The sequence below is a fragment of the Capra hircus genome, chromosome 16, assembly GCF_001704415.2.
Source record: "Capra hircus breed San Clemente chromosome 16, ASM170441v1, whole genome shotgun sequence".
Lineage (NCBI taxonomy): Eukaryota > Metazoa > Chordata > Mammalia > Artiodactyla > Bovidae > Capra > Capra hircus.
This window is the reverse complement of record NC_030823.1, coordinates 3,271,888-3,323,034: the sequence shown is the minus strand read 5'-3', so window position 1 is coordinate 3,323,034 and position 51,147 is coordinate 3,271,888. Positions and strand designations below refer to the sequence as shown.

At 42.0% G+C, this 51,147-nt stretch overlaps 1 pseudogene; it reads left to right on the top strand.

The window, feature by feature from the left end:
- On the top strand, positions 17,527–19,913 carry LOC102183531 (annotated as a pseudogene).

The window sequence follows — 51,147 nt, the reverse complement described above, 5'->3', positions numbered from 1 at the left end:
ACACATGGACATTACCAGATGGTCAACACTGAAATCAGACTGATTATATTATTTGCAGGCAAAGATGGAGAAGCTCTATATGGTCAACAAAAACAAGACTGGGAGCTGACTGTGGCTCAGATCATGAACTCCTTATTACCAAATTCAGACTTAAATTGAAGAAAGTAGGGAAAACCACTAGACCATTCAGGTATGACCTACATCAAATACCTTATGATTATACAGTGGAAGTGAGAAATAGATTTAAGGGCCTAGATCTGATAGATAGAGTGCCTGATGAACTATGGACAGAGGTTCGTGACATTGTACAGGAGACAGGGATCAAGACCATCCCCATGGAAAAGAAATGCAAAAAAGCAAAATGGCTGTCTGAGGAGGCCTTACAAATAGCTGTGAAAAGAAGAGAAGTGAAAAGTAAAGGAGAAAAGGAAAGATATAAGCATCTGAATGCAGAGTTCCAAAGAATAGCAAGAAGAGATAAGAAAGCCTTCCTCAGCAATCAATGCAAAGAAATAGAGGGAAACAACAGAATGGGAAAGACTAGAGATCTCTTCAAGAAAATTAGAGATACCAAAGGAATATTTCATGCAAAGATGGGCTCAATAAAGGACAGAAATGGTATGGACCTAATAGAAGCAGAAGATATTAAGAAGAGGTGGCAAGAATACACAGAAGAACTGTACAAAAAAGATCTTCATGACCAAGATACTCACAATGGTATGATCACTCACCTAGAGCCAGACATCCTGGAATGTGAAGTCAAGTGGGCCTTAGAAAGCCCACTACGAACAAAGCTAGTGGAGGTGATGGAATTCCAGGGGAGTTGTTTCAAATCTTGAAAGATGATGCTGTGAAAGTGCTGCTCAATATGTCAGCACATTTGGAAAATTGAGCCGTGGCCACAGGACTGGAAAAGGTCCGTTTTCATTCCAATCCCAAAGAAAGGCAATGCCAAAGCATGCTCAAACTACCACACGATTGCACTCATCTCACATGCTAGTAAAGTAATGCTCAACATTCTCCAAGCCAGGCCTCAGCAATACGTGAACTGTGAGCTTCCTGATGTTCAAGCTGGTTTAGAAAAGGCAGAGGAACCAGAGATCATATTGCCAACATCCACTGGATCATCGAAAAAGCAAGAGAGTTCCAGAAAAGCATCTATTTCTGCTTTACTGACTATGTCAAAGCCTTTGACTGTGTGGATCACAATAAACTGCGGAAAATTCTGAAAGAGATGGGAATACCAGACCACCTGACCTACCTCTTGAGAAACCTGTATGCAGGTCAGGAAGCAACAGTTAGAGCTGAACACTGAACAACAGACTGGTTCCAAATAGGAAAAGGAGTCCATCAAGGCTGTATATTGTCACCCTGCTTATTTAATTTCTATGCAGAGTACATCATGAGAAACGCTGGGCTGGAAGAAGCACAAGCTGGAATCAAGATTGCCGGGAGAAATATCAATAACCTCAGATATGCAGATGACACCACCTTTATGGCAGAAAGTGAAGAAGAACTAAAAAGCCTCTTGATGAAAGTGAAAGAGGAGAGTGAAAAAGTTGGCTTAAAGCTCAACATTCAGAAAATGAAGATCATGGCATCTGGTCCCATCACTTCATGGGAAATAGGTGGGGAAACAGTGGAAACAGTGTCAGACTTTATTTTTGGGGGCTCCAAAATCACTGCAGATGGTGACTGCAGCCATGAAATTAAAAGACACTTACTCCTTGGAAAGAAAGTTATGACCAACCTAGATAGCATATTGAAAAGCGAGACATTACTTTGCCAATAAAGGCCCATCTAGTCAAGGCTATGGTTTTTCCAATGGTCATGTATGGATGTGAGAGTTGGACCGTAAAGAAAGCTGAACGCTGAAGAATTGATGCTTTTGAACTGTGGTGTTGGAGAAGACTCTTGAGAGTCCCGTGGACTGCAAGGAGATCCAACCAGTCCATTCTGAAGGAGATCAGCCCTGGGATTTCTTTGGAAGGAATGATGCTAAAGCTGAAACTCCAGTACTTTGGCCACCTCATGCTAAGAGTTGACTCATTGGAAAAGACTCTGACGCTGGAAGGGATTGGGGGGCAGGAGGAGAAGGGGACGACAGAGGATGAGATGGCTGGATGGCATCACTGACTCAATGGATGTGAGTCTGAGTGAACTCCGAGAGTTGGTGATGGACAGGGAGGCCTGGCGTGCTGCGATTCATGGGGTTGCAGAGTTGGACACGACTGAGCTACTGAACTGAACTGAAACATAGTTTATTTTTAAAGTAATTTAAAATAAAGTGTAAACATACATTAAAGAAATTGTGGCAATTCAGATTAGAGTTTAGATTTTTAGATTGAAGGTTTTTGCTAAAAGCTACTTCTCTCCTTTGAAAACCATCTGAAGCTCCAGAAGCTTCTTGCTATGAAAAAGCTTGATTCTGCTGCCACCTGCTGTCCTTAAAGCCAGAAACAACTATGAAAATGATGAGGTCTTTTTTCATCTAAATTTGCTGAGCTTGTTATATGTTTAGGTTTTTTTTTGTTTGCAGAATTTTTATTTTTAAAAAAATTTACTTATTTTTAAATTGAGGGAGAATTGCTTTACCGAATTTTATTGTTTTATGTCAAACTTCAACATAAATCACCCATAGGTATACACACATCCCCTCCCTCTTAAACCTCCCTCCCATCTCCCTCCCATCCCACCCCTCTAGGTTGATACAGAGCCCCTGTTTGAGTTTCCTGAACCATATGGCAAATTCCCGTTGGCTCTCTGTTTTACATATGGCCATGTAAGTTTCCCTGTTACTCTCTCCATACAGTTCACCCTCTCCCACCTCCCCTCCCCACCTGCAGTGTCCATAAGTCTATCTCTGTGTCTGTTTCTCCATTGCTGCCCTGCAAATAAATTCATTGGTACCATCTTTCTAGATTCCATCTATATGTATTAGTATATGATAATTATCTTTATTTTTCTGACTTACTTCACTCTATATAATAGGCTCTAGGGTCATCCATCTCACCTGAACTGACTCAAATGCATTCTTATTATGGCGAGTAATATTGCATTGCGTATATGTACCACAACTTCTTTATCCATCATCTGTCAACGGACATGTAGGTTGCTTCCGTATTCTAGCTATTGTAAATAGTGCTACAATGAACAATGGGATACATGTGTCTTTTTTCAGTTTTGGTTTCCTCAGGGTAAGGAGTGAGATTGCTGGGTCATATGGTGGTTTTATTCCTAGTCTTATACGAAATCTCCATACTGTCTTCCAGAGTGGCTATATCAATTTACATTCCCACCAACAGTGCAAGAGAGTTCCCTTTTCTCCACACCCTCTCTAGCATTTAATGTTTGTAGACTTTTTGATGTTGGCCATTCTGACTGTTGTGAGGTGATATCTCATTGTAGTTTTGATTTGCATTTCTCTAGTAATGAGTGATGTTGAGCATCTTTCCATGTGTTTGTTAGCCATCTGTATGTCTTCTTTGGAGAGATGTCTGTTTAGGTCTTTTTCCCACTTTTTGATTGGGTTGTTTGCTTTTCTGGTATTGAGTTGTATGAGCTGCTTATATATTTTGAAATTAATCCTCTGTCAGTTGTTTCCTTTGCTATTATTTTCTCCCATTCTGAGGGTTGTCTTTTCACCTTGTTTCCTTTGCTGTGAAAAAGCTTTTAAGTTTAATCAGGTCCCACTTGTTTATTTTTGTTTTTGTTTCTATTACTCTAGTAAGTGGGTCATAGAGGATCTTGCTTTGACTTATGTCATCGAGTGTTCTATGTTTTCTTCTAAGAGATTTATAGTTTCTGGTCTTACATGTAGGTCTTTAATCCATTTTGAGTTTATCTTTGTGTATGGTATTAGAAAGTGTTCTAATTTCATTCTTTTACATGTAGCTGTTGAATTTTCACAGCACCATTTATTGAAGAGGTTCTTTGTCCCATTGTATATTCTTGCCTCTTTGTCAAAAATAAGATGCCCATAGGTGCATGGGTTTATTTCTGGGCTTTCTATCTTGTTCCATTGGTCTACATTTCTGTTTTTGTGCCAGTACCATACTGTCTTGATGGCTGTAGCTTTGTAGTATAAGCTGAAGCCAAGAAGGTTGATTCCTCCAGCTCCATTTTTCTTTCTCAAGACTGCTTTGGCTATTAGGGATCTTTTGTGTTTTCATATGAAATATGAAATTTTTGGTTCTAGTTCTGTAAAAAATGCCTTTGGTAGTTTGATAGGGATTGCATTGAATCTGTAGATTGCATTTGGTAGTATAGTCATTTTCATAATAATGATTCTTCCCATCCAAGAACATGGAATATCTCTCCATCTATTTATGTTGTCTTTGATTTCTTTCATCAGTGTCTTATAATTTTCTGTATGCAATTCTCTGGTCTCCTTAGGTAGGTTTATTCCTAGGTATTTAATTCTTTTTGTTGCAATGGTGAATGGAATTGATTCCTTAATTTCTCTTTCTGATTTTTCATTGTTAGTATATAGGAATACAAGCGATTTCTGTGTATTGATTTTATATCCTGCAACTTTGCTAAATTCACTGATTAGTTCTAGTAATTTTCTGATAGTATCTTTAGGGTTTTCTATGTATAGTATCATGTCATCTGCAAAGAGTGAGAGCTTTACTTCTTCTTTTCCAATCTGGATTCTTTTTATTTCTTTTTCTTTTCTGATTGCCATAGCTAGGACTTCCAAAAATATGTTGAATAATAGTGGTGAGAGTGGACGCCCTTGTCTTGTTCCTGATCATAGAGGGAATGCTTTCAGTTTTTCACCATTGAGAATAGTGTTTGCTGTGGGCTTATCATATACAGTCTTTAGTATGTTGAGGTAGACTCCTTCTATGCCTATTTTTTGAAGAGTTTTAATCATAAATGGGTGCCAAATTTTGTCAAAGGCTTTTTCAGCATCTATTGAGATTATCATATGGTTTTTATCTTTCAGTTTGTTAATATGGTATCACATTGGTTGATCACAATTTGTTAATATGGTATTACAATTTGTTAATATGGTATTACATTGATTGATCAATCAAGTATCACATTGATTGATTTGCATATATTGAAGAATCCTTGCATCCCTGGAATAAACTCAACTTGATCATGGTGTGTGAGCTTTTTGATGTGCTGCTGAATTCTGTTTGCTAGAATTTTGTTGAGGATTTTTGCATCTATGTTCATCAGTGATATTGGCCTGTAATTTTCTTTTCTGTGTGTTGTCTTGGTCTGGTTTTGACATCAGAGTGATGGTGGCCTCGTAGAATGAGTTTGGAAGTGCTCCTTCCTCTGTAATTTTTAGGTTTTAGGAGTTTTAGGAGGATAGGCATTAGCTCTTCTCTAAATATTTGATAGAATTCTCCTGTGATGCTGTCTGGTCCTGGGCTTTTGTTTTTTGGGAGATTTTTGAGTTTCAATTTCAGTGGTTGTCATTGGGTTGTTCTTAATTTCTGTTTATTCCTGGTTCAGTCTTGGAAGACTGAACTTTTCTAAGAATCTGACCATTTCTTCCAGGTTATCCATTTTATTGCCATATAGTTGCTCATAATAGTGTCTTGCAATCCTTTGTATTTCTGCATTATCTGTTGTAACCTCTCCTTTTTCGTTTCTAATTTTGTTGATTAGATACATCTCTCTTTTTTTCTTGATGAGTCAGGCTAAATGTTTGCCTATTTTGTTTACCTCTCATAGAACCAGCTTTTAGTTTTATTAATCTTTACTACTGTTTCTTTCATTTCTTTTGTGTTTATTTCTGCTCTGACATTTATGATTTCTTTCCTTCTGCTAATTTTGGGGGTTTTGTTCTTTTTCCAGTTGTTTTAGATGTGAAGTTAGGTTGTCTATTCTATGTTTTTCTTGTTTCTTGAGGAAGGATTGTATTGCTATAAACTTCCCTCTTAGAACTGCTTTTGCTGCATCCCTTATGTTTTGAATTGTATTCTCATTGTCATTTGTTTCTAGGAATTTTGTGATTTCCCTTTTGATTTCTTCAGTTACCTGTTCATTATTTAGAAAAGTAATGTTTAATCTCCATGCTTTTGTGTTTTCTACAGTTTTTTTTTCTTGTAATTGATATCTAGTCTCATAGTGTTAAACAGTCAGAAAAGATGCTTGACATGATTTCAATTTTGTTAAATTTACTGAGATTTGATTTGTGACACAAGATGTGGTCTATCCTGGAGAATGTTCTGTGTGCACTTGAGAAGGTGTATTCATCTGCAATTTGGATGGAATGTCCTGAAGATATCAATGAGATCCATCTGATCTAATGTGCCATTTAAGACTTGTGTTTCCTTATTAATTTCCTGTTTTGTGATCTGTCCATGGGTATAAATGGGGTTTAAAGTCTCCTACTATTATTGTGCCACTCTCAATTTGTCCTTCTCTTATGTTGTATCTGTTAGTGTTTGTTTTATGTACTGAGGTGCTCCTGTGTTGTATGCATGGATATTTACAATTGCTATGTCTTCCTCTTGGATTGATTCCTTGATCATTACATAGTGTCCTTCCTTATCTCTTGTAATATTCTTTAAGGTCTATTTTGTCTGATATGAGGGTTGCTACTCCAGCTTTCTTTTCATTTCCATTTGCATGAAATATATTTTTCCATCCTCTCACTTTCAGTCTATATGTGTTTTTAGGGTATGAAACGGGTTCCTTGTAGACAGCATCTACAAGGGTCCTGTTTTTGTATTTATTCAGCTAGCCTGTGTCTTTTAGTTGGAGCATTTAATCCATATACATTTAAAGTAATTATTGGCATATATATATATATATATATATTCTTATTGCCATTTATCTTAAATTGTTTGGGGTTTATTTTTGTAGATCTTTTTCTTATCTTGTATTTCTTGACTACGTCAGTCCCTTTAACGTTTGTTGTAAAACTGGTTTGGTGGTACTAAATTCTCTTAACTTTTGCTTGTCTGTAAAGCTCTTGATTTCTCCATCAGTTTTAAATGAGATTTTTGCTGGGTAGAGTAATCTTGGTTGAAGATTATTCCCTTTCAAATATATCCTGCATCTCCCTTCTGGCCTGCAGAATTTCTGCTGAAAGATCAGCTATTAAACATATGGGGTTTCCCTTGTATGTTACTTGTTGCTTTTCCCTTGCTGCTTTTATTATTCTTTCTTTGTGTTTAATCCTTGTTAATTTGATTAGTATCTGTCTTGGCGTGTTTTTCCTTGGGTTTATACTATATGGGACTCTTGGCACTTCTTGGACTTGATTGACTATTTCCTTTCCCTGTTGGGGATATTTTCAACTATAATCTCTTCAAAATTTTCTCATAGCCTTTATTTTTCTCTTCTTTTATGGGACCCCTATAATTTGAGTGCATTTGATATTTCCCAGAGGTCTCTGAGACTATCTTTAGTTCTTTTCATTCTTTTCACTTTATTCTTCTCTTCAGCAGTTATTTCCACCATTGTATCTTCCAGCTAGCTCACTGATCCATTCTTCTGCTTCAGATATCCTGCTATTTAGCCTCTTCTTTATGTCTCAGTTTTTATGTTCTCTACCTGATAGAGATGCATCATAAGGGTGATACACTGAAGCTTTGGCAATAGAAAAGTAACACATAAACTTTTTGCCAAATAAATCAGACCTCAGGTATGTCAGCAGTGGCAGGGGCCATGGATCCTCCCCAAATAACTTGTCAATAGAAGATGAGCACATGGAAGAGACTTTCAGCCAGCCTGGGAAATGACAGGGGAGATGAGACAGTCTAAGACTCTGCAGCTGTGTGGCTTGAGGCCAGGTGCTCAACATAATCTAGCACTGAGGTTAATGTGGCCTCACTGGTGCCCCTGGGCATGGGAGGCCCTGCAACATTTGGCTTACATGCACGTGGGGACACTGAAGCCCAGAGCATTCAGGGAACTTGCCCCAAGGCATCAGCAAATAAGTGGTAAATAAGCCAAATGTCCTACCTCTCTGCAAACTTTCAAATGTGGCTTCTGAAAGGGATCCTGTTAAGCAAAACCTGAAGAAGTGACTTCTTGAATTGTTTTACGAAACATGGTCTGGAAAAGAGACAGCATTGACAGATTCTGTCTTTGAGATCAGCTTCCCACAGCAGGGCAGGCAAAGTCCCAGGAGGCCCATTAGGGGAAAGTACCCAGACCAGGATTTTACCAGCTGTTCTGTAAAAGGGGCCTGTCCTGCGTGCTAACCACACAGACTAGGTCCTATCTCTGCAGGCCCCAGAGGCACGCCATCTACCTGGACTTTCCTCTTGGCTTCATTTGGGCCCAGATGTGATAAAGACCCAAATATTGCCTGCTCCAGGCTCATCTCAGAAATCTCATACATCGTTTTTTCAGTCTGTCAATAAATAATTGCTGCTGCTGCTGCTGCTAAGTCGCTTCAGTCATGTCCGACTCTGTGCGACCCCAGAGACGGCAGCCCACCAGGCTCCCCCATCCTTGGGATTCTCCAGGTAAGAACACTGGAGTCGGTTGCCATTTCCTTCTCCAATGCATGAAAGTGAAAAGTGAAAGAGAAGTTGCTAAGCTGTGTCCGACTCTTAGTGACCCCATGGACTGCAGCCTACCAGGCTCCTCCATCCATGGGATTTTCCAGGCAAGAGTACTGGCGTGGGGTGCCATTAATCAGTTCAAGTGACTTCTTGAATTGTTTTACGAAACATGGTCTGGAAAAGAGACAGCACTGACAGAACAAATAATTAACCAGTTCTAGTTTTTAGTTCCAGACAGTCCTAGGCTTGAGATGGATAAACAGAGAAAACCCACTGGCTCTGCCTCCAGAAGCTCTCAGTCCAATAAGGGAAGCAGATGGGCAGATGGGTAATCACAACATGATCTGATAAGTGCCATGAATAGGGAATCTTGGGATTAGGGGACCCAGGGGAAGGGCAGGTAACACAAATTGGGGAGAAGTTTTTATGGACATTTTCCTGAAAAAGGTGACAAGCTCTAACTTAAAGGACAGAGAAGACGTCATCCCAAGGAGAAGCGTCAGCTTGTTTCAGCTGAGTCTCAGCTCAACAGGATGGGGCAGTCCACTGTCCCTGTGTGCTGGTTGGAGCTGCAGAGGATGAGATTTGAAAGGCATGCAGGACCTTTTATGCCATCTTCAGGCCTGGTTCCTCCCAAGAGCAGAGCCTAGAGAAGGACTGGTGTTCAAAAAGTCCACCTTGTGATGAAATTCCCAAGGAACTGGAGTGAGAAAACTAGAAGGTGAAACAAGGAAGGCGGGAAAACTAATCCAAGGGCATGTGTGGAGCTGATCGCCCCTGAAAGCCTTGATCCCACAGAAGATCAGAGTTGTCTGCCTGAGAGATGAAAGAGAGGATGTTTATGCACCAGTTCCTGGCCCTCATTGGACAAGAGTTGCTGTCTCAAGGGGTAATAATTCTTTCACGCTTCCCCCCTCACATGCGCAGTGTAGTTGGGCAGGTTCCCACAGAGGTCCACACAACATTTGTGGAGAAGGCCTGGGACAGAAGAAAGGAAGGGATAGCTGAGGAGGGCTGGGATTGGGTCATGTTTGCACACAGCTAGTCGCTGCAGCAATGGCTGGAGTAAAACAGTGGGTCAAGAGGATGTGAGAAGTGTGTAAAGGGGGTTAGCACCATGCTAGGGAACTTGGAGTTTTCCTGAATGTACTTAGAATCCCACATTTTTTCTTTTTTTTTCAAGTTTACCCTGGCAGCAGTATGGAGAACCGTTTAGAAAGGATTTAGATGAGAACTGAGGTCTGTAGATGAGCTTCACAGGCTTGTAATAGCACATGAAAATGGTATGTGTATTGCATCCATGTGATTGTTTTAGCCGAGGGTGTTCAGAGTTTTCATTGAATCCTCAAAGGAGTCCAAGGCCTGAGCGGAGGAGGGCGACCATTAAAACATGACTGGCATCTCTTCTGGCCTGAGAGTCCAGTCGAGTGCAAAATTTCAGAGGAACAATTATTTGATGCCTTCCAATCTCCTCAGCTACGCCACTAGAAGGGGAAGGACAGATACCCCTTGCATGTCTTGGAGTTGTTGATGGGCTCTGAACGTAGCAAACTTAGGGTGTAATGGGGACACAAGGGACCATGTCCCACCATATGGCAGATGGCCACACTGGGTGCATGACCTAGTAAGTGAAGCTAGTGATTCTCTCTCAGCCTCCCTAGGCATGATTCACATCGCGGGCACTGGCTGCCCTGGGTTGGGGACTTTTCGAGGAGAGGTGATAGGTAAGGTAGGCTCCTTCATCACTCCAAACAGGTATCTGTTTAAAAGCAGGAGCCTTCACTTCTGACTTGTACAGGCTGCTAAGGGATTAGGTCCTGAGTTTAGCATTTAATCTGTTCCCTCATCTCCATTTTATAGGTTGGTTAAAAGCAAAAGCTGCTGTCATTTTTTAAATTAAAATGTCACTGGTTACAACCGGAACACCATATGCATTAAGTAAAGATAAGGTTCTAACTGTTTTGTTTCTAAATGAGATAAAAGGTTTCAGGCTGCTATTTGTAAGTGCTTTTCAGCACACTGTGGGTATAGAGAGTCTTCATTCCCAGTAAATGAAAAGCCAAACAGAATAAGCTATTATAGGGTCCACCTGAACCCATTTACCCTTGGCCCTGCATCACAGACACCTAGGGTCCCAGTTCCACACTGCGGGTGTTCTAGAGGCAATATGGATTTCTTGCTCTGAAGAGTCCTCTGATTTCTTGGTTTGGGTCAGTTCTATGTTTTGTTTTGGAAGACTGGAAGGCAGTCACTTAAAATCGCCCTGACCTATAGTCGTTGATCAGCTCAAGCATGATTTCAACAGCAAGCAGGCTCGGACGAGGTAGCGGGTGGCTGACCACCTGAGCCGGCAGCAGGGCAAGTCTGTGCAGCCATTTTCAGTCCAGTTGTGATTGTGTCGGAAGCTGACTCAGGAAGCCACAGGAAGTTGAGATTCAAGTCCTTCCCAGAGAAGAGTAAAGCAATGTTTCCTAAACTAGTGTCTCGTGATGCCCGACATCATGTTTTCACAAGTGGGATTGGCATCTACTTTACTTTTTAAAATTTTGTGAAAGTGGCTCAACATCAGAAAACAAGCAACTCAAGACTTCCCTGGTGGTTCAGTGGTTAAGAATCTGCCTACCAAATGCGGGGGACATGGGTTCAACCCTTGGTCCAGGAAGATTTCACATGCCACGGGACAACTAAGTCCATGCACCACAGCTGCTGAAGTCCACGCTCCAGAGCCCGTGTCCTGTAACAGGAGAGGCCGCCGCAATGAGAGGCCCGGGCACCGCAACAAGAAGTGGCCCCTGCTCTCCGCAAGTAGAGAAAACCCACGCACAGCAACAAAGGCCAAATGTAGCCAAAAATAAACAAGTAAATAAAAAAAATTTTAAACAAACAATTAAAAAATAGGGACCTAAATAAGCATTTCTCCAAAGAAGACATATAGATGGCAAACAAGCACACGAAAATATGCTTAACATCACTAACTGTTGCTGCTGCTGCTGCTGCTAAGTCACTTCAGTCATGTCTGACTCTGTGCGACCCCAGAGACAGCAGCCCACCAGGCTCCTCTGTTCGTAGGATTTTCCAGGCAAGAGTACTGGAGTGGGGTGCCATTGCCTTCTACTAATTGTTCAGCTCAGTTCAGTTCAGTCGCTCAGTGGTGTCCGACTCTTTGCGACCCCATGAACCGCAGCACGCCAGGCCTCCCTGTCCATCACCACCTCCCAGAGTTCACTCAGACTCATGTCCATTGAGTTAGTGATGCCATCCACCCATCTCATCCCCTGTCGTTCCCTTCTCCTCCTGCCCCCAGTCCTTCCCAACATCAGAGTCTTTTCCAATGAGTCAACTCTTCGCATGAGGTGGCCAGAGTACTGGAGTTTCAGCTTTAGCATCAGTCCTTCCAAAGAAATCCTAGGGCTGATCTCCTTCAGAATGGACTGGTTGGATCTCCTTGCAGTCCACGGGACTCTCAAGAGTCTTCTCCAACACCACAGTTCAAAAGCATCAATTCTTCGGCACTCAGCCTTCTTCACAGTCCAACTCTCACATCCATACATGACCACAGGAGAAACCATAGTCTTGACTAGACAGACCTTAGTCGGCAAAATAACGTCTTTGCTTTTGAATATGCTATCTAGGTTGGTCATAACTTTTCTTCCAAGGAGTAAGCGTCTTTTAATTTCATGGCTGCAATCACCATCTGCAGTGATTTTGGAGCCCCAAAAAACAAAGTCTGACACTGTTTCCACTGTTTCCCCATCTATTTCCCATGAAGTGATGGGACCAGATGCCATGATCTTCGTTTTCTAAATGTTGAGCTTGAAGCCAACTTTTTCACTCTCCTCTTTGACTTTCATCAAGAGGCTTTTTAGTTCCTCTTCACTTTCTGCCATAAAGGTGGTGTCATCTGCATATCTGAGGTTATTGATATTTCTCCCAGCAATCTTGTTAGAGAAATGCAAATCAAAACTACAATGAGGTATCACTTTATACTGGTTGAGATGGCCATCATCAAAAAGTCTACTAATGATAAATGTATAGAGAAAAGGGAACCCTCATACACTGTTGGTGGGAATTTAAATTACTGTATGTACTATTCTCTGCTATGGAAGATAGTATGAAAGTTCCTTAACAAAATAAAAACAGAGTTACCGTATAATCCAGCAATCCAACTCCTCAGCATATATCCAGAAAAGATGAAAATTCTAATATGAAAAGATACATGAATCCCAATGGTCATAGTACTCTTTACAATAGCCAAGACATGGAAGCAACCTAAATGTACATCAACATATGAAAAGATAAAGAACACGCGACATATATGTCCGATAGAATATTACTCAGCCATAAAAAAGAAGGCACTAACGCCATTTGCAGCCATATGGATGGACCTAGAGATTATCAGTCGGAGAAGGCAATGGCACCCCACGCAGTACTCTTGCCTGGAAAATCCCATGGATTTTCCCTCCTCCCCTGGGAGGCTGCAGTCCATGCTAAGGGTCGGGCACGACTGAGCGACTTCCCTTTCACTTTTCACTTTCATGCATTGGAGAAGGAAATGGCAACCCACTCCAGTGTTCTTGCCTGGAGAATCCCAGGGACGGGGGAGCCTGGTGGGCTGCCGTCTACCGGGTCGCACAGAGTCGGACATGACTGAAGTCACTTAGCAGTAGCAGAGATTATCAGTAAGCCAAAGAAAGACAAGATATGATAAAACTTATATGTGGAATCTAAAAAATGATGCATATGAGCTTATTTAAAAATATAGCACAGGGAACTATATTAAATATATTATAATACCTATAATGGAAAAGAATCTGTAAAACAATATATATATGTATATATATAATTGAATCACTTTTTTGCACACCTGAAATTAATACAACATGGTAAATCAACTGTACTTCAATAAAAATTTTTTTTGAAAAGGAATTCTATTAAAGTAAATCCATTTCTCAGAAGCAAAATGAAAGAATAACACATCAAGCCTTGAAGTTCAATGTCCACTTTAGAATGCAAACCCCACACCAACACACAGACATGTCTTTTAAAGATGTACTTGTTAACTAATCTTTCCTTTTCATTCAATTAATGTAAAGTAAATCAAGAAGCCTGCATTGTTTGTTAATGGGGAAAAGCAGGAAATTGTCTGTGTTATAAAGAAGATTATAGTGAAATGAACATTATAATGCAATCCTTGATCACATGGTGATTTAAACAAAATATTTGTATTTAAAAATCATGTCATTACTGCCTAACTTTGTGTAGTAGCACTTCTCATTCCTTTTAGCCATCTAGATGCTCTGAACACTCACTACATTGGGCAGCTCTTCCATCTAGTGAGACTGCCTTTTGAAAATGGCCACATTTTCCCAGCTTCCCTTGAAGCCAGAGGGCAAGGCTATGGCCCAGGCTCCTCCCGTCAGTGTCCTTACACATGATTTCAGTGTGGATGACACTGTCAGAAAGATGAGGCTGCGTAGAATTCATTCAGATGGTGACAGAGAGACATACAGCTTCTAGACCAAGTAGAGACAGGGGCTTGGCGCAGTGTTCCCACCCAGCTTTCAGCCTGTCCAGTGACAGGGGCATTTGGATTGGTTCTGGCTACCCCGATTCTAAACTTGGTTTGCTGCTTGTCTCTTCTTGAGGTTGTGCAAATGTCCTAGTAATATCCTTTAAATAATGATCTTTATGGATTTTAACTTATGTGCTTCCAAAATGAAATTTAAAAGCAGAGACGTTACTTTGCTGACCAAAGTCCATCTAGTCAGAACTATGGTTTTTCCAGTAGTTATGTATGGATGTGAGTGTTGGACTATAAAGAAGGCTGAGCACCGAAGAATTAATGCTTTTGAACCGCGGTGTTGGAGAAGACTCTTGAGAGTCCTTTGGACAGCAAGGAGATCCAACCAGTCCATCCTAAAGGACATCAATCCTGAATATTCATCGGAAAAACTGATGCTGATGCTGAAGCTCCAATACTTTGGCCACATGATGAGAACTGACTCATTTGAAAAGACCCTGATGCTGGGAAAGATTGAAGGCAGGAGGAAAGGGGATGACAGAGGATGAGATGGTTGGATGGCATCACTGACTCAATGGACATGAGTTTGAGCAAGCTCTGGGGGATGGTGAAGGCCAGGGAAGCCTGGCAAGCTGCAGTCCATGGGGTCGCAAAGTGTTGGACACAACTGTACAAGAGCAACAAAATTAATTTAATAAAGTTGGTTTTCTGAAGTGTTCAGGTCATTACATACTAATTACATTTTAGGAACATTTTGTTCTATGTAAGCAAATGTTCCATGCAGGTTAATCTGCCTTGTGGGAATAAACAGCAAAAGGAAAAGAAGGGACTGAGCTACGAGTTAGTGTGATGCTTACAAAAGACACAGTAATCATGATTTTAAGTGCATTATTTACAGGTGGGTTCACAATATATCTCCATTAAGTTAATATAAATCTAGTAAGTACATAATACAAATGACTACCTGAAATACTCTGATGTACTCTCCATATAAGTTAAATAAGCAGGTTGACAGTATACAGCCTTGACATACTCTTTTTCCAATTTGGAACCAGTCCGTTGTTCCATGTCCAGTTCTAACTCTTGCTTCTTGACTTGCATGCAGATTTCTCAGGAAGCAGGTAAGCGGGTAAAGCTGCTTTCTATAAAGCAGCTTTATAGAAAGCTGAAATAGTGGTTAATGAGGAACAGCAGGAGATTACACCCCAGTAAAAACTAAATATAAGTTTATGATATCAATAATCTTTTGGGCAAAATGAATGAAGTGTTTCTTCTACAAGTTTGAATGAATATTTAAGGAAATAGGGAAGTGCCTCTACTTGCTTTCAATATATTTTCCTAACGAAGGTCTAATGTTGATCTGTTGGAAATAAACATGGGATTTCTCATCTCTTTGAAATAATGCAAAATTCTCAACTGATATATGGATAAATGCAAGTGAAATTTGGTAGTACACTGCTATTCTCCAACATAAATTTTACAAATCTTGATGTCTTAATGCTAAACTGCATAAGAATATAGAAGAAGGAAAGGAAGGAAGAGAAGAAGAGGGGTGGAGGAAAGAAGGGAGAGGGGGAAGGAGGGTGGGTGAATAAGGCACAGTCTTGCTTCTCCATGAGTGTGTTGCTTAGATAAAATGGCTCTGCTAAGCTCAATATTTTGATCCTTTCTGCTTCGATCTCACAGAACTCTTTTATAATAATAAGACTTTCTTCGACAGTAGCTAGGAGATGCAAGATATAAGATCATTGAACAAAATTTGTTGTCACTCCTGGCACTTCGCTCCACAATATACGTGAATTTAGGACATCCCAACACACTTTATTTCTATACTATTAGTTCAGTTCAGTTCAGTCACTCAGTTGTGTCCAACTCTTTGCATGGACTGCAGCACGCCAGGCTTCCCTTTCCATCACCAACACCCAGAGCCTACTCAAACTCATGTCTATTGCGTCAGTGATGCCATCCAACCATCTCATCCTCTATCATCCCCTTCCTCCTCCTACTTTCAATCATTCCCAGCATCAGGGCTTCTTCCAGTGATCAGCTCTTTGTATCAGGTGGCCAAAGTATTAGAGTTTCAGCTTCAGCATCAGTCCTTCCAATGAATATTCAGAACTGATTTCCTTTAGGATGGACTGGTTGGATCTCCATGCAGTCCAAGGGACTCTTGAGTCTTCTCAAATACCACAGTTCAAAAGCATCAATTCTTTGGTGCTCAGCTTTCTTTATAGTCCAACTCTCACGTCCATACATGACTACTGAAAAAACCATAGCTTTGACTAGACAGACCTTTGTTGGCAAAGTAATGTCTCTGCTTTTTAATATGCTGCCTAGATTGGTCATAGCTTTTCTTCCAAGGAGCAAGTGTCTTTTAATTTCATGGCTTCAGTCACCATCTGCAGTGATTTTGGAGCCCAAGAAAATAAAGTCTGTCACTGTTTCCATTGTTTCTCCACCTATTCGTCATGAAGTAATGGGAACAGTTGCCATGATCTTAGTTTTCTGAATGTTGAGTTTTAAGCCAGGTTTTTCACTTTCCTCTTTCACTTTCATCAAGAGGCTCTTGAGTTCTTCTTCACTTTCTGCCATATGGGTGTTGTCATCTGTGTATCTGAGGTTATTGATATTTCTCCCAGCAGTCTTGATTCGAGCCTGTGCTTCAGGCCTGGCATTTTGCATGATGTGCTCTCCATATAAGTTAAATAAGCAGGGTGACAGTATACACCTTTGACATACTCTTTCTCCAATTTGGAATCACTCTGTTGTTTCATGTCCAGTTCTAACTGTTGCTTCTTGACTTGCATACAGATTTCTTAGGAAGCAGGAAAGGTGGTCTGGTATTCCCATCTCTAAGAATTTTCCACAGAATGTTGTGATCCACACAGTCTATAATTCACCCTTATCAGAAATATGGATAAGATAGAAAAAGAAACACAAGCCCAATGTACATTTACATTATCTTGTCTAAAGAAGGCTTCCCTAACTACAAAACGTTGAATTGCCCATCACTACCCTGGAGGTTATTTCACCCCAGGACAAGGCACTACAATTAAGTTCAGTAAGAGTGTTCACCATTCATTTTTTCATTCATTCATTTTTAATAAAATGGAGGATAGCAATTCTGAAATAGGAAGTAGAAAAGTGAGCCACTGTAACACCTTGACTTCAGACATGCTACAAGGAAGATTAATTTTAAGAAAGAGTACTTTTAGAATTTAGGAAATGAGAAGTTGATTCTCTTAAAAATGTAAGACATGGAACCTGTTCTCCAAGGTTGGACACAGAAAATCCACATATGGAATCTCAATCTCCAAGCATAGAACTTGACACTCCTATATGAAATATGGACTTTCAAGCATTGATTTAGGTTTTTTCAGGTCTAGTATTACCTCTCAAAGCATATAATCTGATTTAGGTCCAATTTTACCTTCCCAAGCATATAATCTGATCCTCTACATGATAATACACTGAACAGGGAAGGGACTTAGATCTCCCAGCATAGAACTTTGTTCTCTAAGCATGAAAACCTATAAAGCCGGTATAAAATATGTCCCGTCAAAGTCCTGCCCATCTGCCGCCACCACTTCAGACACAGAATATCCTGTCGTGGATAAAAATGATCTGGTACAGAAGGCCAAACTGGCTGAGCAGGCTGAGCGATGTGATGATATGGCAGCCTGCATGAAGTCTGCAACTGAGCCAGGAGCCGAATTAGCCATTGAGGAGAGGATTCTTCTCTCAGTTGCTTGTAAAAATGTTGTAGGAGCCCATAGGTCATCTTGGAGGGTCCTCTCAAGTACTGAGCAAAAGATGGAAGGTGCTGAGAAAAAAACAGAAGATGACTTGAGAATACAGAGAGAAAATAGAGACCAAGCTAGGACATATCTGCAATGATGTACTGTTACTTTTGGAAGAGTTCTTTTCAAAAATTATTTTAATTGGAGGATAATTACTTTATAATATTGTGATGGTTTTGCCATATATCAACGTGAATGTGCCACAGGCATACATCTGTCCCCACCATTCTGAACTCCCCTCCCGTCTCCCTCCCCACCCTATCCCTCTGGTTTGTCCCAGAGCACTAACTTTGTGTGCCCTGCCTCATGCACTGAACTTGCATGGGTGATCTATTTTACATGTGTTTCAATGCTTTTCTCTCAAATTATCCCACCCTCGCCTTTCCCCACGGAGTCCGAGTCTGTTCTTTACATCTGTGTTTCCTTTGCTGCCCTGCCTGTAGGATTATCGGTACCATCTTTCTAAATTCCATATACACATACATGAGTAGCTGCTGCTGCTGCTAAGTCGCTTCAGTCATGTCCGACTCTGTGTGACCCCAAAGACAGCAGCACATTAGGCTCCTCTGTTCCTGGGATTCTCCAGGCAAGAACACTGGAGTGGGTTGCCATTTCCTTCTCCAATGCATGAAAGTGAAAGTGAAAGTGAAGTTGCTCAGTCGTGCCCAACTCTTAGTGACCCCACGGACTGCAGCCCACCAGTCTCCTCTGTCCATGGGATTTTCCAGGCAAGAGTACTGGAGTGGGGTGCCATTGCCTTCTTCGATACATATGCGTTAATATACAGTATTTGTCTTTCTCTTTCTGACTTACTTCACTTTGTAATAGGCTCCAGGTTCATTCACCTCATTAGAACTGACTCAAATGTGTTTCTTTTTATAGCTGAGTAATCTTCCATTGTGTATATGTGCTACAGCTTTCTTATGCATTCATCTGCGGATGGACATCTAGGTTGCTTCCATGTCCTAGCTATTGTATACAGTGCTGCAGTGAACACTGGGGTTCATGTGTCTCTTTCGATTCTGGTTTCCTTGGGGTGTACGCCCAGCAGTGTGATTGTTGGGTTGTATGGCAGTTCTATTCCCGGTTTTTAAAGAAATCTCTACACTGTTCTCCATAGCAGCTGGACCAGTTTGCATTCCCACCAACAGTGTAGGAGGGTTCCTTTTCTCCACACCTTCTCTAGCATTTCTTATTTATAGATTTTTTTTGATGATGGCCATTCTGCACACTGTGGGGTGATAACCACATTGTGGTTTTGATTTGCATTTCTCTAATGAGTGATGTTGAGCATCTTTTCATGTGTTCATTAGCATCTGTATGTTCTCTTTGGATAAATGTCTGTTTAGGTCTTTTGCCCACTTTTTGATTGGGTTGTTTTTCTGGTATTGAGCTGCGTGAGCTGCTTGTATATTTTGGAGATTAATTCTTTGTCAGTTGTTTTGTTTGCTATTATTTTCTCCCATTCTCAGGACTGTTTTTTCACCTTGCTTATAGTTTCCTTCATTGTGCAAAAGCTCTTAAATTTAGTGAAGTTCCACAGTCATGTCCGACTCTTTGCGACCCCATGGACTGTAGCCTACCAGGCTCCTCTGTCCTTGGGATTTTCCAGGCAAGAGTACTGGATTGGGTTGCCATTTAATTAGGTCCCATTTGTTTATTTTTGTTTTTATTGGAAGAGTTCTTGATCCACAGTGCTTCACAAGCAGAGAGCAAAGTCTTCTGTTTGAAAATAAAACAAGACTACTACCGTTCCTTGGTTGAGGTTGCTGCTGGTGATGACAAGAAAGGGATTGTGAATCAGTCACAGCAAGCATACCGAGAAGCTTTTGAAATCAGCTAAAAGAAAATTCAACCAACACATCCTATCAGATTGGGTCTGGCCCTTAACTTTTCTGTTTTGTATGATGAGATTTTCAACTTCCTGAGAAAGTCTGCTTTCTGGCAAAGAAAGCATTTGGTGAAGCCATTGCTGAACTTGGTGCATTCAGTGAAGAGTCATACAAAGATGGCACGCTAATAGTGCAGCTACTGGGAGACAACTTGACATGGTGGACATTGGATACCCAAGGAGACAAAGCTGAAGCAGGAGAAGGAGGGGGAAAATAACCGGACTTCTAACACTGTCTGCCTCATTCTGAAATTTACACAGTGGACCATTTGTCATCTGTGCTGTCCCACAAATAGTTTTTTGCTTATGATTTATGACAGGTTTATGCTACTTCTATATGAATTTCCCATGTGATTTTTTATGTTTAATATTAAGGGAATAGAGCCAGTTAACATTTAGGGAGAGTTACCTGTTTTCATCTTGAAGTGGTCAATATGGGGATGTAGAATTTTTATACGTCATAAATATTTGGCACAGTACTTTTGGTACATTGTGGCTTCACAAGGGCCAATGTTAAAACTGCCTCCATGTCTAAGCAAAGAAAACTGCCTATATATTGGTTTGTCCTGGTGGAGAATAGAAGGGCTAATTGGTTCTAGTCACAGATACAGTTGTGGGTACTTTCAGGTTTGGAGCACTCACAAGGCTATAGTAGAAGTGGATATCCCATGGATATTGCACGTTAAACTATGTGTTATGTGTGGAATAGTCAGTTTCAGTGTGCACACCGTTGACTACAGCTACAGAAGTGTTCCTTTGGTTGTGACCCAGTTTACTCTGCATAAGGGCAGAAACGGTTCATGTTCCATTATTTGTAGAATTACCTGCTATTTGCTTTCATTATTTTTGCTACCCTCTTTGTTTTCATTTAAATATATCAGCAACCTAAGAAGAAATGTACAACCAAAGATGGAGTAAAAGTAAATTGCTTAATATCTTTTACTTCATGGATATCACGTGCAGCAGTGAAACAAAACAAAACAAAACCCATGTATTTAACTATCTTTTTAAGATTTTTTTTTTGCTTTTATGGGTTTTTTTTAATACTTGCCTAACATGCATGTGCTATAAAAATAGTTAACAGGGAAATAACTTGAGATGATGGCCAGCTTTTTTAATGTCTTGTGAGATTTTCATGAACAATCTAAGCATAATTACTAAGAACATGTTTATTAAGTTCATGTAAGTTGAATAAAAGTTTTATGAATGGAGAAAATATGTCCCTTCAAACATGGAACATGGCTTTCCAACTATGGGATTAAGCTCTCCAAACATGGAATATCTCTCCAGGTGTGAATCCTGCTTCTCCAGGCATAAAATCCAATGTATGTGGGTCCCAATATCCAAGCATGGAAGCTGGTGCTCCATGTATGGAATATCACTTTCCAGGATGGATCCTGGCCCTGCAAACATGGATCCTGGTATCCCACATAGAACTCTATTCCTAAAACGTATAGAAGTGTAATAGCACACAATAGGTAGAATCTCAGTCTTCCAGTACAGAACGTGGCTTTATAAGTGTGGAATCTGGCACTCCAGACATTAAGTCCAGTGTTTCAGTCGAAGTTAGCTGCCTAAGACATGGAACCTGGTCACCCAGGCATGGCATGGAAGTTGGCATTCTAAGTACAGAATCACAATATCCCAAAATGGAGCCTGATATTCCATGAAAGGAATCTCAATCTCTAAACATGGAATAGTCCCCAAAGCATAGAACATAACAGCGTATGAAATCTCGAATTGCAAGTATTAATTTATGTGTGGTGGTGGTGGTGGTGGTTTAGTCACTAAGTCATTGTCTGACTCTTGTGATCCCATGGACTGTAGCCTGCCAGGGTCCTCTGTCTGTGGGATTCTCCAGGCAAGAATCCTGGAGTAGGTTACCATTTCCTTCTCCAGGGTATCTTCCTGACCCAGGAATCGAACCCAGGTCTCGTGCATTGCAGGCAGATTCTTTACCAACTGAGAGGTTAAGTCTGCCTGTCCAGTCATACACTGCGTTGGTCCACAAGACCCAAGCCTGCTGACATGGAACTTGGGCCTCTAGGCATGAAACCTAAACATCTAAGCATGAACAATTGCCCTCCTGGTATAGAATGTGCCCTTCAAACATGGAACCTGGCCCTCCAACGTGGATTCTGAATTCCATCCCTGAAGACTCTCTCCAGGTGTGAGCCTGCCACTCTAGTTGTAAAATCAGGCACTCCAGGGGTTGGAACCTCTACTTTTATATGTGGACCCTGACCCTTTAGGCATAGAATTAGGCCTTACAGTCATTTCATGGAGGCCTATGTGAAAGTACTCTCTCCAAGCTTGGAGCCTGGCCTTCTAGGTTAGAACCTGAACCTCGAGGCAAGTCATCTGGCCCCCTGAGCATGGAACTTAGTCACCCTGGCTTGGAACCTTCCATGACAAGTATGGAACCCCGAATTTTAGGTAGGTTACAAGGATACAAGGTCTTACATTCATAAGAACTGATCTATAGAAGTAGAATTTGGTTCTCTAAATAAGTAAGTAGGCCTAAAATGTGAAAAAAAAAAAAAAACCCACACAAACCCTGAATTTTGGACTGTGGAAACATAAATCTCAAAGTAGTTATTTGACTCTCCATTCACAAAACTAGAACCTGGCATTCCATATGTGGAATCTCAACCTCCAAGCATGATATGGAACCTTGCACTCCATGTATGAATTTCAATGTCCAAACACGGAACATGGCCATACAAGTCTGGAGGCTGGAATTCCGGACATGGAATGTGGTATTTCAGTCATAAAGTTTGTTTCTGCACACATAAAAACTGCCCTACTAGGCCTGTAACCTGGCACACTAGACATAGAACCAAAGCTCCTATGTTCTGCGTCAGGCCATGTGGTCATGGAAGGAGGCCTTTCAAGGATGCCAAAAATTACTAAGGTGAAAAGTGAAAGTCTCTCAGCCATATCCAACTCTTTGTGACCCCATGGACTGACTATACAGTCTGTGGAATTCTCCAGGCCAGAATACTGGAGTGGGTAGCCTATCCCTTCTCTAGAGGATCTTCCCGACCCAGGAATCAAACTGGGGTCTCCTGCATTGTAGGTGGATTCTTTACCAACTGAGCTATCAGGGAAACCCCCCATAAATTACTAAACTGTGTAATATCATTCCCTCTATAACCTGGCTTTCTGCAGCATTCAGGTAGAACTTGAATGTCATCCAGCCTACCACGTATTGAACCTAGTCATCTAGGCCTTGAATCTTAACTTTTCAAGTCTGGAATCTCAACCTCTGAGCATGGAGCCTGCACTACTAGAACTGAATTTGGCACTTTATGTATACAGAACACATGATGGTTAACTTTTTGTGTTAACCTGTCTGGCTGCAGAGTGCCCAGATCAAACATTATTTCTGGATATGTCTCCGAAGTTATCTCCAGATGAATCCATGAATTTAGTTAAGCAGACTGCCCTCCCTAATGTGAGTGGCATCATCCAATCTGTTGAGGGCCTAAATATAATAAAAAGTGAAGAAAGAGGAAGTCATCCCTTTCCCCTCAACTCACTGCTTGAAATGGGAATTCTTATCTCTTCTCCTGTCCTCAGATTGGGATTTACATCTTTGGCTCCTTGGTTCTTGGACCTTCAGACTCAGGCTGAATTATACCACTTACTTTTCTGGATCTCTAAATTGCAGATGGCCAATCATGGGACTACTTAACCTCCATAAGTGCATCAGCCAATTCCCCATAATAAATCTCATATACATCTATGTTATGTATGCATATCTGATAAAATTCCATTTTCTGGTTCTGTTTCTCTGGACAACCCTAATACAGATTTTAAAATCAAGTGTTTTCTAGAAAAACAGAATTTTAAGGATGAGTTTTCTGACCTGGTTCTGCGATTTCTAGAATTGACTCTCTGAGAAGAATAATGATGCTGAAGACACTAATAACTCTATTTCCTGTAGTAAACAGAGTATTGAGAGTCCACAGTGTGAACAGTTTATAGAGATATGCAAAATATCTGCATATCTAATTAACCATCTATAAGAAGCAAGGGACTGGTGACTCCATATAGATACTTACTCATTTTTGCTTTTCATTGAAGTATAATTTATGTACAATATTGCGTTAATTTCAGCTGTACAGCCAAGTGATTCAGTTATACATATGTAGATACTTTTTCAGATTCTTTTCCATTACAGGTTATTACAAGATATTGAATATAGTTCCCTCTACTTTATAGTAGGTCCTTGTTGGTTATCTATTTTAATATAATAGTGTATATTTGTTAATCCCAAATTCCCAATGTAGCCCTCTCCCTCCCCTTTCCCCTTCAGAAACCAGAGGTTTGTTTTCTGTGTGTGTGGAGTCAGTTTCTGTTTTGTAAATAAGTTCATTTGTACCATATTTTTAGATTCCAGGTATAAGTGATATTATATATTTTTGTCTTTGTCTGATTTACTTCACTGAGTATGATAATCTCTAGGTCTGTCCATGTTGCTGCAAATGGCATTATTTTATTCTTTTCTATAAGTGAGTAATATTCTGTTGTATATATGTATCACATGTTCTTTATTCATCTGTTGATGGACATTTAAATTGCTTCAATGTCTTGGCTATTGTAAAGAGCACTACTATGAACATTGGGCTGCATGCATCTTTTCAAATAAGAGTTTTCTTCTTTTCTGGATATATGCTGAGGAGTGGAATTGGTGGATGGATCATGCTGTAACATTTGTAATTTGTTAAGGAACTTCCATGCTGTTCTCCATGCTGCTGCTGCTGAGTCGCTTCAGTCGGGTCCGACTCTGTGTGACCCCATAGACGGCAGCCCACCAGGCTCCCCCATCCCTGGGATTCTCTAGGCAAGAACACTGGAGTGGGTTGCCATTTCCTTCTCCAGTGCATGAAAGTGAAAAGTCAAAGTGAAGTCGCTCAGTCGAGCCCGACTCTTAGTGACCCCATGGACTGCAGCCTACCAGGCTCCTCCATCCATGGGATTTTCCAGGCAAGAGTATTGGAGTGGGGTGCCATTGCCTTCTCCAGCTGTTCTCCATAGTGTCTACCAATTTACATTCCCACCAACAGTATAGAGGGGTTCCCTTTTCTGCACACCCTATCCAGCATTTATTATTTATAGACTTTTTGATGGTGGCCATTCTGACCAGTATGAGGTGATACCTCTTGTAGTTTGGACTTGTATTTCTCTAATAGTTAGCAACACTGAGCAACTTTAACATGACAGTGATGTTGGCTATCTGTATGTCCTTTTGAGAAATGTCTATTTAGGACTTCTCTCTTTTTTTTTTTATATTGAGTTGTATAAGCTGTCTGTATAGATTGGTTCCATCATTTACAAATATTTTATCCCATTATGTAGGTTGTCTCTTCATTTTGTTTATGGTTTCCTTTGTTGTGCAAAAACTTATAAGATTGATTAGGTCCCATTTATTTTTGCTTTTATTCCTTTTGCCTTGTGAGATTGACCCAAGAAAATGTTATTACAGTTTACGTCAGAGACTGTTTTGCCTATGTTTTCTTTGAGGAATTTATGGTGTCATGTCTTATATTTGATTTTCTGAGCCACTTTTAATTTACTTTTGTGTATGGTATGAGGGAGTGTTCTAACTTCATTGACTTACATGTGGCTGTTTGGGTTTCCAAATACCACTGGCTGAAGAGACTGCCTTTTTTCCTTTGTCAAAGATTAAATGACCATGTGCGGGTTTATTTCTGGGCTCTCCATCCTGCTCCATTCATCTGTATGTCTACTTTCGTGGCAGTACCATGCTGTTTTGATTACTGTAGCTTTGTAGACGTTCTCTGAAGTCTCCAGCTTTGTTTTCCCCCCTCAGGATTGCTTTGGCAATTCTGGGTCTTTTGTGGTTCCTTATTAATTTTAGGATTATTTGTTCTAGTTCTGTGAAAAATGTTATGGGTAATTTGATAAGGATCACATTAAATTTGTGGGTTGCTTTGGGTAGAATTGCCATCATATTATTAATTCTCCCAATTCAAGAGCATTAGTTATTTTTCCATCATCTTTAATTTCCTTTATCAATATTTTACAGTTCTCTGTGTATAAGTTTTTCACTTTCTTGATCAGGTTTATTCCTAGATATTTTATCTTTTTTTGATGTGATCTTAAATGAGACTTTAAAATTTTCCTGTTTCTAATATTTCATTGTTAGGGTAAAGAAATGCAGCAAATTTCTGTATGTTAATCTTGTATCCTGCTACTGTACTCAGAGAAGGCAATGACACCCCACTCCTGTACTCTTGCTTGGAAAATCCCATGGGCAGAGGAGCCTGGTGGGCTGCAGTCCATGGGGTTGTGAAGAGTCAGACACGACTGAGCGACTTCACTTTCACTTTTCCCTTTCATGCATTGGAGAAAGAAATGGCAACCCATTCCAGTGTTCTTGCCTGGAGAATCCCAGGGACGGGGGAACCTGGTGGGCTGCCGTCTATGGAGTCACACAGAGTCGGACACGACTGAAGCGACTTAGCAGCAGGTACTGTGCAAAATTCATTTATCAGTTTTAACAGTTTTTTGTGGACTCTTTAGGATATTATTTATAGAGTATCATGTTATCCGCATATGATGACAATTTCACCACTTATCTTCCTGTTTGGATACCTTTATTTCTTTTTCTTGCCTGATTATTATGGCTAGGACTTCTAATACTGTATTGGAAAGAAGTGGTGAGAGTGGGCAACCTTGTCTCATTCCAGAATTTAGCTGAGAAGGCTTTCAGCTTTTCACTGTGGAGTATTAACTTGGCTGTGGGTTTGTCATAAATGGCTTTTGTTATGTTGAAATGTGTTCTCTATACCCACTTTGGTGGGAGGGTTTTTTTTTTTTATCATGAAAGGATGCTGAATTTTATCAAATGTTTTTTCTGCACCTATTGAGATGATCATTTGATTTTTGTCTTTTCTTTTGTTGATGTGGCATATATGATACTTTTGAACATTTTTTGAAAGCTAAAGAATATAATTACATTGGTTGGTTGCTCTTAATGTTGCTGCACAGAGTAGTGAAAGATAAGCTGAGCTCAGGGATTCAAATTCCCAGCTCAAGCATCATATAAATGACTGAAGAGCTTCTATATGTGTTCTCAAAGAGATCCTTATCTCCTGTAGCCACAGGACTGTAATTGCTGAAAATCAAACATGGAAAATCATCCTGAGACTGGCTGAACTATAGCGCCAGTCAAGCTCCCAGTCCCGCAGGATATCTACTGTTAAAGTGAAGGTTTTGGTTAGGAAGATATGGGATTGTATGAACTGTAATTGAAGTTTATGGAAAGGTTCTTATGAAGGTGAGGACATTGAGAAAATTGGTTCTACATGCATGGGACCTGGTCTGCCAGGCACTCCATTCATAAAATCTGGACTTTGAGGCATTGATTTACTTCTCATAGATGTGAACTTTCCCTTATGCATATAATCTGGTCGTCCAAGTGAAACCTGGGCCTATAGACATGGAATTTGGCTTTCTAGGTGTGGAATCTGACTTTAGGCTTGCAAAGTGTTTCCTGATATGGACCCCACTTCTCTAGGCATAGACCTTGGTTCTCTGGTTGTGGAACCTGGGCTTCTATATGTATACTTTAGCCTTCTATATATGGAATTAGGCCTTCTGGGCATGACATGAAGATGAAACATCTCTTTCCAAGTTTGCTACTCAGCTTTCTGGGGGGTGAACCCAGAATCTCATGGAATGTCATCTAGCCCACAAATGAGATGATTCAGGCTCACAATTAAGTGATTTTTCCCAAGTTTAAACAATCGATTTTCACTAGCTTGGGGGCTGGAATCTAGGACTCCTACTTTTCAGCCAGTGCTCACCGCATAGAACAAGTTCTCTTATCTCTCCTCTCTCCCCAGAGAAGAAAGAGAACCAGCAAGAGTCAGACTCTGCCCTGTCTGCCTCCATGCCCAACAGCACTGAACTTTACCACCTGCATTTCAGGCAAAGAGAGAATCAGACAAGATGGTCACTGAGATCAGGCCAGCCCTGGCGTTCTGTTCTCTGCTTCTGTTTCGTGATTTCTCTCCTAGGGGCTTCTCCTTGTCTTCAAGCTGTGTGAAGCCCAATCAGTGCGGGGCAGACTGGGCCATCTGAGCAAGGAGCAACCAGAAGATTCACTTTGACCTACCTTGACCCATCCTCCCTCCTGTTGGTTCCTCCATTATTTCAGGAGGGAAGAAAAGAAGATGTTTTTTATTTGGTTGACGTTTCCCAATCTACTCCAAAAATCAAGTACCATTTTAACAGTTCTTGACTTTGGAAGTTAGCCTTGCAGCTGCCTGGGGTGCCTCACAATCCGCCTCAGTCCAAAGGCCTGACTTTGTTCTCCGCTTTACACCTCTTGTCTGCACCCCTTCTTTCTGTTTGGATGGAGTTGGTTGCGCAGGGGTTCAGATCTGGTTGCTGCCTGGTTCTGAGCAGAGGAGAGTGTTAGAGCCAGTCGACTAACCTAGGAGTGGAGGGAATCTTTAGAGTATCTTCTATCCTTTCATTCAAGAGCCACCACTTTGAGCTCTTTGCCCTTCCTCTATCTGAAAAATAAATATCTAGAAGTTTGTCTTGATTTTTCAATTTTAGATTTTATATACTTATTTCCAGCCATGGTAGATAAGTCTTTCACACATTAGGGGTGCTGAGATCCTCTTCCATCTACCCAGTATAGTGTTTAGACTTTTATGACCTTGAAATTCTGTTGACCCCAGAATATGTAGTATGTCTGATTACATTGCTTTTCTTTTCTAGATTTTCTCCATAGAGTTTCCATATTTCTTTCTTTTTTCTTGTTCTGTTTGCTTTCTCACCTCACCTCTTTTTAAAAAACTTTCATTTCTGTAATAAACAGAATTTGCCTGGAGTCACAAATAGGTTCTTTGGATATGTGTGTGACTCATCTGTTTGATTGCTTTTTAAATTGACGTATAATTGATTTCAATGCTATGTTAGTTTACAAGGTTCTGTTAGATTCAGATATCTGAAACTAACACAACTATATATATTCTTTTTCAGATTCTTTTCTTTATAGGCTATTATTAAGACATTGAGTATAGTTCTCTTTGCTATACAGTAGGTCCTTGTTGGTTATCTACTTTATATATAATAGGGTGTATATTGGAGAAGGAAATGGCAACCCACTCCGCTATTCTTGCCTAGAGAATCCCATCGACAGAGGAGCCTGGCAGGATGCAGTCTATGGGATCACAAAAGTCAGATACGACTTAGCGACTAAACTGCCACCACCAGGGTGTATATATTAATTCCAAACTCCTAATTTATACCCCCCCACCCCGCCACTTCCCCATTGGTAACCATGTTTGTTTTCTATATCTGTGACCCTATTTTTGTTTTGTAAATATGTTCATTTGTATCATTTTTTTAGATCCCACATATAAGCAGCATCATTTCATCTCATTTTTTTTCTCTCCAAATCTTCATCTCCTTATCTATTCTCTCAGGCACCTTTCTTCTCAAGGATCTTCCATGCAGAGTCCGCTGTCAAGGAAACACATTACTGTGTTTGAAAAACAGTCCTGCCTACTGATAGCCAGGGCTGCTTGAGTGAATTCAATACATCTTTATCATTTCTTTCCATAGTCATGTGTTGAGGGTTTACTATGTGACAGGTGTTAATAATGCAGATATAAGTGAAATACAGAGTAGTAAATGGCAACCTGCTCCAGCATTCTTGCTTGGAAAATCCTGTGGACAGAGGACCCTGGAGGGCTACAATCCATGGAGATACAAAGAGTTGGACACAACTCCTTGGGCCAAAGTAGTGACTTTATCTCTTTCTCTTGCCTGGGGTAGGGTCTCTCTTATGCTCAGTACCTTCAGTAAATGTTTATTGAGTACATGATGGGGACACATTTATCAGTCCCACTTTTGCTCATTTCACCCCTATTCTGCTTTCCTTAGGTCCCAGACAAGCTGCACCCCTAGCAAAAGTCCTTTCTCCCTGAGCTATTTCCAAGGTTGTCAGAGTGCTGGGAACTAGGATAGAATGGCAAATGGGAGCCTGCACATCCGTCCCATCTCCCCATCCATGAAGCCTGAGACAGTCCTTCTCCTCTGAGCCTTTGCTTCACTGACTATAAAACTAGGAAGCAAGGTCTCCCTTCTCTTCTCCTTTGTGTGCAGTTTAGGACAGGGAGGAAGTTCTTGGCCATGCAGAGCTGCATGAAGCATATTCGTTTACTCTTTAGAAGGATTTAGTTTCAGCTCACATGTACTCTGCAATTATTTTTCAGTGACAAAGGGTGCATGCATGCTCCCCTTCTCTTGCCCTGAGGATGTCCACACCTGCTCACTCAGGACAGCCTTTGCCCCCACTGCCACCCTCCCTCCTCAGGTCTCTGGTTACCTGCCAGAACCATTTAATCTAACTCTCCATCTGGGCAATAGATTAAAAAACCCCACATGATGCAAGGGGCCACTGCAGATGGCTGTGCACCTGGGACTCCCGAGTGCTGAGCCACAGGGCCTGGCTTTGGACTTCCCTGCCTGGCTGGCAGTCCTGGAAGCTCCAGCTCATCTAGCAGGGAACTGCAAAGTCGGCCCCTCATTAGAACAACCTCCAGCCCAAGTCCGCTCAGAGAAGAGGTGGGAGGTGTTAAATTGATGTGTGTTACTTAATATCTGCTGAATCAGCCCACACAGGGCACAAAGGGGACCTCAGCTCTGGTGATCAACATCCTCTCCCCTCACTCAGCATGGCTGGCTCCTAGTTTTTCAAGCTTTGGCTTCAACATCAGTAACTTTTCTGTCCAAGATCATTCCCCTTTGCATGCCCTTATTCTCTCTGACTCCTAAAAACTTGCTCTTAATCTCCAATTTATTTTTAATTGTACATTATTGGTGTGTGTGCTTCTGTTCAGTCACTAAGTCGTGTCTGACTCTTGCAATCCCATGGACTGTAGCCTGCCAAATTCCTCTGTCCATGGGATTCTCCAGGCAAGAACACTGGAGAGAGTTGCCATGCCCTCCTCCAGGGGATCTTCCTGACCCAGGGACTGAACCATCATCTCTTACGTCTCCTTCGTTGGCAGGCAGGTTCTTTAACACTAGCCCCACCTACGCTATCAGTTCAGTTCAGTTCAGTCGCTCAGTCGCGTCCGACTCTTTGTGACCCCATGAATCACAGCACGCCAGGCCTCCCTGTCCATCACCAACTCCCGGAGTTCACTCAGACTCACGTCCATCGAGTCAGTGATGCCATCCAGCCATCTCATCCTCAGTCGTCCCCTTCTCCTCCTGCCCCCAGTCCCTCCCAGCATCAGAGTCTTTTCCAATGAGTCAACTCTTTGCATGAGGTGGCCAAAGTACTGGAGTGTCAGCTTTAGCATCAGTCCTTCCAAAGAATACCCAGAACTGATCTCCTTCAGAATGGATGGGTTGATTACGCTATGTTTCCCCCTAAATAGTAGCTCCTGGAGGGAGGGATTATGTCTGTTTTCATCAACCAGCCTCTGACACATGGTACACAGTAGCTGCTCTACAAATATGTGTTGAATGTCATATGAACAAGTGTCAGAAAATGAGCTCAGGTCAGAGCACTTCAAGAGTAGCAGGGCCTCAAACTTTGTTGCGTGTTATAATCCCCTGAGGGCTTCCTTCATAGCTCAGTGGGGAAGAATCTGTCTGCAATGTGGGAGATGCGGGAGAAGCAGGTTTGATCCCTGGGTGGGAAAGATCTCCTAGAAGAGGAAACGGTGACCCACTCCAGTATTCTTGTCTGGAGAATCACACAGACAGTGGAGCCTGGTGGGCTATAGTCTATGGGATCTCAGAGAGTCTGACATGACGGAAGTGACTGAACACAATCACCCGAGTGGGGATTAGAAAGCCCCATAGCTAACATCTGGGAGTGAGACCCACCCACCAATTCGGTGTATAAAATTTTCAGGTGTTTTCAGCGTGTAGCCAAGACTCCAGTGCTTTAGAGCAGAGGCTCTTAAATGGAGTCTCGCAGCAGCAGCAGCAGCAGCAGCTCTTGGGGACTTGTTTCAGTGCGCATTCCCGGGCCCTCCCCAGATGCAGAGTGGGGACCGACGGGAGGGCCCAGCAACCTGCCTTTAATGAGCCCTTCAGAAACTCTGCTTCAGGCACTGCTTCAAAGAGTGTTGTGCTGTCTCTGCTTACCTCATCTGGTCTCCTTTTGTGGGCACCACCAGTAGGAAAATGGGATGATCTTTCGTAGGGGGGCCACCGTCCCAGTTTTGGGAGAATGTCCCAGATTTACTGGAAATGCTCAGTCCTGGCAACCAGGGCAGGTGGCCCCTCATCTCTTTAGAACTTTTTAAAACTCAGACCCCAGACCCCAGATCCACCAGACAAGTTGGATACAGTGTGATGAGTGCATTCATGACCTTTGATCCAATATCCATGTAACAGCTCTCCTAAGTCTTGGGGATGGATACAAAGCCGTCAGATAGACTGGTCTCCATGGCTCCCACTTCAGATATCTGCAAAAGCAAACACTGCTGGGCCTTACTCAAAGCCACCTCCCTGCGAGCTCTGCATGGACAATTGGCTCTGTGTTTTTTTTAAGGGGTGCATCAAGACAGTTAAAATATTCTGAGAGACACACTATCACTTTCCTAGTCACATAAACAGTTTGGAAGAAAATGAAAACAGAACTTTCTGTCCAGTTCTTTTACAGGCAACAAAGCAATGACATTTGCAGCTTGGAAAAACCTCATCATGGAGTATCAGGCACTTCTTTTTTTCTTTTCTCTTTAAAATGTATTTACTTTCACATTTTCCAGGTAGCTTGGTATGCAATAAAGAGCCCAGAAATTTGGCTTTAGGTTAAAATCACAAAGCTGGATCATCCAGACTTCCCAACAAACCAACGTTTATGAATGAATTTACAACCTAAATTAATGAAATCAAAAGACATTTGCTCCTTGGAAGGAAAGCTATGACAAACCTAGACAGCATATTGAAAAGCAGAGATATCACTTTGCCAGCAAAGGTCCATATAGTCAAAGCTACAGGTTTTTTTTTTTTCAGTAGTCATGTGAGAGCTGAACCATAAAGAAGACTGAATACTGAGGAACTGATGTTTTCAAATTGTGGCGCTGGAGAAAACTCTTAAGAGTCCCTTGGACAGCAAGGAGATCAAACCAGTCAGTCTTAAAGGGAATCAACCCTGAATATTCATTGGAAGGACTGATGTTGAAGCTGAAGCGCCAATACTTTGGCCACCTGATGCGAAGAGCTGACTCACTGCAAAAGATCCCAATTGGGAAAGATGGAGGGCAGGAGGAGAGGAGGGTGGGAGAAGATGAAATTGTTAGATAGTATCGCTGACTCAATGGACATGATCTGAGCAAACTCCAGGAAGTAAAGGACAGCAGAGCTTGGTGTACTGCAGTTCATGGGGTCACAAATAGTCAGACACAACTTAGCTCATCTAGCAGGGAACTGCAAAGCCGGTCCCTCGTTAGAGCAACCTCCAGTCCAAGTCTGCTCCAAAAAGAGGCGGGAGGTGTTAAGCTGATGATGTGTTACTTAATATCTGCATAACAACAACCTAAATGGCTGAGGAAGTCAAAGAAAGAAAGCTCCTTTTAACTCAAAGCCTGGTTTTACAGAGTAAGTTCAGGCTTTCTAATTGTCATGGCCAGGATCATTTGCAGGCCGTTTACGACCAAGGGGAAAATTGTGACCTGCCTAAGTCTCTGCCGTGCCATCCACCCCAAAGCCACAGTCACTCAGCTGAGGCCACTTAAACACATTGGCAGGCGCCCCCACACCTGGACCTCATCCTGCCTCAGCAAGGAAAAGTGAGCACATTCAATTCAGCCTCAGGTCAGGCTTGAAGAGTCCTGACCATCAGCTTCAGGCCATATTCATATCCTAATGTCTATTAGGTGCAGGGGCCGTGTTGGTGGTGGCAGATCCTGGGTCTGATGAAATCATAGGATCTCTGGGAGGAGGGCACCATCAGTGTCAACACCTCCTTTTGACGACAGTGGAAACTGAGGCTCAGAAAGGTTGATGGACTGGAAGATCACATATATATCATTTTGCAAAACTAGGACTGGAATCTGGTGTTCTGACTTCAACGCCAATTCACAGCTTCCTCAAGTGCAGCAATCAGACCCTTAACGTTTGTTTTCAGTTGCTAAGTCGTGTCTGACTATTCATGACCCCCATGGACTGCAGTACACCAGGCTTCATTCTCCCTCACTATTTCCCAGAGTTTGCTCAGATTTACGTTCGTTGAGTGATGCTATCTAACCGTCTCACCCTCTGCAGCCCCCTTTTCTTTTTCTCTTCCATCTTTCCCAGCATTGGGGGCTTTTCCAATGAGTCAGCTCTTCACATCAGGTGGCCAAAGTATTGGAGCTTCAGCTTCCGCATCAGTCCTTCCGATGAATATTCAGGGCTGATTTTCTTTAGGATTGACTGGTTTGATTTTGTTGTACTTCAAGAGACTCAGAAGTTTTCTCTAGCACCACAGTTTGAAAGCATCAATTCTTTGGCCCTCAGCTTTCTTTTTTAAATTTTTTAATTGAAGGATAATTGCTTTAAGAATTTTGTGGTTTTCTGTCATACATCAACAAGAATCAGCCATAGTTATACCCATGTCCCCTCCCTCCCAGACCTCCTTCCCATCTCTCTTCTCATCCCACCCTTCAGCCTGTCACAGAGCCCCTATTTGAGTTACCCTGAGTCTTGCAGCAAATTCCCATTGGCGGTCTGTTTTACACATGGTATTGTAAATTTCTATGTTACTCTCTCCATACATCTCCCCTTCTCCCTCCTCTCTTCCCACCTTGTTCATAGGTCTGTTCTCTGTTTTTCCATTGCCACCCTGAAAATAAATTCATCAGGACCATCTCTTCAGATTCCATACATATGTGTCAGAATACGATACTTACATTTCTCTTTCTGACTTACTTCACTCTGTATAATGGGCTCTAGTTTCTTCCACCTCATTAAAACAGATTCAAATGTGTTCTTTTTTATGGCTGAGTAGTATTCCATTGTGTATATGTACCGCAGTTTCTTTATCCATTCACCTGTCAATGAACATCTAGGTTGTTTCCATGTCCTAGCTGTTGTAAATAGAGCTGCAGTGAACACTGGGGTACCTGTGTCTTTTTCAGTTTTTATTTCCTCAAGGTATATGCCTAGGGGTGGGACTGCTAAGTCATATGGTAGTTTTATTCCTGGCTTTTCAAGGAGTCTCCATACCATCTTCCATAGTGGCTGTATCAGTTTACATTCCCACCAGCAGTGCCAGAGGGTTCCCTTTTCTTCACACTCTCTCCAGCATTTATTGTTTGTGGACTTTTTGATAATGGCCATTCTGACTGGTGTGAGGTGGTATTTCATTGTAGTTTTGATTTGCGTTTCTCTGATAATGAGTGATGTTGAGCATCTTTTTATGTGCTTGTTAGCCATCTGTATGTCTTCTTTGGAGAAATATCTCTTCAGGTCCCTTCCCCACTTTTTGATTGGGTTGTTTGCTTTTCTGGTATTGAGTTATATAAGCTGCTTGTATATTTTGGAAATTAATTCTTTATCAGTTTTTTCCCTTGCTACTATTTTCTCCCAATCTGAGGGTTGTCTTTTCACCTTGTTTGTAGGTTCCTTTGTTGTGCAAAAGCTTTTAAGTTTAATTAGGTCCCACTTTATTTTTGTTTTTATTTCCATTACTCTAGGAGGTAGGTCATAGAAGATCTTGCTTTGATTTATGTCCTCAAGTGTTCTGCCTATGTTCTCCTCTAAGAGTGTAGTAGTTTCTGGTCTTATATTTAGGCCTTTAATCCATTTTGAGTTTACCTTTGTGTGCAATGTTAGGTAGTGGTCTAATTTCATTCTTTTGTACCTAGCTGTCCAGTTTTCCCAGCACCACTTACTGAAGAGGCTGTCTTTTCCCCATTGTATATTCTTACCTTCTTTGTCAAAATAAGGTACTCATAGGTGCGTGGGTTTATTTCTGGGCTTTCTATCTTGTTCCACTGGTCTATATTTCTGTTTTTGTTTCAGTACCATACTGTCTTGATGACTGTAGCTTTGTAGGATAATCTGAAGTCAGGAAGTTTGATTCCTCCAGCTCCATTCTTCTTTCTCAAGACTGCTTTGGCTCTTCAGGGTCTTTTGTGTTTCCATATGAAATGTGAAATTTTTTGTTCTACTTCTGTGAAAAATGCCATTGGTAATTTTATAGGGATCGTACTGAATCTGTAGATTGCATTTGGTAGTATAGCCATTTTCACAATATTGATTCTTCACACCCAGGAACATGGAATATTTCTCCATCTGTTTATGTCGTCTTTGATTTCTTTCATCAGTGTCTTATAGTTTTTCTTATATAGGTTTTTTGTTTCCTTAAGTAGGTTTATTCCTAGATATTTAATTCTTTTTGTTGCAGTGGTGAATGGAATTGATTTCTTAATTTCTCTTTCTGATTTTTCATTGTTAGTATATAGGAGTGCAAGTGATTTCTGTGTACTGACCTTGTATCCCATGACTGCTGAATTTGCTGATTAGCTCTAGTAATTTTATGATAGTTTCTTTTGGGTTTTCTTATTTAGTATCATGTCATCTGCAAACAGTAAGAGTTTTACTTCTTCTTTTCTGATCTGGATTCCTTTTATTCCTTTTTCTTCTCTAATTGCTGTAGCTAGGACTTCCAAAACTATGTTGAATAATAGTGGTGAGAGTGGACACCCTTGTCTTGTACCTGATCTTAGAGAGAAGCTTTTAGTTTTTCACCACTGAGAATAATGTTTGCAGTGGGCTTTTCATATATAGCCTTTACTATGTTGAGGTATGTTCCTTCTATGCCTATTTTTTGAAGGATTTTTATCATAAATGGATGCTGAATTTTGTCAAAGGCTTTTTCTGCATCTGTTGAGAGGATCAAGATTGCCAGGAGAAACATCAATAACCTCAGATATGCAGATGACACCACCCTTATGGCAGAAAGTGAAGAGGAACTCAGTCTCTTGATGAGAGTGAAAGAAGAGAGTGAAAAAGTTGGCTTAAAGCTCAACATTCAGAAAACTAGACTCATGGCATCTGGTCCCATCACTTCTTGGGAAATAGATGGGGAAACAGTGGGAACAGTGTCAGACTTTATTTTTTGGGGCTCCAAAATCACTGCAGATGGTGACTGCAGCCATGAAATTAAAAGACGCTTACTCCTTGGAAGAAAAGTTATGACCAACCTAGATAGCATATTAAAAAGCAGACATTACTTTGCCAACAAAGGCTATGGTTTTTCCAGTGGTCGTGTATGGATGTGAGAGTTGGACTGTGAAGAAAGCTGAGTGCCGAAGAATTGATGCTTTCGAACTGTGGTGTTGGAGAAGACTCTTGAGAGTCCCTTGGACTGCAAGCAGATCCAACCAGTCCATCCTGAAGGAAATCAGCCCTGGGTGTTCATTGGAAGGACTGATGGTAAAGCTGACACTCCAATACTTTGGCCACCTCATGCGAAGAGTTGACTCATTGGAAAAGATCCTGATGCTGGGAGGGATTGGGGGCAGGAGGAGAAGGGGACAACAGAGGATGAGATGGCTGGATGGCATCACCGACTTGATGGACGTAAATTTGAATGAACTCCAGGAGTTGGTGATGGACAGGGAGGCCTGGTGTGCTGCGATTCATGGGGTTGAAGAGTTGGACATGACTGAGAGACTGAACTGAACTGATTGAGAGGATCATATGGCTTTTATATTTCAATTTGTTGATATGGTGTATCACGTTGATTCATTTGCATATATTGGAGAATCCTTGCATCCCTGGAATAAACCTCACTTGATCATGGTGTATGAGCTTTTTAATGTATTGTTGAATTTGGTTTGCTAGAATTTTGTTGAGAATTTTTACATCTATGTTCATCAGTGATATTGGCCTGTAATTTTCTTTTTTCATGTTGTCTTTTCTTGGTTTTGGTATCAGAGTGATTGTGGCCTCACTGAATGAGAATGAGTTTGGAAGTGTTCCTTCCTCTGCAGTATTTTGGAAGAGTTTCAGAAAAATAGGCATTAGCTCTTCTTTGACTGTTTGATAGAATCCCCCTGTGAAGCCATCTGGCCCCGGGCATTTGTTTTGGGGGAGATTTTTTATCACTGCTTCAATTTCAGTGTTTGTAATTGGGTTGCTCATAATTTCTGTTTCTTCCTGGTTCAGTCTTGGGAGGCTGATCTTTTCTAAGTATCTGTCCATTTCCTCTAGGTTGTCCATTTTATTATATCCGTTCAGTTCAGTTCAGTCACTCAGTCGTGTCTGACTCCGCAACCCTGTGAACTGCAGCATGTCAGGCCTCCTTGTCCATCACCAACTCCCCAATCCTACCCAAATTCATGTCCATTGAGTTGGTGATGCCATCCAACCATCTTATCCTCTGATGTCCCCTTCTCTCCCGCCTTCAATCTTTCCCAGCATCAGGGTCTTTTCAAATGAGTCAGCTCTTCACATCAGGTGGCCAAAGTATTGGAGCTTCAGCTTCAGCATCAGTCCTTCCAATGAACACACAGGACTGATCTCCTTTAGGATGGACTGGTTGGATCTCCTTGCAGTCCAAGGGACTCACAAGAGTCTTCTCCAACACCACAGTTCAAACCCATCAATTCTTCAGTGCTCAGCTTTCTTTATAGTCCAACACTCACATCCATACATGACTACTGGAAAAACCATAGCCTTGACTAGATGGACCTTTGTTGGCAAAGTAATGTCTCTACTTTTGAATATGCCATCTAGGTTGGTCATAACTTTCCTTCCAAGGAGTAAGTTTCTTTTAATTTCATGGCTACAATCACCATCTGCAGTGATTTTGGAGCTTCTAAAAATAAAGTCAGCCACTGTTTCCCCATCTATTTGGCATGAAGTGATGGGGCCGGATGACATTAGTTTTCTGAATGTTGAGCTTTAAGCCAACTTTTTCACTCTCCTCTTTCACTTTCATCATCAGGCTCTTTAGTTCCTCTTCACTTTCTGCCATAAGGGTGGTGTCATCTGCATATCTGAGGTTATTGATATTTCTCCTGGCAATCTTGATTCCAGCCTGTGCTTCCTCCAGCCCAGCATTTCTCATGATGTACTCTGCCTATAAGTTAAATAAGTAGGGTGACAATATACAGACTTGATGTACTCCTTTCCCATTTTGGAACCAGTCTGTAGTTCCATGTCCAGTTCTAACTGTTGCTTCCTGACCTGCATACAGATTTCTCAAGAGGCAGGTTGGGTGGTCTGGTATTCCCATCTCTTTCAGCATTTTCCACAGCTTATTGTGAGCCACATTAAACATATTAGCATATAGTTGCTCAGAATATTCTCTTATGATCTTTTGTATTTCTGTGTTGTCTGTCATAACCTCTCCTTTTTCATTTATAATTTTATTGATTTGATTTTTCTCCCTTTTTTTCTTGATGAGTCTGGCTAGTAGTTTGTCAATTTTGTTAATCTTCTCAAAGAACCAGCTTTTAGTTTTATTATCTTTGCTACTGTTTCCTTCATTTCTTTTTCATTTATTTCTGCTCTGGTCTTTATGATTTCCTTCCTTCTGCTGACTTTGGGGGTTTTTTGTTCTTCTTTTTCCAGCTGCTTTAGATGTAGAGTTAGGCTGTCTGTTTGATGCTTTTCTTGCTTCTTGAGGTATGGTTGTATCACTATAAACCTCCCCCTTAGAACTGCTTTTGAGAGTCCCATAGGTTTTGGGTCATCGTGTTTTCACTGTCATTTGTTTCTAGGAATCTTTTGATTTCTCTTTTTATTTATTCAGCAACCTCTTTGTTATTTAGTATGGTATTGGTTAATCTCCGTGAGTTTATGTATTTGCTGTTTTATTCCTGCAGTTGATATCTAGTCTTATAGTGTTGTGGTCAGAGAAGTTACTTGATGCAATTTCAATTTTCTTAAATTTACTGAGAGCTGATTTGTGGCCCAAGATGTGGTCTATCCTGGAGAATATTCCATGAGCACTTGAGAAGAAAATGTGTTCTTCTGCATTTGGATGGAAAGTCCTGAAGATATCACTTCGGTCCGTTTGGTCTAGTGTCTCATTTAAGGTTTGTGCTTCCTTATTGATTCTCTGTTTTGATGATCTGTCCATTGATGACAGTGGGGTGTTAAAGTCCCCTACTATTATTGTGTTGCTGTCAATTTCTCCTCTTATGCCTGTTAGTGTTCACCTTACGTATTAAAGTGCTCCTATGTTGGGTGCATAGACATTTACAATCATTATTTCTTCTTCTTGGATTGATCCCGTGATCATTATATCATGTCCTTCTTTATATCTTATGATATTCTTTATTTTAAATCTGTTTTGCCTGAAATAAGATTGCCACTCCAGCTTTCTTTTGGTTTCTATTCTCATGGAACATTTTCCTCCCATCCTTTTACTTTCAGTCTGTGTGGGTCTCCTGTAGGCGGCATATATATGGGTCTTGTTTTTGTATCCATTCAGTATCTTTTGGTTGGTGCATTTAATCCATTTACATTTAAGGTAATTATTGATATATATGTTTCTATTGGCATTTTCTTGATTGTTTTGGGTTTGTTTTTGTAGGTCTTTCTTTTCTCTTGTGTTTACTGGCTATGTAAGTCCCTTTAGTATTTGTTGCAAGGCTGGTTTTGTGGTGCTGAATTCTCTTAATTTCTGCTTGTCCATAAAGCTTTTGATTTCTCCATCAATTTTGAATGAGATCTTTGCTAAGTATAGTAATCATGGTTGTAGGATATTCTCTTTCAGTACTTTAAATACATCCTGCCATTCTCTTCTGGCCTGTAGAGTTTCTACTGAAAGATCTACTGTTAATTGTATAGGTTTTCCCTTGTATGTTAGTTGTTGCTTTTCCCTAGCTGCTTTTAATATTCTTTCTTTGTCCTTAATCTCTGTTAGCTTGATTAATATGTGTCTTGATGCATTTCTCCTTGGATTTAACCTGTAGTGGACTCTCTGTGCTTTTTGGACTTGATTGACTATTTCCTTTCCCAAGTTGGGGAAGTTTTCAACTATAATTTCTTCAAAAATTTTCTTAGTGCTTTCTTTTTTTCTTCTTCCTCTGGGACCCCTATAACTCAAATACTGGTGTGTTTAATATTGTCCCAAAGGTCTCTGAGGCTTTCCTCAATTTTCATTCTTTTCCCTTTATTCTGCTCTTTAGCAGTTATTTCCACCATTCTATCCTCCAGCTCACTTATCCATTCCTCTGTCTCAGTTATTCTGCTATTGGTTCCTTCTAGAGTATTTTTAATTTCAGTAATTGTGTTATTTATCTCTGTTTTCTTATTCTTTATTTTTGCTATGCCCTTGGTGATTGTGTTAACTGTGTTAAATGCTTCTTGCATTTTCTCCATTCTATTTTCAAATCTTCAGAGCATCTTTACTATCATTATTCTGAATTCTCTTTCAAGGAAATTGCTTATTTCCTCTTCATTTATTTGGTCTTGTGAGTTTCCACCTTGCTCTTTCATTTGTGTTGTATTTCTCTCTTTCCATCTTTTTTTCTTTTTTCTAAATTTCTCCACTTGAGGTCTCCTTTTCCCAGGCTTTAGGGTTGTATTACTTCTTCCTTTTGATTTTTGCCCTTGGAGGGAAATGTTGTTTGGGTGACTTGTGTTGATTTCTTGTTGGGGGTGATGTGCCTGTATTCTAGTGGGAGGAGATCAAGTAGGCAATTACAGAAATACTGGGACATATACACACACACTTCCACACATACGGTTATAACCAAAGTGTTCTAAAGAAAAGAGTACAGGAGATTGACTTGGTGAGCAAGGGAAACCAGAGGTGATATCAACCAATTGAAATCAGAGTTAGCTAATGCTCAATCTGGAAATCTTAGCATGAGTGGAAGGCCAACTGGGGAATATAGCATAGAGAGCTCAACCATTTAACTTACTTGGCGAAAGAAGAAAGAGTAAAAGAAAAAAGGGAAAATAAAAGAGAGAGAGAACAAAGAAAGAGGAGAAGGGAGGGAAAGGGGGAAAGGAAGGAGTGGACAAGAGAATTTTAAAAATAAAAACAGAGAGAGAAAATAAAAAATTGAAAAGCAAAGATGAAAAGATTTATATATATATTCAGGAATAGCTACAGCTGGTAAAGAACAGTAGGAAAAGCAGTTGACTATATCCAAAACAAAATCCAAAAAACTCATCAAGAAAGGAAAAAAAAAGTGAGGTGAAAAAAAAACACTAAAATGATTTTTTTTCTTGCTTGTTTTTTTTTTTTGACAAGAAACAGTGTGATTTATAAGAAGAAAGAATCTTAAAATGATTTTTTTTTAATAACATCAACAACCAAAAAAAAAGAGAAAAACTCCACAGCACCGCTAAATGCTAGTGTGAAGGTGAAGATATGTTGGGGGAATAAACAGTGTGATTTATAAGAGGAAAAGAAAAGAGGAAAAAAAAATTTTTTTAAGGGTTTTCAAGGTCATCGTTCTTGGTTACGGAGTCTGCCTCTGTGGATGGGGTTGGGTTAGTGTCCTGTGATGTTTGCCTGGTTGGTGGAGCTTGTGCCCATGTTCTGGTTGATGGAGCTGGATCTCAACTCTCTAAAGGGCAGTGCAGCACCCAGTAGTAGGTTTTGGAGTGTCCATGGGTTCAGTATGCCTCTGGGCAGTCGTTCTAGCTTTCATGGTGTTAGGCACGTCTATTTTCGCAGCTGCTTCAAAGTGGCTCTCTCAGCATAACTGCAGCACCGCCCATCCCCTGCGTGTCCCTGGGATCATTGCTGGTGCTTCTGTTCCCCTGTCCTGCCCTGTGCTGCTGGCTGAAACTTGCTAGACAGATGCTTGTGTGGGTCCTTTTGTGTTGCGGTGACTTGTGTGGGCTTCCCTCAGGCCCCTATGCTCACCCTCTGGGTCGCAGGGCTGTGTGCACTTGACTCCCAGTTCCCGAGCTCCTCCTCTGCGTCTCGGGGCTTGTGCACATGTTTCAGCTCCCCGGGCTGGTCTCTGCATTGCTGGGCTAGTGTGGACTTGTTTCGGCTCCCCATATCCGCCCTCTGCGTCGCAGGGTTTGTGTGCATTTGTTTTGTTTCTGCCTGCACTCTTTGTCACGGGAGTTGTATTTTCTCGGCCCTCAGCTTTCTTTTTGGTCCAACTCTCACATGCATACATGACTACTGGAAAAACCATAGCTGTGACTATATGGACCTTTACTGGCAGTGATGTCTCTGATTTTTAACATGCTGTCTAGATTTGTCAGGGCTTCCCTGGTGGCTCAGCAGGTAAAGAATCCACCTGCAGTGCAGGAGACCCGGGTCAATTCCTGGGTTGGCAAGATCCCCTGGAGAAGGGATGGGCTACCCACTCCAATGTTCTTATGCTTCCCTGGTAGCTCAGATGGTAATGAATCTGCCCGCAATGCAGGAGACCTGGGTTCGATCCCTGGGTTGGGAAGATCCCCTGGAGGAGGGCATGACAACCCACTCCAGTATTCTTGCCTGGACACAGAGCAGCCTGGAGGGCTACAGTCCAAGCGATCGCAGAGCTGGACATGACTGAGCGACTAGTGCAGCACAGCTAGGTTTGTCCTCACCTTCCTTCCACGGAGCAAGCGTCTTTTACTTTCATGATTGCAATCACTGTCCTCAGTGATTTTGGAGCCCAAGAAAATAAAATCTGTCCCCACTTCCACTTTTTTCCCTTCGATTTGCCATGAAGTGACGGGACTGGATGCCACGGTCTCTTACCTAGTTGCTCATCACTGTTGCCAGTATCACCGCTATTATCCTACTACTACACCATGAACTCCTGTTAACCTTCAGAACTACCACTACTATTGTAATCACTATTTTAGCACCTGCTATGCTCTAGGCACTGTCCTAAGCCCTGCTTGAGCATAATTCTGTTTATTCCTTTCAATAGCTTCATCTAATAGCCTCACCCCATCAGATGTGGATTGGGACCTAGAACGGTTAAGTAACTTGTTGGGGCTCTTGGCAGAGGCTTGAGCCTTGTGCATGGGACTCCGAGGCTGTACACTCCAACCTCCATAACATAATGTCCTTCTCTCCAGTTTCAGTGTCTGGAAGCCTCCTTGTCCCTGCAGGTTGAATTCCTGCCATGGTTAATTGTCTGGTAATGAAGTTCCAGGGACCAGGGTCTGCCTTCATTTCTCCCGATCCTCTGGGTCACCGTCTGGTGGTCTCTGACTGCCAGCTCCTGAGATTAGATTCCTGCCACCCTCAGCTCACAGGCATAACCTCCTTCACTGGGGCCTGTCAGCTACACCCTCTGTGGCTGCCAGAGCCCTCTTCCTCAGTGCCCACACTCTCAGATGAAATTTTTCCTCGGCCCTATGAGTGGAGTCCTCTGAGATGTTGCCCCTTCTCACAGCCAACATTGCCGGCTGCTCCTCTTGTCCCCATTCTGGATGACATGGAGTGAACCCTCTCCAAGTCTCCTGGCTTCATTCTGGACGAGTCCATCATCCAAATCTTCAGTGTCTGGTTAGACCATCTTTGCCTGGGTCCAGCCCTGGTGGGTCCAGGGAATTCGAAGTGGGGACGGAGTCGGCAAGGACTTATTTATTTAGAAATATAAAGACAGATTAGGAAGGAATAGTGTAGTGGAAAATTAGAGGAGAAAAGAGGCTGATATTCCTTGGTTTACACGGAAAGCTAATAAAGTCTTAAGACAAGAAACTTGCAGCATCTATGTTAGGCCACAGGCGCCCGCTTGAATAGCAGAGGGTGCCCCGCCTTGGGCTCCCTCTCGCGTGGGTCTTAGAAGCCTGGGCAAATAAGTAGACACGGAGAGCCTCCGCGTTCCAATTGATCAGCCTGAAAAAGAGAGGGAGGGAGAGGGAGAAAGAGAGAGAGAGAGTCGACACAGGGGAGGCCAAGCTTGTGCAAAAACCCCATAACTTTATTTTTAAAAGGTGCTTATATACCCTAAGTTTTACATAATTGAAGACACAGAGTCATGCAGGGGCAGCAGTCCTGACCCTTTCTGTATATCCTTTTGTATACAAAAGGTCTCAGGCGATTTACATTATCTTCTGGCCAAAAGGCCTGTTAACACTCTATGGCTCTCTTCCTTAATGAATGTTAATCTCATTTCCCCTGAAGTGTTTTTCTTTAATCTGCATCACCCTCAAAGCACTAAAGTTATATCCCTATAGAACAAAGGTGCAGTGGGTTACAACAAAGAAGGTACTTAACTCAAAGATCTATGTTGCTACTTTTTTTTTCTATATACCAGCTATATCAACAAATAAAAGATACGAAAATTTGGCAGCAAGTATTGGCTCAACAAATGAAACCCTTAATCAGTCCTATTCCAATGATTTGACTCCTCATTCCTAGGATGTTTTGAGCTTCCTGTGCCTCTCGCGGTCGGGAGGCCGCGAACAATCACATGTGCGGCTGTATGAAACCTGTAGGCAGGCTAGAAAGCTATCAGAGGGGTTTTGGGATTGAAACACTCATTATGCCCAGGAGACTTATTATCTAAAAGCTCTAAATTAACTTTTTCCAGAAAAAGGTTGGGGGGCGGGGCGGGGACAGCCCCTGTTAATGTCAGAAGCGTAAGCAAAAAGCATAACGCAGTACAGCAGGCAGACTCTGGTTTGGGGGATAGATGCTCGAGAAAATCCAGCAAGGCTCCCTTAAGGCCGGACTCGCCTTTGCCTGTCGGACCCCTTAACCTCATGACCTTTGCCACGGGCGGGACTCCTCGTGCTGGCTCCCGGCACATCTTCCTCTCACAATTGACATACAAAAAGCTGTAAATATTTAAGAACACACCTTAATAAGCTTGCAGATAGCTGGTTAAAACCATGAAACCATCAGTACACCCCATGTCATGTTCATCTCTTCAAAAGTTTCCTCCTGCACTTCTTGTCTATTATTATTTGTTTGAGTGTGTTTCAAGAACGCTTAAGGCAAAATCTACTGTCTTGGCAAATGTGTAAGCTCAGCACTGTTCCCTACAGGCCCTGTGCCGCCCAGTGTGTCTCTAGGGTTTACTCATCCTGTCTTAACACAACTGAAACTTAGTAACCTCTGACTACTGCCTTTCCCTTTCTCCTCCTCCCAGACCATTTCATTCTTACCTTCTTAGGTAAAGGAGAGTAGAGAGGACTGTCATGTGTTTACACGGAGCGGTGCTCCTGCAAATGATTCTGCACATGCCTGCCATCTGATCAGAACAAAAGCCCGCCAGGCATGTGTGTCCTCTATTAACCCTCCATCCAAGACATAAGGAGGCGCTGTCTCCATGGGCAGCCTAGGGGACCCCACCCCTCCCCTCAAACACCTAGCAGCTTGCCTTGGGGGACACTTGGGTAAACTAATCATTATAGTAACTGTGCCATATTTTCATCTACAGAGGTCTTCACCAGCAGGTGGACTCAGAGAGAAGAGAGGGACTAAGCCTGCCTGGGTAAGTGAAGGAAGGCAGCCTGGAGGAGGTAACATTTGTGTTGAATTATAAAGGAGGGTGAGAATTCTTAGTGTTTTTAAGATTTCTCTGGGTTAATTTTACTATCAATTTATAGCTTTTCATGTTTACTGAAAATTCCGCACAACCCAACTTTTCAAACTTCAGTCAGTAAGTTCCACATCCAAATTCGAACTAATGAGGGAATGGCAAAAGAATATAAGATATGGTCACAATCTTTCAGGCGTTTACTGTTTTGTTCAGTTCAGTTCAGTTCAGTCGCTCAGTCGTGTCCGACTCTTTGCGACCCCATGAATCGCAGCACGCCAGGCCTCCCTGTCCATCACCATCTCCCGGAGTTCACTCAGACTCACATCCATCGAGTCCGTGATGCCATCCAGCCATCTCATCCTCTGTCGTCCCCTTCTCCTCCTGCCCCCAATCCCTCCCAGCGTCAGAGTCTTTTCCAGTGAGTCAACTCTTCACATGAGGTGGCCAAAGTACTGGAGTTTCAGCTTTAGCATCATTCCTTTCAAAGAAATCCCAGGGCTGATCTCCTTCAGAATGGACTGGTTGGATCTCCTTGCAGTCCAAGGGACTCTCAAGAGTCTTCTCCAACACCACAGTTCAAAAGCCAGCAGAGAGCATACTTTCATGTGTAACATCTGCTTGTTATTTAAGTAATTAATAAAAATATTGGTGTTGGGAAAGGATGACTCAGTTCATATATTCCCAGATTTTTCCTCTGCCCAAACTATTTGTGTATAATCTACGTATTAATGGATAAACATTTGTCTAGCTGCAGCAAGCGGGAGCTGTTCTCTAGTTGTGGTGTGCAGGCTCCTCATTGCTGTGACTTTTCTTGTTGCGGGGCCTGGGTTCTAGATTTGGGAGCTTCAGTAGTTGCTGCACAGGGGCTCAGTAGTTGTGGTGTGGAGGTTTAGTTGCCCTGAAGCACATGGGATCTTCCTGGACTGGGATTAAACCCATGTCCTAACCACTGGACCACCAGGGAAGTCTCTATTGTCACCATCTTTATGGAGCTTACACTTCTGCAGTTGAACAGACCTGGTAGGAAAATATCATCATTTGAAACATAATTTCAAGAATCTCAAAAGCAAATTGAGCATTTTGACAGGTTAATCTGGGCATATGTCCTGAGAAAGGAGAAAGGTCTCGAGTTGTTTGTTATTGAAAGCTGTCATTATTGAGATTCCCTGAAAAGATGACCGTTTACTAGAATCTCTGACTACTCTTCATTATCCAGGCTTGTCTTTAGACTGCTACAACAACAGCTGCATCCCCTTGCTGGGTCAGATTGCTTATGTGTTGCATCTGTGATTCAGTATCACTGCTTTGCAATGGATGTGTGCGTGCATGCTCAGCCACTTCAGTGTCTGACTCTTTGCAACTCTATGGACCATACGTAGCCTGCCAGGCCTCTGTCCATGGGATTTCCCAGGTAAGAATGCTGGAGTGGTGGCCATTCCCTTCTTCAGGAGATCTTCCCAACACAGGGATCTTCTGAAGCCAAAGATCAAGTCTCTTATATCTCCTGTATTGGCAGATGGGTTCTGTTACACCAGTGCCACCTGGGAATCTCTTGCAATGGATCGGTCTATGTTATCCATACTTTAATATTAATCTGGCTTTGGTAATGCCAAACTGTAATGTAAATTTGGAAGACCATTCCTCCAGATCAGGTTCTTTAGAGAGGACCTAAGAAAGTTGAAAGTAGAAACTGAGCAGGAAGGGTTTCAAAGTTCTTTGGCCTGAGTATGCCAAGTTGCCCTACAAGGGAGCAAGAACTAGGTTAGAGTCATAGAATGAGATCTAGAAAGGGAAAGGGCAAAGTATTAGATGCATTCGCACCCTGGGGAAAACTGCCATGTGGATCCAGAGTACTCTAGGCACCGGCTAGATCTGCTCTGTGAGTCCCGGGTCATGTCCAGAGCGACTAAAAGCTCTCATTTTACAGTCACTGGACTCAGCCAGATCTCCCTGCCTGCACCCTGGATTCCCACTACCCCGCCACTAGGGACTTATGCCCTTGATTTAAGGTAGTTACAGCACTAGAAAGAGGGTTAGCGACTCAGTCATGTCCGGCTCTTTGCAGCGCCATGGACTGTAGCCATGAGCTCCTCTGTCCATGGGATTTCCTAGGCAAGATACTGGTGTGGGTAACCATTTCCTTCTCCAGAGAATCTTCCTGACCTAGGGATTGAACCCAGGTCTCCTGCACTGTAAGCAGATTCTTTACTGTCTGAGGCAGAAGGGATGCACTAGACATTTTCTTTAAAAATCTGAGAGAAGTAATGCTTTATGGAAATGATTTTCAAATTTAATTTTTTTCTTAACAGAAAACTCTTTTGTTCCTAATAATAAACCTGCTCTGGCTGAAGCAGGGTGGAGGTCTCCTTCCTCCTCAGCTCACCCTTGCTGCTCCCTGAGACATTTGTGCAGAAGCCTGAGACTGCTGGGAACACTGTTTTAAAAGCTTTGCTGCCAACAAACAAACCATACAAATTTATTCTTGAGATAGTTGGGGAAATTTGAATATGGACTGAGTATTCATTTTGTTAGGTATGATAATGGTATCATGGTTATGTGAGAACAATGTCCTTTAAATGTTTTTTATTGTGGTAAAAGTCACATGATATAAAACACACTATTTTAACTACATCCTTATTTTTTAAAGCTTCATATTCCAGATGTCTAGAATTTTCATTAAAAAGAAGTAATTATGACAGAATGAAAAATAATGTTAAATCAAGGTGGTGGGCATAGGGGTTCATTATAACATCCTCTCTGAAAAACACAGAAGCAGCGCTTAGCACTGTAGTAGTCCCAGGCATCATCATGGGAACTGGTCTATTGGTGCAGCTTTCCTCTGAGATCCAGGTGAGGGGGTGTCTGCTGCGTCCTCTCCATTTACTCACCACTTGTGGGGGGCTGGCAGGACACCCCGCTAGACTGAAAGGTAAAGGGCACAAAGCATTTTTCACCGTTATGGGCAGGGCTGGCCCCATGCGCGTCCTCCCCGGTGTTAGCCCCCCACCGCCTGTCTCCCCTGAGTAGGCAGGATGCCCTGCTCTAACGCGACACCTGCTGCCTCAGAGGAAAACCGAGCTGATGAATGTGCTCCTTCCCTCTTCCCCCGCTCCTTTCCCTCTCCCAGGTATCCAGGGATCCCAGGAGGGTTTCTCATGACCAGGAAGCTGCGAGATGCCTGCTGGGGCTATGCTGCCCGTTCACTTCAGGGCCTCGCTTTAGACAGGCCCAGGGCCAGCTCTGTTCCCACTTCTTGCTCTGCCCTCTGCCACAGTCAGCACAGTAAGCGGAATCGTAGAATCCGAGAGAGAAGCATAGCCCCTCACGCAGAGCAAGAATGCCCTCAGGCACCTCTGTTGCGGTGGTGGGGTCATCTGGCTTCTGCTAATATGTTTCTATCTAAAATTATTTCCATAAACGTTTACAGAATGCTCCTCTGTGTCAGGTACAGCGTGAGGAACGAATGGGCAGAGACCAGTAACATCTCCCGGGAACAGTGAAAGCTCAGGAGCAACTGAACCAAGAAATCTCCTGCAGCCCAGGAAATTTAGACCCGCTGGTCTCCAACTGCAGACCCTGGAGCCCCTGGGACTGAACAGATCCCCCTCACCATAGCAGTGAAAGGTGGCTGACTGGCCAGGGAGCCTGTTGCTTCATAAGATGCCATTTGTCAATATTCTGGTCCTGAGCTTTGCACAATGACAAGCTCAGTTTTATTAATTCAGGTCCTGGGGGATTCAAGCCTGAGTTCCAGGAGACTGATCTGCAAGTGAGGAATGCATGCGCATAGCTGTCCTGTGACCAGAGTCTTCACACCTGCTTCCCAAGACATACGTTTCCCTAATGGAGCTTATAACAGGAGGCTGATTGGCAAGCACGGAATCAGCCCAAAGGAAGGGAGTGACTGTGAGGAGATTTTACTCAGGGTATGTGAATAGAAGAGGTCACGGGCAAGCCTCCTTGGATGTTTTTACACCCAGAATACCCTTGAGTGGGCTCAAAATGCGCCTCTTTGTAAACACCTGTTCTTTTTATTTTTTATTTTTTTGGTCAAGGTCCGCGGTATGCGGTATCTTACCTGAGTGGAACGGGTGGAATCCTGCAGTGGAAGTTAGCCACTGTACCACCAGGGAAGTCCTGACTAAACAACTATTTTTTTGCTAGCCACTTAGAGCACCATTTCAAAAGATGACAGCTTTCTTCGTATTAGTTTCATTCCAGTTGTGCTTTCTGGAGGTTGTCTTGAGGTTCTGGGGAAGGGGAGGAGACTTAATGGGAAATGCCCCAGCCCAAGGCTTTCTACAGTACTGTGGGTTCTGGCATTTCTACACCAATGTATGGAGGTGGGAGCGGTTGTGGGGAGGTTTGCAGCCTCCAGGCTCTTTTCCTTTATCTGGTTCTGTGCAACATGAATAGAGGTTATATCAGGGCTTGCCAGCTTATATGCAGCTGGGACCAGGTGTGTAGCAGAGTGAATCAGGCTGAATAAAAGAATAATCTCAATAGCAGTTTGAGCATAAATATGTTTCTTAATAGTCTTCCCTATAAGAAAAAATAGCACAGGTGTGAGGATAAATGTCAACTGATGCTCAGTGGGGAGGGGACAAAGTAAGTCTTGGGGACAAGGTGAATCCTGGGGACTCTGGCATCCTGGAGAGAGTGCCTCCCTTCTTATGATGACCCAGCAACTGTGGCCTTGTGGGAATGAGGTCCCGAAGTTACAAGATGCAAGTGTTTTCAAGAAAAGTTAGTACTCTGGATTTTAGGTGAAATCACCTGATTTTTTTTAGAATATTGGCAACCAATTCAAAGTTTAAAAAAATGCTCCTCTAAACAAACAAATCATGTCAGGGCCAGATTCAGTCAGCGAGCTAGATGGCAACTTCTACAGCCTGCAGGATCTTAGTTCCTGGACCAGGGTTGGAATTCCCCCCACCACCCTCCCCCTCTGCAGTGGAAGCTGGGAGTCCTAACCACTGGACTACCAGAAAAGTTCCTTCTTTATATTTTTTAAAGGATCCTATGATTT